Genomic DNA, 72,089 nt, shown 5'->3' with positions numbered 1-72,089 from the left:
GTTCAAGACATTGGGTATTGGGAAACCAAGACCTACTTCCATGAGGTTGCAAATGGCGGACCGGACAATGAAGAGGCCGTTAGGGATTATTGATGATGTTCTAGTTTAGGTCGACATGTTCATTCTTCTCGCAGATTTTGTGATTCTCGACTGTGAAGTTGACTATGAGGTGCCAATCATTTTGGGGAGAAATTTCCTAGCAACATGGAAGGCATTGGTTGATGTTGAAGCTGGGGAGCTCACATTCCGGGTGGGCGATGAAAAAGTTATGTTCCACGTGTGCAAGTCAATGAGGCAGCCTAATAGCAACGAAGTATGCTCTTTTGTGGATCTTGTGACGGAGGTGATTGTAGATGACACGAGTGCTATGATCAATGTGGAAGACCCTCTGGAAGCTGTGTTGTTGAATTATGAGGATGATGAGAATGCAGGCTTGATAGAATGTGCAAATGTTTTGCAAGGAATGGGATCCTACATATCTGGACCCCGTAAACTTTCCTTGGACCTTGAGAACTGGAAGACTCTGCCAACAAAGCCCTCAACCGAGGAGCCACCAACATTGGAGTTGAAGCCCTTGCCTTCACACCTAAGGTATGAGTTCTTAGGCCCTTGTTCCACATTACCTATTATTCTTTCTTCGTGCTTAACTAACGTGCAGGTAGATTCCACCCTTGCGGTGCTTCAAAGAAGGAAGAAGGCAATAGGATGGACATTGGCTGACATTCGGGGTATAAGCCCCGCCTTTTGCATGCGCAAAATCATACTCGAGGAAGATGCCAAACCATCTGTGGAACATCAACGGAGGTTGAATAAGGACATACAAGACGTCATCAAGAAAGAGATAATCAAATGGCTAGATGCAGGGGTTGTGTACCCTATTTCGGATAGTTCATGGACTTTGCCGGTACAATGTGTCCCGAAGAAGAGGGGTATGACTGTGATCACAAATGAGAAAAATGAGTTGATCCCCACCAGAACTGTTACCGGTTGGAGGGTATGCATGGATTATAGAAAACTGAACAAAGTGACCCGCAAAGACCATTTTCCATTGCCATTTCTTGACTAAATGTTGGATAGACTTTCAGGGCGTGCTTATTATTTCTTTATGGATGGGTACTCCGGGTATAACCAGATTCTCATTGCACTTGAAGACCAAGAGAAAACCACCTTCACCTGTTTGTATGGCACATTTGCATTCTCACGGATGCCATTTGGTTTGTGTAATGCACCGGCTATCTTTCAGCGGTGTATGATGGCAATATTTACGGATATGGTGGAGGACTTCCTCGAAGTATTCATGGATGATTTCAGTGTTGTAGGGGATTCATTTGAAGAATGCTTGGATAATCTTGACAAAGTGTTGTCCCGATGTGAAGAGACCAACTTAGTGCTTAATTGGGAAAAATGTCACTTTATGGTCGAGGCGGGCATTGTCCTCGGCCATAAGATCTCAAAGAACGGTATTGAAGTGGACAAAGCAAAACTTGAAGTGATTTCAAAACTCCATCCTCCTAATTTCGTCAAGGGAGTGAGGAGCTTTCTTGGTCACGCGGGGTTTTACCGAAGGTTCATCAAGGATTTCTCAAAAGTGGTGAACCCCTTGTGCAAGTTGTTGGAAAAAGATGCAAAGTTTGTGTTCAATGATGATTACATGAAAGCTTTTGAGCTTCTCAAGTATAGATTGACTACCAATCCCATCATTACCTCGCCCAATTGGAGCTTACAATTTGAGCTCATGTGTGATGCTAGCGACGTTGCGGTAGGAGCGGTTTTGGGGAAAAGGATCAACAAGATATTTCATCCAGTTTATTATGCAAGAAAAACAATGAACGACGCCCAAGTCAACTATACGGTGACCGAGAAAGAGTTATTATCCATTGTCTCTGCCATAGAAAAGTTCAGGCCGAACCTCATGGGTGCCAAAGTGATTGTGCACACCGATCACGTGGCACTTCGTTGCTTGATGACCAAAAAGGACTCTAAGGCTAAGTTGATGAGATGGGTTCTTCTTCTACAAGAGTTTGACCTTATAATCATAGACCGAAAAGGGAGTGAGAATCAAGTGGCGGACCACTTGTCCCGTTTGGAAGAGGAGGGGAGGCCCCATGATGGCCTCGAGATTAATGATTCGTTTTCGGATGAACAACTCCTCTTCGTGTCTTTGAATGGGATGCCTTGGTTCGCCAATGTGGCTAACTTTCTTGTGACTGGCATTGTCCTGAGTGAGCTCTCTTCTAACCAAAGGAGGAAGCTCAAATGGGACAGCTTGGATTATTATTGGGATGAGACATATCTTTTCAAGATTTTCAATGATGGTGTTATCAGGAGATGTGTTCCGGAAGAGGAGCAATTGAGTATTCTTGAAGCTTGCCATTCCTCGCCCTACGGTGGGCATCATGGTGGGGTGAGAACTTCTACAAAGGTCCTAAGCTATGGATTTTATTGGCCTACCTTGTACAAAGACGCTAGCGAGCTTGTTAGGCATTGTGATGAGTGCCAAAGAGCTGGTGGAATTTCCAAGAAGAATGAAATGCCCCTCACCACTATTCTTAAAATTGATATTTTTGATGTATGGGGCCTCGACTTTATGGGGCCATTTGTGAGTTCATGTGGGAACACTTATATTCTGGTTGTTGTTGATTATGTTCCCAAATGGGTTGAAGCTGTGGATTTTCCCAACAATGAGGCACGGAGTGTGGTGGATTTCTTAAAGAAAAATATCTTCACAAGGTTCGGCACCCCAAGGGCTATCATTAGTGATGGGGGTTCTCATTTTTGCAACAAAGCCTTCGACACTTTACTTTCTAAGTTTGGTGTCAATCATAAGGTGTCAACCCCTTATCACCTACAGGCTAGTAGACAAGTTGAGGTCTCCAACAGGGAGATCAAGAGCATATTATCCAAGACTATCAATGCAAACTGGACTGATTGGTCAAGGAAACTCGACGATGCTTTATGGGCCTATCGTACAACTTACAAGACTCCAATTGGTATGTCTCCGTACCAGTTGGTATTTGGGAAAACATGTCATCTTCTGGTTGAATTAGAGCACAAGGCCATGTGGGCGCTGAAGAAGTTGAACCTTGAATGGGATGTAGTTGTCAATCTCCGGGTAGAGCAACTAAATGAACTTGATGAGTTCCGGTTCGATGCTTATTCCAGCTTGTCCTTGTATAAGGACAAGATGAAGTACTTACATGACAAATATATCCGGAACAAAGAATTCAAGGAGGGTGACTTGGTTCTTCTATTCAACTCTCGGTTACGGATGTTTCCGGGAAAGCTCAAGTCAAAGTGGAGTGGCCCTTTTGAAGTGGTGCATGTAACTCCGTTTGGTGCTCTCGATTTGAAAAACAAAAATGGTGAAATCCTTAGAGTCAATGGGTACCGAGTGAAGCATTACCTTGGAAAGATTGATGATAGCCACGTGGTGGCCTTGATCCATTTCAAATGATGATGGTAACATGCGTCGTGCCGCGACGTTAAATCAGGTGCTTCTTGGGAGGCAACCCATATATTTTTCTTTCTTTTGATTTTCTTCTTAGATTAGGCATTATTTTGGATTAACTGGTTGTGAAGTGTATGTAGGAACTGGTTGTGCAGTGCAGGATTTTGACAAGGAAAAATTTGGTTAAGTGTTGGAAGTTTGCGGACCGCGCCCAAAATTTCGCGATCCGCGGCCAATATTGAAGCTGGTCTACATAAGGTAACATAGCGCGGACCACGATAGAATTTTGCGGCGGCGATCAGGTAAGGTGGTGGGTTCCACAGTTGATTAGTATAAATAAGGGTTCCTTAAACATTTTACACTTTTTGAACCCTAACGTTTCACCGCACAAAAAGCACTGTTCATCTCATCCTGCTCTCAATTTTCATCTATTTCACATTAAGAGTTCATTTCCTACTACATTTTTACAACTGGTATGTTCAATTCCATGATGTGATTTTATCTTTTTCTTTTCTTTTCTCTTTGTTTTAATTTTTCTTTTTAGTTAGGGTTAGATGCATGTCATGATCTCAAATTAATGCTTAATTGATACTTAAATACATGTGGGTAGTGTTTATATGCCTAATTGGGGCTGGGGTTATTAACTTTGCATGGTTAATTGAACTAATTTTTGCACACTTAGTAAAAACCCTAGTTATTAGTGTTCTTAATACCGATCTTCTTTGAATTTCGCGTCTGCAGTCCATTATACGCGGTCTGCGATAGGGTAGGCAGCCGCATTCATTTTTTTGTGGTCCGCGCTACCCCAGCTTTTAGTTACTGGGTGATTGCTAAGAGTTCGCGATCACAGTAACTTTTACGCGGTCCGCGGTTGGTCCTTCGCGGCTGCATTCAAGTTTTCGCGGTTCGCTCTTGTGAACTTCAAAGAGTCTGTTAATTGCTTTCGTGGTCGCGGTCGCATTCATTTTTTTGCGGTCCGCGATTGGTCATTCGCGATCACGTTCTCTTTTTCGCGGTCCGCGATGGGCATTCTGCGAGAGCGTCCACTTTTTTGTGGTCCGCGATGCCCTATTTTGAGAAACACTATTGTTCATTTCATCTGTACTGCTTTAAGGCATGATTGAACCCCAATTCTAATTATCTTTCACTAATTATTTATTGCACAAAATGGTGCGATCTCGTGGAGGAGCAGACAAATCAAAAGGGAGGGCAGAATCCTCCCGAGGCCGGGGCAAAGGAAAGCAGGTTTTGCCCTTAGCAGCTCAAAGAATCATAAGCAAAAAAGCAAACCCTCGCTAGACCTCATGCCGAATCATCAGACACAAGTGAATATCTCCCATCCCAGGAGATTTCTGAGGGGGAGTCTACACAACCTCAACAAGAGGCCCAATCACAACCCTGTCACCTAATCAATGAAGCTACCTCCTCTTCTAGGTCGTTTGATGGCTCATAGGGAGGTAGTGAAGCATCAAAGCCATCTTCCCCACCTGCTGCAACTCTAGCCTCAACAGCTGCTCCTATCAATGTAGATGAGGATGTCGAAGTCCCGGATGACAGAAGAGGGAGTGATACCAATGTGGATGGTCTTTCTAGATCAAGGAAGCCCGAGGTGTGGGCGGATTGATTCGTGAGCGAGAAAGCATACGTCAAATTCCGGGAATGGTATCCCCAAAGGTCGCTCACCCTCGAGCGACACTTTATAGAAAGAGATCTCCTTTCTCACAATCCAAATGCCAAGAGACAGTTTGAGGAGAGAAAAGGGTGGAAGTACTTCACCAGCAAGGTTCCGGATTCCAATGAGTACCTTGTTAAGGAGTTCTACGCAAATGTTGCCCACATCAAAAAGGGCACCACTATGACAAAGGTACGGAACTTGAAGATACGGTTTGATGGCGACACCTTGGACAAATATGGGGGTTTTGAGGATGTGGAAGTTGTACAGTATTTGGAGAAGATGGCCCTAGATGAAGCAGCCTGGCCTTGGCTAGCAGAAGTAATAGCCATCCCAGGGATAACACCGGCCTGGATCGTAGCTGGAGTCCCAATCCCCAAAAACACCCTCAGCTTTGAAGCCAAAGGGTGGTGCACATTTGTATGTAGCCGGCTTGATCCTAGCCAGCATGATAGTGTCATCCCACTCTCCCGGGCGATCCTAATAGCTTCCATCACGGCGGGGTATCCAATCAATATGGGGAATCTCATGTCCCACCACATCTCCAAAGCAACCGAAAAAGAATAAAGGTCCTACCCCTACCCGAACATCATCACTATGTATCTCGAGAAGCAACGGGTAAAGGGGAGGCACTATGACATGAAGGTGAAGCCGAAGAAACCTTTCTCCTAGTATCGCCTCCAAGGACCGGACAACCCTAAAGCAAAGGGTAAAGCCACTACCTCCGTTGGCCAGTCTGAAGAGCCAAGGGTAGAGACCACTGGGTCAGAGCCTTCCACAGCAGAGGGACCTTCAGCTGCCATGCCTCCTCCTTCATCCGGGCCATCCATCACTGTGCCACTATCTGTGCCCTCATCTTCTACTCATCCCCAGACTGCACTGCGGTTTTATCAGACCTTATCCAACATCAACAACTGGATGCAGGCGGCTACTTCAAAGTTGTCTGTCTTATCCAGTGCATTAGCAGCACAGTCAGCCCCAGGACAGCTTCAAGTACCTCCATCAGTGGAGGATTCATTGAAGGAGATTCTGGACAACCATAAAAAGCTCCTGGACAACCAAATGAAGATTCTGGAGACTTTGGATACTCATGGCAAGGTGATCAAGGATCTGGGCAAGCAGGTAAAGAAGATGAGAAAGACTCAGGCCTCAAAGGAGTCAGTGGAGAAGCTGAAGAGGGAGGTAGAGATTTTCACTTCTGCTGGAGATATCCCACTTGACTTTCTTATGGAGGAGACTGCCCCAGCAGCACACGCAGTAGAGCATGCGGCAAACAAAGCTCCAGTTAGAGGATTTTTGGTCCCCCAGTTAGAGGATTTGGAGATCCAGTTAGAGGACCTGAAGGGAGCTGGTGATCCTATGCAGTCACAGGGCCCCACTCATGTGCCTGACCCCATGCAGACAGAGACCACATAGGGAGTTTTCTTTACTATCTAACCCTTCCCTGATCTTATTTTGATATTAGTTTTGAGGACAATGCTATCTTTTATTTGGGGGGGAGGGGTGGTCCATTTTGATTTGGTTATGATTTGATGACATTTGTATGTAATAACTATGATACTATTTTTCTTTACCTTTATTTATCGTTATTTTCACTTTTGGTATGTATATAACTTTACCATTCGATGTATATATTCATTTCCATTTTGTATATATTTGTTTCACTCCATTATTGTACATATTCATTTTACTTTCCGTAGTTTACTTCATAACTTCTTTTGTATTTTTTCTTAATAGCTTAGCTTCTTATTTCCTTTAGTAGCTTATTTTTGAGTTTTTAGCTTCTTTTTTACATTCTGCGTGATCAATAAGCCTTTTGTTTTCTTAATGCCACGATTCTTTCCAAAGGTGGATGTTGTGTGAACCGGGTGGCTCTTCCCAACGATGGATGGCATGAAAACCTTCTTAAGGGATTGAGTCCGTTTTTTTTTTCTTTGATATATAGTAGTAATGAATAAAAGTGTCTCAAGCAGGCTTCACTTGGTACTAACACATTTACCTTCGACCTCATGGCTAGAGACAAGTTGATTGACAAAGAATAGCTCTAGTTGTGACCTTTAGACTCTTGAGTTGACTAAACCAATCATCGAGTGGTTTCTTTGAGCCATTTGTGATCTTCAATCTTAGATAGGGTTGTTGTGGACCTTCGAATCTGTTCTCTTTAACAATCCAGTAGCTTGAGAGGTGAGGTATTGAATTGCAAGTCCAAGTCTTGTGTCAATAAGTCTAGAACTTGCCCTGAATGATTGTCTAGGCGAAATTCTAAGTATAGCTCGACTTGAAAAGTGATTGTAGGCTCTCCTTGGTCCAATTTGAACTTTGAAAGCTTCTGTAACCTACCATTATGATATCCCTAGTCAACCCCTTTGAGCCTAAGCCTTTTTCATTCAATAGCCACATTACAAGCCTTTATCCATTTTATAATGACCCTCTCTTGGAACCCAATCTTTTCTTAGCATTCATGATGAACAATTGGCAAAAGCATAAGTTTGGGGGAGAGACGAGAAAATTGAAAGTAATAAAAGGTTAAAAAAAAGAATTGATGAAAAGGAAAGGCAAAGAAAAGGAAGAAAAGCCAAAAAGAAAAATGTCAAAAAGAAAGAGAAGGTTGAAGGGATTCAAAGAACATAATGATAAAAGGCAAGGAATGATGAGAAAGGGAGAAAAATGATTGCATGAGTAAGAAAGAGTGACGGTTTGTCTCTCTAGTTCCCCTAAGGAAGAAGAAAAATGACTCAAAGATTCAAGAAAGTATGAGCCGAAATGAGAAAATGGAGTGCTTAAGGAAAGATGAAACCATCATAGTTCGTTATGCCCTACCTTGGTCCAAAAGCCTTCATTACATCCCTGCTAAAGCCCTATATGATTTCAAGTTGAGTGAGCTTACATTAGTGGTGATTTACATAAGGGGCAAGCTTATGGTACTTAGAGCCGGACTTGTGGCATTCTTTTGAGAGTGATAAGCCCACTTCTTCACAATCCTTATTTTGAGTGTTACATTCTAAAAAGTGAGATTTGCTCATGGAGAGTAGAGGAGAATGAGTTTGGGATCCACAATGACCTACGTGATAGAGCGAGCTTCCTTGATGAATTGAGTCAACTCTTGATGCTCTAGTGTCATATTAGAACTATGGAACTCAAAAGGTAATAACATGACGTTGTTGATAATTCATTTGTGTTGAGGGTAATTGTTAGTCCCAATTGATGCTTGATAAAGTCACCTTAGGCCAACTGAAATATCTTTTTTTTTTCTTGTGGATGTGGGAATTACCTTATTTGCTTGAGGACAAGCAAAAGCTTAAGTTTGGGGGAGTTGATAAGTAGGGATTTTAGCCTATTAATTGCTCTCTTTTACTTGTGTTTTGGGCCAAAAATGCGTGAAGGTATTCCCGGAAACTAACTTAATATGCTTGCTTGTAGGGATTGTTCAAAATGAGCCAAAAGAGCCATAATCAACTCATAAAGGAGTCAAAACTTGAACAAAACCCAAGACTGGGCCAAGAGGTGTGGAACGCGGACCGCGACAAAAAAGTGCAGCCGCGAAAGTATCAATGCGGACGCGGCCATTATTTCGAGGTCCGCGATATGAAGAATCAGAGAGATGGTTTTTTGGGCACAAACATGAATGCGGACCGCGACAAGAGGATGCGGCCGCGAAAGTAACAGCACGACCGCGATGGGAATTCTGCGGACCGCGGTTGCTACAGTTCAGAGAGTGCATAATTCAAACAAAAATGAGAAGGGCAGTCCGCATCAAAGTTACGCGGCAGCGAAAGTCTCTCACACGGACACGGCAGAAATTATGCGGTCCGCGAAACAAGGTTCACCCCAGGTCCATATGTAAAGAAACGCGGATCGCGATCAGAATTACGCGGCCGCAAAAGCAAGTGTGCGGCCGTGGTCAGAATTATGCGGCCGCGAAACGTCCGCAGGGGTATTTTTGTCCGAAAATTTCAGCTTAGTATAATTAAATCTTTTTGTCAATTTTAGGTTATGTTATATTTTTTCTGAGTACGTGAGACGACTAGTTTTTCCCTTTTGGGTAATTTTGTACAAGATTTACCTTATAACATTAGATTTTTATCTTTTAATTTAGTATTATGGATTATATCTTCTCTTTATCTTTGATTTTTGCTATTATTATGTGTAGCTAGACCCATAGCTAGGGTTGTGACCCAACCCTAGTGTGGGTATTTAGTGGGTCTTAAATTTTAGGGCTTGATTGTTTATGGGTTAGTGATATTTAGCCTAGTTCATGCTAGAATTGTAGAATTAGTGATTGCAAATACTGATTCATGCCTTTGTGACTTAGCCTCTTCTTGAGAAAGAGGGACTAAGTCTAGAAAAACTAGGCTAACAAGGAATTGGGGTGAACTCAAAAAATTGATAGCCCCAATAAAAGGGTTAAACCTAGAGATAGTAATACCCGACTTGAGCTAATATCACTTGTATTGCATGAATATCCATTTGGACTTGAGAAAGCCAAATTGGGCAAAATCACTCAAACTACCTAGAGGTATAGATTGAGTACTTGGGTGTGATAGCTATATTATGACCCCAATCAAATCAAACTCGCCCTAGATTACTGATACCCGTTAGATATCCACCTAGGCGGAAGTCACTACCCTAGTCCTTTTTAAACACTTGAAAGCTATCATCAAAAATATTGTACTTAGCTTTAATCTTATCATCCAATAGAAATAGAAATAGAAGTAGAATCAACACCATTATGTTTGGAAGTGAAATTAGGAACAACACACACATCTATATTTAGATAAATACCTAATTCCAAATCAATTAACTCCCTGTGAAAATCGATCCCGACCTTATTGGGTAAAACTGCATCGACCATCCTCGCTACTCAATAGTGGTGTAGGTTTGGCAAACGATCAACCCCACGGGCGATTTTTGAGTTACATTTCGGGTTTTTGTTGAAAAAAATTTGTATTTTCATATGGAATTAATTTCTATAATTTGTATTGACTGATACGAATTAATTGTGAATAGATTCGAGCCGATTGGAGTCAGAAAATCGAGGGAAAGGCATTCTTATTGACTGATTGAGCTTGGCTTGAAGTAAGTGACTTGTCTAACCCTGTGTGGGGGAAATCCCCTTAAGATTTGAAACTGTTGTAACATTTTGTGATATGTGAGCACCGTGTACGCGAGGTGACGAGTGCGTACTCGGGCTAAATTTTGGAAATATCGGTTCTTTTTGAGTAGTTTTCTTTTAAATTCTTTAACTAAGCTGCCTTAGCATATGTAGTGATCATGTTTAGCCTAGTATCACATGTCTACGTGCCTTAACTCTTACGTGCATTATGTGCAACATGCTTAGTTGAATTACCTGCTTTCCTTGATTTGATTTAAATCTTTAACTGTAAGATTTCTTTCTGAAAATTTGTTGTTCCTTCGACTACCTGCTGCATATTTACTTTTGGGAATACGAGGCGGTTCCTCGGAAGATCCCCCTGTACTGTATATTTACTTTTGGGACTACGAGGCGGTTCCTCGGGAGATCCCCTTATACTGCATATTTATTTTTGGGACTATGAGGTGGTTCCTCGGGAGATCCCCTTGTACTGCATATTTACTTTTGGGACTACTAGGCGGTTCTTCGGGAGATTCCCATGTACTACATATTTACTTTTGGGACTACGAGGCAATTCCTCGGGAGATCCCCGTACTGTAGATTTACTTTTGGGACTACGAGGTGGTACCTCGGGAGTGACCCTGTTGTTTACCTCTATTTACTGCGCTGATATTTTCTGAAACTTCTTATTGTTTAAATCCTTAGTCATTTCAAAAATATTATTATATCTTTTGCCTTACTTTTCTTTTAAACCAGTAGGGACCTGACTTGACCTCGCCACTACTCTACCGAGATTAGGCTGGGCACTTACTGAGTACCATTGTGGTGTACTCATACTACACTCTGCACATCTTTTGTGCAGATCCAAGTACTTCCTATCAGACCAGGTACTTCCTAGAAGCTTGTGACTTATTTCTACCAGGTTTTGGGAGTTGAAATTATTGGATTGCAGTTTTATATTTATTTCATATGTTGAGAATTTGGCTTCACTTTTATTTTATGTATTTCCGCAAAAATTGTTAGGGTTACCTAGTCTTAGAGACTAGGTGCCATTACGATATCCTGCAGAGGGTGAATTTGGGGTCGTGACAAGTTGGCATCAGAGCTCTAGGTTCATAGTTGTTATGAGTCACAAGCAGGTTTAGTAGAGTCTCGCGGATCGGTATAGAGACGTCTGTACTTATCTTCGAGAGGCTATGGAACTGTTAGGAAAATGTTCACTTCTTTGATTCCTTATCATGCGCATTTGTTGACTTCAAAATTTTAAATCCTTATCTTTCTATTCTCTTACAGATGGTAAGGACACGCACAACTGGATCCGATGATCAGACACCCACACCCCCAGTTGAAGCTGCAAGAGGCCGAGGCCGGGGCAGAGGCTGAGCCAGAGCCGAAGAAGACCACGTAGTGCAGCCAGAGCACCTGCACGAGCTGCTGCAGCAGAGCCACCAGTAGCTCCAGTTGGAGAGCAGGCACCTGAGATGCCTGTTACTACCCCTGCACTTCAGGAGACTCTTGCACGGGTTTTGAGCATGTTTGGCACTCTAGCTCAGGTAGGGTTAATTCCACTTGCTCCTGCCACATCTCAGGCCAGGAGAGGAGCACAAACTCCCGCCGCCCGTACCCCAGAGCCACGGGCCCAGGTTGACCATGCCCCAGGGGTTATACCAGTACAGCCAGTTGTCCTAGTTCGGCCCGAGGTTATGGCAGTAGTTTCGGAGAGGGAACAACTCAGGCTCGAGAGGTACAAGAAGTACCACCCTTCCACTTTCAGTGGTTTGGCTTCAGAGGATGCTCAGGGTTTTCTTGAAGAATGTCACATCATCCTCCGTACTATGGGTATTGTGGATTCTAGTGGGGTTTCTTTCATGACATTCCAGCTTAGAGGAGCGGCCTACCAAGGGTGGCGGGCATACGAGTTGGATAGTCCGGCTGAGGTAGCTTCACTCACTTGGACTCAGTTTTCAGAAATGTTCTTGAGGGAATATGTTCCTCAAAGTCGTAGAGATGCATGGTGTGCAGAGTTTGAGCAGTTGCACCAGGGTTTTATGACAGTGTCAGAGTATGCGGTCTGATTCAGTGATTTGGCTAGGCATGCACCAGCCTTGGTTGCTACTATTCGAGAGTGGGTTCGTCGATTTATTGAGGGGCTCCACCACCCTAGTATCAGATTCAGTATGGCCCGAAAGCTGGAGATGGACATCGTATACCAGCAGGTGGTGTCAATTGCTAAGAGATTTGAGGGTATGCGGACTCGGGAGAGATAAGAGAGAGAAGCTAAGAGACCTCGAGATTTTGGCACGTATAACAGTTCTCGTAGCCCAGCTACAGCTCGTCAGGGTAGGGGTTATGGGAGTCGCCCTGTTTATTCAGCACTTCTAGCTGCCAGCGGTACTCTGGCCACTCCTAGGCCCCAGGATCCCTATTATGCACCGCCAGTGTCTAGTGTACCTCCTGTACGCGGTGCTTCTAGCGATCAGTCTAGTCGATCAGGCCCGTACCCAAAATATGAGATGAAATTAAAAAATAACCAGATTTACAAGTGGTCATTGAAAAATAGCCACAATTTCAGAAGTAATCGAAATTTAGCCACTTTTTAAATCTGAACGAAAACACTTTTCAAAATCCGGAAAATATTCCAGCATAATATACTGGAGTTCCAGTATAATATACTGGTCCAACATAATATGCTGAAAGTTCATACACAGGTGCTCCAATCTCTAGTATATTATGCTGGAACTTTCCGTATGTTGGAGCTCCAACATAATATGCTGGAAGGTCATATACAGGTGCACCAATCTCCAGTATATTATGCTAAAACTTTCCGTGTTGCAGCAAAATAGTGGCTATTTTTCAATGACCTTGCAAACGTTGGCTATTTTTCAATTACCAATCCGAAAACTTGCTAGCTCGTGCTATTTGTGACATTCTTTCAAAGAATATTTTCTTAAAAAATGAATTTTATCACCAAATACCCGAACATAAAGTACCTAGGACTAGAAATCATCAAATGTCCGACCCTTGGACTAGGCCTTTTTGTTTGCACTTAATGGATGTCTAAATCTTAATTATTAAGATCTCAGGTATTAAGTGTGTTTGTTTCTAAAGTCTGAATCTTAATAATTCAAATCTTAATCATTAAGTATTTTTTAATTCACAACACTTAATGGGTCAGAATAGATTTGCATGATTAAGATCTATAACAAACCACACACTCAAAACTATCCTCAACCATAGCTTGCACTTAATTATTTGATTGCTTGATCACCAATTGAATACTATCTACGAATCTAGGATTGAACTCGGGAGAGGGAATTCTAGATTGCATATAAGATTGAGTAGAGCAAGATCTTAACTCTGAGGGGGGCGGATTTGCAGTTAGGATAGGAATATACCTAATCTCCTTGATTGGTTACTGTACATGAATTATTAATTCTAATTCCATAGGAATATAGGCGTTAGATTAGCTTGAATAGGCGAGTTGTACTTCGGGAGAAGGTTACGAGCAATATTAACCCTGTCAACCAATAAACTAGATAAATTAATTAGACAATTTAAGTGGAAAACTCAACGGGATTGTTAGCTAACCCATAGCTCTAGAATATTCACTCACATTGAATTCGTCTTTAAGCTTGTCGTTGTTTCCTTTAATCTCTTAATTTGTTACTCTGGATTAATTCTAGTTAAATATTCATACGTTAGGATTCGCTTGAATATATTAATTGTTTGGTTTAATTTAGTTGATAGTTAATCACAAGTCCATGTGGGTACGATATCTGGACTTACAATCCTATATTACTTGTACGACCACGTATACTTGCGTGTGCGTTTAGGAGCAACACTAGGCTATTGGGTACAGACTTGGTTCAGGATGCTTTGGAAAATGTTAAATTGATACAGGATCGACTTCGTACTGCCCAATCTAGACAGAAGAGTTATGCTGATCGGAAGGTTCGTGATGTTGCATTCATGGTTAGTGAGCGGGTCTTGCTCCGGGTTTCGCCCATGAAGGGTGTTATGAGGTTCGGGAAGAATGGCAAGTTGAGCCCTAAGTATATTGGGCCTTTTGAGATTCTTGAAAGGATTGGAGAGGTGGCTTACAGACTTGCACTACCACCTAGCCTCACTGCAGTTCATCCAGTGTTCCTATTTCCATGCTCCGGAAGTATAACGGCAATCCATCTCATATGTCAGACTTCAGCTTAGTCCAGTTGGACAAGGATCTATCTTACGTTGAGGAACCAGTGGCCATTTTGGATAGACATGTTAGAAAGTTGAGATCAAAGAGCATTGCTTCAGTAAAAGTACAGTGGAGGGGTCATCCGGTCGAGGAGGCGACTTGAGAGACCGAGCATGATATGCGTAGCTTTTATCCTCATCTTTTCACCACTCCAGGTATAATTCTAAACCCGTCCAAGGACGAATGTTTGTTTAAGAGGGGGGATGTAACGATCCGGCCAGTCGTTTTGAGAGTTGCAGTCTCGTTCCCTCATTTACTGCTCATTCTGTACTTTATAGTTGTTATGTGACTTGCCGGGGTAGTCAGTTCGGGTCCGGTGAGGTTTCAGAATGAATTGAGATACTTAGTTTCGAGGATGAAAACTTAAGTTGAAAATTATTGACTGGATGTTGACTTATGTGTAAACGACCCCGGAATAGAGTTTTGATGATTCCAATAGGTTCGTATGGTGATTTTAGACTTAGAAGCGTGTCCGAAAAATTATTTAGAAGCCCGTAGTTAAATTAGGCTTGAAATGGCTAAAACAGAAATTTAAGCTTGGAAGTTTGACCGGGGAGTTGGCTTTTTGATATCGGGGTCGGAATCCAGTTCTGAAAATTTTCATAGGTCCATTATATCATTTATGACTTGTGTGCAAAATTTGAGGTCAATCGGACTTGATTTGATAGGTTTCGGCATCGAATGTAGAAGTTGGAATTTCTAAGTTTCATTAAGCTTGAATTGGAGCATGATTCGTGGTTTTAGCGTTGTTTGATGTGATTTGAGGTTTCGACTAAGTGTGTATGATGTTTTAGGACTTGTTGGTATATTTTGTTGAGGTCCTGGGGGGCTCGGGTTAGTTTCGGATGGTTAACAGGTCAAATTTGGACTTAGAACAATTGAAACTTGTTGATGCCTACTAATGCAATCGCACCTACGAAATTTGGCTCGCAAGTGCGAGCTCGCAGAAGCGAGCCTGGCATCGCAGAAGCACATGGTCCCCGGAAGCGGATAAGGCGTCGCAGAAGCGCGACCGCAGAAGCGACGCAATGGTCGCAGATGCGGCCTGGGCTAAGGGGGCCTTGGACCGCAGAAGCGAGTCCGCAAAAGTGGACTCCTTCTCTGCAGAAGCGAAGGCTGTCGCAGAAGCGGGAGATTCACCGCAAAAGCAGAACCGCAGATGCGTTTAAAAATTCCGCAGAAGCGGAACCTCTGGGTAGTGTACAAAAACAGAGGGTTCCGAGTTTTTGTCATTTTTGGACATTTCCAACACGGTTTTGGGGCGCTTTTCAGAGCGAATTCACGGAAAAACTTGAGGTAAGTCATTTGTGATCATTGTTAGTTAATAATATTGGATTATCATTGAGTATTTTGACTAGATTACATGTTTTTGAGGTGAAATTAGAGGATTTAAGACTAGAGATTTCAAAATAAAAAATTGAGATTTGGAGGTCGAGTTGATGTTGGAATTTGGTAAATTTGGTATGGTTGGACTGGTGGTTGAATTGCCGTTCATATTTTATAACTTTTGTTGGGTTCCAAGACGTGGGTCCCATAGGCGATTTTTGAGTTAAATTTAGGGTTTTTGTTGAAAGAATCTGTATTTTCATATGGAATTAATTCCTATAATTTGTATTGACTGAACCGAATTAATTGTGACTAGATTCGAGCCGATCGAAGTCGGAAAATCAAGGAAAAGATATTTTTATTGACTGATTGAGCTTGGCTTGAGGTAAGTGACTTGTCTAACCCTGTGTGGGAAAAATTTCCTTAGGATTTGAAATTGTTGTAACATTTTGTGATATACGAGCGCCGTGTTCGCGAGGTGACGAGTGCGTATACGGAATAAATTTGGAAATATCGGTTCTTGTTGAGTAGTCTTCTTTTAAATTCTTTAACTGAGCTGCCTTAGCATATGCAGTGATCATGCTTAGCCCAGTATCACATGTCTACGTATCTTAACTCTTACGTGCAATATGTGCAACATGCTTAGCTGAATTACCTGCTTTCCTTGATTTAATTTAAATCTTTAATTGTAAGATTTCTTGCTGAAAATTTGTTGTTCCTCCGACTACCTGCTTCATATTTACTTTTGGGACTACGAGGCGGTTCCTCGGGAGATTCACTTGTACTGCATATTTACTTTTGGGACTATGAGGCGGTTCCTCAAGAGATTTTTCTGTACTGCATATTTACTTTTGGGACTACGAGGCGATTCCTCGGGAGATCCCCGTACTGTAGATTTACTTTTGGGACTACGAGGCGGTACCTCGGGAGTGCCCCTGTTGTTTACCTCTATTTACTGTGCTGATATTTTCTGAAACTTCTTATTGTTTAAATCCTCAGTCATGTCAAAAATATTATTATATCCTGTGCCTTACTTTTCTCTTAAATTAGTAGGGCTCCGGCTTGACCTCGTCACTACTCTACCGAGGTTAGGCTTGGCACTTACTGGGTACAATTATGGTGCACTCATACTACACTCTGTACATCTTTTGTGCAGATCCAGGTACTTCCTATCAGACCAGGTATCAGTGAACTAGTTGTACACGGAGACTTTAAGGTACTTCTGCTAGCGTCCGCAGACCTCGGAGTCCCCCCCCCCTATCCTTATTATGTTGTCTTCCTGATTTCTCTTTAGACTCTAATGTATTGAGACACTCAAAATAAATTCTTAGAAGCGTGTGACTTATTTCTACCGGGTTTTGGGAGTTGAAATTATTGGATTGCAATTTTATATTTATTTCATATGTTGAGAATTTGGCTTCAGTTTTATTTTATGTATTTCTGCAAAAATTGTTAGGCTTACCTAGTTTTAGAGACTAGGTGTCATCACGACATCCTACGGAGGATTCATTTGGGGTCGTGACATTTATAGTGAAGCTTTCTAGTATATATTAACTACCACTGCAATTCATGCCTTTATGTTTTTATGACCAGAAATTCTTTCTTTATTTTCGTGGTGCTTGATATAGGCCAAATAAAGTATAAGAATAGTCCTGAAGAGTACTAATTGTTGCCAACTTTAAAGATTCTGTAATGCGTGAATTCTCAGGCCAAGAACCTCTTCTTTTAAGAAAGAAGATGAATTTGACTATCTCAATAAGACACCCTTTTGGGTATCATCAACAAAGTTGATTCTCAATGTATTAATGTGGATGATCTTCATTGCATAGGCTACTTTTCTTTTCTTATTGCCTTCGGCATACATGAATGAATTGCAAAAGAAATTTATTTGAGACACCAAGGAACTATCTTTATGAAAACAGGTTTATTTCCAACTTGAAAAATTTCTTGCTCTTATACTGCATCAGTTTTTCCAATTTCTTATAAAGTAATCTCAGTTTCTGTTGAACTGCAGGAAGCAAATTCTAGATATTCAGTTTCCTAATTTTCATGATTACATTTCTTGCAGTTATTCGCCTCGTTCTCTCTGGTAAAGATGAACCCCAAGTGTATGTGCATCTACTAGCTTGATTTCTTAGTTCAAAGGAACTCCTTTAGAAGTTAGTGGATGTTCTGAACTTGTGTAGTTACCTGAATTTTAAGTTGCTGTAGGAAGAAGACTGCAAAAGGTCCAAGTTTTCGCTTATGGACATTCCCAGTGCTGGTGGATGGATCATTTGGGGTTGTTACAGCTGCAGAAATGATTGGAGTTATACTCTTCTTAGTGTACATCATCTGGGTTGTTATTATGTACAGTATACGGAGCATTGACTGCTTATCCTCGTTTCATGTACAAGACATGAAAGAGAAAATAAAGGTAATTATGTTACCATGATCATGTTACATTCTTTGTTCGGGTTTCACTGATTTCTCGTTATATTTTATATGAATTTAAAGAGAAAGTCGTTGTTTCCCAATGGCAATAACATTCACCATGTTCAAGATCATGCAATTTTTAACTGTACAGACTTAGGCCTACTGTTGTCTATTGTTTGGACCATGTTATTTCGGCTGGGCTAAAATATCATCATTTCAGCGATCTAGTTACCTTTAGTCCTTTCATAATTACATGTATGACTCAGCTATACAAACCATTATTCCGAAAGGACTACATGATATTCTTTCTCTAAAATTATTTGTTTTGAACTGATCTTCTGGCTCTCAACTGCTCTATATTTGGAAAGGTTTCAATCCATTATACTCTTAATTCATTTTTGGTCCTTCAAGTTTGTTCCTTATGTTATCTTATTTTTAAGTAGCAGTTAGTTCTCCAGATATGTGCAATGGCAGTAGAATTCTGAAAGTAAAACTACTAAAATATTCTTCCTGAAAGATTGATTACTCCAATTTACTGAAGCTCTTGCTAAACATGAGTCATTAGACTGTATTAGAGATTTCATTTTTATTCTTCAAACAGAATTTAGACTCCGCCTGGTGGAACAAATAACTATATCCCAGGTCCTCTTTTTCCAATTATAGGTTATGCGTCATTGACTAATATCCTCTTTTGTAATCTCTTCAGCGCTATATTGCTGGAGCTAACAGGCCGTCATTTTGGATTCATTGGATTAACCTTCTTAGCATTTTTGGTTATACCTGTTGCACGGGGTTCAGTTCTTCTTCGAGCTACAGATATCCCATTTGAACATGCCACTCGATATCATGTTTGGCTGGGACATATTACTATGGGTCTTTTTAGCCTTCATGGTCCATTCTATGTGATTAGCTGGGCAATGCGCGGGTGCCTTGTGGAGGAAGTGAGTTCTAGAACTGAAAATTCATTTGCCTAGCCCTTCATCACATGTATGCGTCTTTGTGTGTTTTCTTGGTAAAGAAAAAAATAAGATTTGAACTTTGCCGTTGTGCTTAATGCAGCTAATCCAGTGGAAAAATATTGGGGTAGCCCATCTTCCAGGAGTTATCAGCCTTGCAGCTGGTTTATTGATGTGGGAGTCTTCACTTCCAGGAGTAAGGAGGAACAACTTTGAATTATTCTTCTATACGCACCAATTATATGTGCTCCAATTTACTTCCAGCTAATCCAGTCATGAAATATTGTTGTCATACATTCAGCCACATACTTTCCTTGTGGAACCATTGAACTCGTTCTTTCAAAACCCGCAAGTAAAAGATAAATCTTTAAACTCAACTGATTTCCTCACCACTGCATTTTTCAGTGATTCTAATATTTCTTCTCTCACGATGTAGATTTACATTACAACGCCCTTGGCTGGATATTCTTACAAATACGCGAGCTGTCCTCGCTGTAGTGGCACCCTTTCAGTGTCTCCTCCAATCCCCTTGATGGGAAACATCATCTTGCTATTCTTATAAAGGTTCTTGGAGATTGGACTGAAAAACTGAAGGGACATATCTTGAATCTTTCGGTTGAACAACCTGAAATGGAGCTCATTTTGCAGCATAACAGGATATTAACAGCATCTGTTGAAGGTCCTTATGGACATGAATCACCATATCATTTAACGTATGTCACCAGCATTATCTGCTGAGTATACAATTCTTTTGTTTCAGTACCAATTCATTGGCTAATCAATTGTGTTAACCATGTTTCTCCTCTCAGGTATGAAAATCTCATTTTGGTAGCAGGTGGAATTGGAATATCTCCTTTCCTAACTATCCAGAGTGATATCCTCCACCGTATCAACGATAGCAGGCCTTCCCTTCCAAGAAATATACTAATAGTATGGGCCATAAAAAATTCAGATGAGCTCCCACTTCTTGAGACAATTGACATGGAGGCAATCTGTCCACTTTATTCTGATAAACTGAATCTTGAGATTCAAACATTTGTGACTCGGGAATCACAACCTTCATTGGTATTTGGTTCTTCGTATTCTCATTTTGTTTATGTAACATCACTCCATTTTATATTGTGTGTAATTTTTACTTCTTTTTGGCTCAGGAGGAGGGCAAAAGACCGAAAGCAATGCACCCCTCAATCTCCCCTGGCTTCAGTGGATGTCGAATGTCTAGTTTGGTTGGTACTGGAAATGTTGGATGGTCTGGATTGTATGTCATAGTATCCACAATTGGGTTGGTGATCACTGTAGCATTATTAGACATCTTGTACATAAATCCACACAATATATATTACTGGTGGTACAAGGGGCTTTTGTTGATTGGATGCATGGCTGCAAGTGTTGTTATATTTGGGGGTCTCGTGATCGCTTTATGGCATCTTTGGGAAAGGAAAACCTCATTGAAGGAGGAACCAGAGGATAGCACAAAGAAGGTCAACAACCTGCAGCAGAATATTGAGTCCTCTTTACACAAGAATCTTGAAGAAGCTCGATCTGTTAATACTACTCGATATGGTGAAAGACCAGATTTCCAAGGTATGTTCAGAAAAGCATATGAACTTTGCAAGGTCTACTTCTCCTTTGTTTTCTTGACAGTGTGTTTTAACTAATTTTTCTGCAGAGATATTTGGATCACATGCAAAGAGTTGGGGAAGTGTAGATATTGGTGTGATAGTATGTGGTCCTCCTACTCTTCAGTCCAGTGTTGCTGAAGAGTGCAGAAGGCAGAACTTGCAAAGAAGAGGCCATCAGGCTATTTTCCATTTCAACAGCCACAGTTTTGACCTCTAAATCACCCCAGTAAGCATCCAATTTTCTCCTATCTTAGCACACAACTGGACGACATGTGTGCTTGCTACTAAAGGGTATTTTGGTCATTTCATATTACTCCTAAATTTTGCTGAAAGCTAACGCGTGTCAATCAACTTGACAGCTGCTGTAAATACAAGAAGTTTGCGGTACTTTTGTACGACAGATAGGTCACTCTCTGTCTCTATCTATTCATCTTCTTTGTTTTTCTCTGTCTGCGTTCTACTTTATCCTCTGATTTTTGCTTTGTTTCAACTTTCAACTGACTGATGAATTTGTTATCACTATAATCGATGAGTTTGTTCTGAATTATTGTAAGCTCTTTGTTGTTTTGATAGCAATTTGGTCGCCACTTTCGATTTTATGGAAAATATTTGTACATTCCCCTTCAATGTTGATTTTTATCGATCTCATTGCTGCTTGTTTTTTGGTGGTTTCCCAGGGTTAGCACAGTATCGTATGTTTATTAGTCAATTTTTGGTTTTCCTGATTATGCTTTTTGAGAAATTTTGGACTGTCTGTACATCTAAATCTCTTTGTGTGCTTTTCTCTATTGTTGCTTTGAATAGTATGTTATTTTTACTTCTGTTTGTGAACCAATTTACTAAGAATTTTTAGTGATAGCAAGAACAGAACTTCTTCCGTTTTTCTTCAAATAATAAGAATATTACATGTCGAGATGACATATAGTATGTCCAAATTACTGATGACATTTTCTTTATGTTTACTGGCAAAAATATTAAACTTTACTATTAGTGGTAAAATTACCTGCATTACCAAACTTGAATGAGAATGCCATCTAAAAGAAAGAGAACAAGTAATATGCTTCTACTTTCTACCAGAAACTATTTACAAAGTATGATATGTTAAATTATTTCTTTGCATTAACTATATTGCCTAATGTCTTCCAAAGTTTTAACGCTTTCTTATCAGAATAGACCAACTTTTTTGTGTTGGTAGGCCATAATGCTTCAATATGCCTCTGAGAAGGGCAAACTAAATGAGATTTTCATATTTCCTAGGTTTACTTAAATATTTTTTTGTTCTTTTCTATGGTAAAAATTAACAATTCAAGTTAAAACTTATATTTCACTCTATGAGTAAAAAAATTATGCTTTCTGTACTCTTTTTGACATTCAAAATATGACTTTGAGTTTTACTGAAACATGTGCTTAGAAGATAGCTATTTATGATTGGTTTGGATGTTTCTGCACTTATTCGCTTCTTTATATACTGCCTCCCTCTACTATAAATATGTTATTGATGAAATCCTAGATCTAATCTGAGTTGTTAAGCTGAGAATGAAGGAGAAGCAGTTACATGCTAATGGAGAAGAAAGAGTTCCTTCATTTTCTGTTAATTTTCTGTTACAAACATTGTACACTAGCCATGTATATATACAAACAAGTTAGCTACTAACTACCTACTTAACAAACTAAACTTTCCACTAACTTAGCTTAGCTGGCATCCAGTTGTACATTCCACTACCTATACACCTAATATACTTCAACACCCTCCCTCAAGCTGATGGTTGAAACAAGTCTTTCAACTTCAGCTTGGACAGTAGATAGTCGTGCTGCACTTTCCCAAGACTCTTTGTTAGTAAATCAGCTTGTTTCTCCTTAGTAGGTACAATATGATTCTTGATCAATCCTTGCATATTTTTTCCCTCACAAAGTGACAATCGATATCAATATGTTTGGTTCTTTCATGGAATATAGGATTAGCTGTAATCTGAATTACAGCTTTGCTATCATAGTGTAAGTCTATAGGCAGGGGCAACTCAACTCCTAATTCTAAAAACAGTCATGTGAGCCAAGTTAACTCTGTAATTGTTGATGCCATACTCCTAAATTCTGCTTCTAGCAATTGTCTCCTGCTTTTTTGACTTCCAGGATATTAATGCATCGCCAGACTTGACTACATATCCTGTAATAGATCTTCTAGTTTGCAAACATCCACCCCGGTCTGAGTCACAATAAGTTTCAAGTCTTCCTGAGCCTTCTGAGGGCATCAACAGACCAAGACCTGGAGCAGTCTTGATGTATCTAACTACTCTTAAAGTAGCATCCATATGAGATTGCTTAGGTTTGTGCATAAACTGGCTGAGCACCTGCACTACATATGAGATATCAATTCTAGTCATAGTGATATATAAAAGTCTGCCAATCAGTCTCTGATAAGGTCCAGCATTTTCTAGTTCTTTATCCTCTGCATTAGCTTCACTAGAAAAGTCTTTGTTCATGAAACTGTCAAACTCAACAGAAGTAAGCTTTGAACTGGTCTCCAAGGGTGTACCAGCAAATTTGGCACCACCAAGCCCTGACTTTGCAATCAACTAATTATGAGCCTTGCCTTTGTTGTGAGTAACATAATCCTTCAACTAAATTGGTGGTCTATTGTCCCTGTTAAATCTTATACTGGCAGCAGGTTCAGCAGTAGGCAATATAGAAGATATTGGCTCAGCAGGGATGACTACTGAATCAGCAGGAAGATCAACAAAAGGCTCTACAGCATCCTCATGGAGTGCAGAAGAGTCACTCTTTGAGTGATTGTGAGGAGTTGCATCATCTAGTGATGCAACATTAGGTGCAACATGGTGTGGAGTTAACTTGTTCTCAGAGAAAATAATAGGATTATTGAGATCCAGCACAGAAAATATAGAGGAGATAGTACTAGAGGCATATTTGAAAGGGAAGATATCTTCTTTGACAACCACATCTCTACTGACAGTAAAGCCTTTAGAGTAAAGATTATACATTTTTTAACCCTTTTGTGTCATAGAATAGACTAGAAATACAACTGGAACAGCTCTAGGAGCAAACTTGTCTGATCGTCTCATATCAGTAACATAGCCTAGACATCCAAACACTCCCATATGGTCCAAAGGAGGAACATGACCAATTAACGCTTCAAAATGAGACTTGCCTTGAAGGGCTGTTGAAGGTAGCCTATTTATAATATGCACAGCAGTGGTGATACATTCACCCCAGAATTTGAGAGGTACAGAAGATTGAAACCTCAGTGACCTAGCCATTTCCAAAATATACTGGTGCCTCCTCTTAGCTACTCCATTCTGTTGTGGAGTATATATGCAAGAACTCTAGTGAAATCCTAGATCTAATCTGAGTTGTTAAGCTGAGAATGAAGGAGAAGCAGTTACATGCTAATGGAGAAGAAAGAGTTCCTTCATTTTCTGTTAATTTTCTGTTACAAACACTGTACACTAGCCATGTATATATACAAACAAGTTAGCTGCTAACTACCTGCTTAACAAACTAAACCTTCCACTAACTTAGCCTAGTTGGCATCCAGCTGTACATTCCACTACCTATACACCTAATACTTTAACAGCTGTAAATGTTGTCTTCTCATATGACTATGTGTACTACATTTTCTTTATGAAATTAGAATGTCTGATATACTGTTGTATTTTAAATTCTTTATTTGACAACAAAATGATATGCCATCAACTGGATTATACAAAAAAGGTGATTGAGTAAATCTTCACTAATAGGGAAGTATGTCCTTAATCCTTTGTCATATTTGGAAGCTAGAAACTTGCCGATTTCTACGCTTAAACAGTTAAATAGTAGTATACATGTTTGAACAGTCTCAAATGTGCTAGATGTTAGGGTCATTGGTGTAAATCTCATTATCATGAACAATGAACATGTGTGAACTGTTGAGTTGTTACTTCTCTGAAGTTGCTATATTCAATTGTTCTGTTATGACGTATGACGTATATCTTGACAAGTTATTTTTGTTTCCTCAAAGGAATAGAGATTATAGAACGTGAAGCAGGGAGTTCCAGCACTTTGAAATATAGTGATTAAAAAGTTCACATCCAACTTTCACTAGGAATTCTTAACTGTTGGAAAATATTTCAAGTGTATTATATGTATATCTTTTGCCTTATATTTGTAATGTGAGATGGTTTGTTCTTGCAATTTTACGGTTATTAATATACAAGTTATATTGATAAAATGGAAGAAAGACGTACCATCAATGAAATTACACCGTCAACTATAGAATGGACTTGCAAAGTTCAGGCTGTAGACAAATTTCGGCCGAGAGAGAGCAGAGATCAGCGAGTTCGGTTTTAGACAATAATTGTGCAGGATGAAAACGTAAGGCAAGTTACAATTATAACTGTAACATAAGATCTTCTCACTTGTACTCTTCCAATAATTAGTGCATTATCATTTTAAATAACATTGTAGGAGGAACAAATTTGTGTAATACTCTATGGTGACGACATTAGATGATGTGATAACTTGTACGAACTTTTCGAGACGTATCTGATTTCAACTGCCAAGGTTAGAAATCCATAGCCTTATTCACTACATATTGTCCAGTTTGAATGGGTCGTCGACAGGTTTACTATTGTGGAGTCTATTCCGAAAAATAATGAAAAGGAGACACTGTTACCTCCTCCGTCGAGACTGAGTACGATTTCCTTCCTCGATGTTGAACAACAGCCTTGCGGTGTTGAATTTGGTATATTTCAAATTAGCTTATGCTTTATAACAGCTTCATTACTTGGAACTCATGGTGAATGCAAAAATACTGGTTTTACCTACATTTTTTTTTTGTTTATAATAACAGATCTATTAGTTGTGGTGGCAAACTATGGGGCAATGCAATACACCGCTGATCAGACTAAGAGATTTCAAGAGGCCATAGTTATGGACAACAGGTGAGTCATTTAATCTTCTATTACATAACAAAATCTCTAGCTGGCACTTACAAATGTACAGGAAGAAACCTCTTTTCTTCACTATATGGCAAGACTTGGCAAGCAATGAAGGAACTGAGTTACTGAGACAAGCGAGGCAACTATAAGAATACCATGTTATTCTCGCGAAGCGGATAGCTACCACAAAATACCGTGGTGGTAAGCTCATGAACTTCCTTTTTCTATATATGGATAACGCTTTCACATTGTTTATTAACAAAATTTGCATACACAGTTTTCCGTTTGGCGACAAGATACAACTCGACAATCTTAATCAATCCCATGTATGTGCAAGCAATTGAGTTGCTGAATTGGTACGATACAAATTGTGCTTAAAATGTATGACATCATTATTTAACTATTGTTACTTATATGAAAAAACAATTGCATGATATTTATTATGCAAATTACAGGGGAAATGAGAACAAACAAATGCTAATGGATTACATACTGAAGAGTTCAATGGAATCACCTTCATCTATTAATCTTGTAGCTGTTGATGATGAAATATTATCTGTTTCAGCTATTATTATGCAAACCTCCATTGTGAGTTTATTAAATTACAAGATAAAATACCGATAACTGCCACGCCATACGCTGTCGTTGCGTATCTTTTATACAATATGGATAACTGTCCAATATGTTCTAATATGCTACTGTTCGTGTTGGCCCAATAATAGTATGGTCTAAACAATATTGGAGTATAAATTTTTGGAATAAAATCTTATGTTAGAGTTCAACTATAAAAAATCCTAAAGAAAAAAATATCAAACAAGCTATATTTGTTCACTGAAGTTATATATCGTTCCATTTAAAATTAGATTTATTTTGAAATTCTTTTTAAAACTCTTATTACTATATTACATCCTATTTGTATCCTACGACATCTTAATATTTGGGAAAGAGGCTTTTGAGACTAATAAATCTATTATAATATCTAACAGAATAGTTTTCGCAATTTAGTTTTACATAAAATTAGTTAAGTAATTTTTACATCTTATTGTCACAACACACTCCTCATGAGGTTTTACTAACTATGCAGCTTTGTATTATTCCGCTGCTGAAAATTATATGCAATTAACAATTGATGATTTAGCAGCTTCCACTGCTTATGTTATGAACACAGAACTAACGTCTTGTTTCATTAATTACATTTTGCAGTTGGAAACTTTTTACGTCAAAGGAGAAATTTTGCTACCTGAGCATTTCCAAGAATTTTATGTGCTAGGTTGTTTAGAATGTAACCATCTTGTTCGGAGCAAAATAAAAAGAGAGGTTCAATGCATAAACTGCAAGCTGCAACAAATGTTAATTTCAAGGTAACAACTGCTACTAATAACATGATGCCATTGATAATATTTCATACTGAGTACCATCCATTCTACCTCAACTAAAATATTTTACATAATACCACAGGATAGGTGCCACTTTGAGGTAGAAATTACATACGAAACTGGCACAACTACGGTAACAGTGTATAAAGGCTTGGCCGAAAGAATGCTGTCAATAAGGACTGAACAGATATATGAAATCGTCAGTGTTAAGGTACATACACATACAACGTTGTAGTTAATATAACCCAACAAAGTTAATATAATACTCTCATGGTTAACACATAAAGGTAAGCTTTGGCGAGTCCATTGTTTTTGCTATCTGTTTGAAGCATGAGTCATTCCGTGTTGCCCATATCAATCGACAGCTTGCAGATAAACTGTTCAGGCTTCAGTTACAGAGGTCATTATCCAGAACACCGACGCAAATGCAGGTTCTCTGGTCCTTTTATCATACAGTGAAAAATCAACCATGTTTCTCCGAGAAGAGTCAACATCTGTGGTTGGTGCCGAGGGAATTATGAAAGAAGAGTCAATACATGTGACTGATGCAGAAGGAAGTAAGAAACAAAAAATGGAACCAACTACTACTCCACCAAAGCCACACTTAAGGTTAAAAATTCAAATACCATATTATAAAATATGCTAATTTTCTTAAAATGAATATTTTATTTCTATAGTTTTCCGAGGCTGTGATGTTCGCCCAGATGGTTTGCAATGTACAAATGCATTTTGACATATCGTACCGATCTTTTAACAAGGTTTAGATAGTTGACCGCCTTCACAAATTGTTCCACATTTTTTGTGTAAATAGTTCTAAGTAGTGTGTGCCTATATCTGTGAAGGCAATTGGTATTACTTTTGGATATTGGAGTGGCCTCCTGATGTTCTACAATCAACAACAATAACAACACATCTTATAATTAGAATGCATGTATATTTCTGAAAGTTTACTGCATTTACCGTATGGCGTTTCCCTTTATATTACTAACGTCCACTCTTACTATTTAACAAAAGAATTACACATGTATCATTTACATAATTTTAATTTTAGTTCAGTTATAAAAATCCGTGGCAGCATTTAAACACAATTCACTACCGCTAAAATGTTGATATATAAGTTTTTTTGGTTAGCTGAAGTGTTTATTATTAAGCATCACTAAATACTTTAAAGTTTATGCTATACAAACTACGTCATTGTGCGTAGGCTATACATGGGCAACGACCAGCTAGCCTCTATTAGAAGTGCAAATTAACGCGTGAAAGAGGCGGTCACTTTTCCTTCGGATTTGGCTACCTTCGTTTGTTATTCGTATAATATTTGTGTGTTCGTCAAAGGTATATTTTTAGATAGAAGTTTAAGGCCAAAGAGCATCAAAGAATCTTACGACATCTTATGATGGAGTAAAGGTAATGCCTAATAGATTGCCTTTATCTCAGGTTTGCTGAGAAAGTAAATTATTTTCTTAAATTATCTTACGATCAAGGTTTGTTAACTATGATTATAATCATATTTATCAGTTTGATATAAATATTTCCTGAATTTGTACGCTATTCGGATGAAAAACAAGGTTTAGGTGGACTCATTTGGTTATCTTTTGGCAATATTGGTGACGTCATCTTCCACCAGTTGCGTTTTTACTCTGTCAAGGTAAGTACATGAGTTTAAAAAGTTTTCACCCTGCTATGTTGTGTCTACTACTATAATAAAATATCACGACCCAAAACTAACCTGTCGTGATGGCGCCTAACGTGGTACTAGACAAGCCGACACTTCAAAATACTTCCAACACTTTTAAATGAAAAAATAAGAATAACACAGGTTTAAATCATCAAAACTCTCAAAAACTGGATAGAAGGTCAAAACCCAATACGGAAATTTTCAACATCGGGGTGTCACTGAGTACATGAGCGTTTATACAACACAAGTCTAGAAATAATGTCTATGAAAGACTAAAACTAAATACATAAAGCGAAAAGATAGGGAAGGAGAGACAAGGTCTACGAATGCTAGGCAGCTACCTTGAAATCTCCAGCGATCAAGCTGCGAAAAGAAATCAACACCCACCGTGTCCAAAAATACCTGGATCTGCACACGAGGTGCAGGGTGCAGCGTGAATACAACCAACTCAGTAAGTAGCAAGACTAAATAATAGACTGAAAATAGTGACGAGCTTCACGGATATAGCTCAATTACAGAAATTACGACATAGAAAGATAGACATGCTTTCAAATTCGATAATTAAGGCCAAAAATATTAATTCATGTCAAGTTCGATTTAAACAGGATATAATATCTCTCAGAAATTACATGACAATGATATATGCCAGCTGAAGTACAATAGTAATGAAATCAAGTGCAAAATATCAGAGAAGCAGTCACTCAGTCCTCCCATGCACTCCAACTTCACAGTCACTCATTCCTCACATTCTTTCATTCCTCTCAATCGCTCGGCACTCAGTAGGTATCTGCGCTCACTGGGGGTGTGTACAGACTCCGGAGGGGCTCCTTCAGCCCAAGCGCTATAACAAGCCAATCATGGCATAAATCAATAAAATATGCTACTGCGTACAACCTGATCCCATAAATATCCTCACAATTAGGCCCTCGGCCTCACTCAGTCATCAACCTCTCCAGTCTCTCGGGCTCTCAGTAACCATGATAATCAGCCCAAACAACAATGATATAATGTATCAATAATGAACAAAATGTAATATGCAAGTAAAATTGTGGTTGAGTACGAAATATCAATTTAGCAGATAATTCATCAAGTACACGACCTCAGTGGGTCCTTACAGTGCCAACACATAGTCTAAACATGATTTCTAACATGGTTTGCAGTTCAATCTCTATAACACATGGAGAATATACGGATAACAACAGATTATTCAAATACACAGTTCCTAGTAATTGACCAAGTCACCAATCCTACGGTGCATGCCCACACGCCCGTCGCCTAGCATGTGCGTTACCTCAAAACCAATCACATGTCACATAATACGAGGTTTCATACCCTCAAAACTAAATTTAGAACTGTTACTTACCTCAAGTCGTGCAAATCCCTACTCCAACATACCCTTGCCTCGCGAACCGGCCTCCAAATGCCTCGAATCTAGCCACAAAAAGTTCGATACAATCAACACGTGCTAAAGGAAAATATTCCATAAGAAAATACTAAGTTATTAATCAAAAGTCAAAAGTCGACTCAAAAGCCGCCCCCCGGGCCCATATCTCAAAATCCGATAGAACTCACAAAATCTGAAATCTCATCCAACCACGAGCCCAACCATACCAAATTTACCAAAATCCGACACCAATCACCACCTAAAACCCCAAATCAAACTCTCCAAATCCCTAGCCTCAAATTCCCAAATTTCACCTTATATACATACAAACTAGGTGAGAAATTCAATGGGGAAACAAGATTATTGATTAATAATGAACACAAGGGACTTACCTCAAGAACCCCCATGAAAATCCTCTCAAAAATTGCCTAATCCCGAGCTTGAAATGTTCAAAATGAAGAAAAATCCCAAACCCTTGAATTTAAATGTTCTGCCCAACCTTTTTGCTTCTGTGGTTCATTTAGCTGCTTCTGCGGCACCGCTTTTGCGGTAAACCATCCGCATCTGTGGAAGTCACTAATGCCAACCAACCTCTTCTGCGGGTGCGCATCTACGCAAATCGTCCGCTTCTGCGGACCAGCCTCCCCAAGCTCTCTTCCGCTTCTGCGATCCTCCACGCGCATGTGAGAGTCCGTACTTGTGGAATTCTTTCCACACCTGCAATACACCCAAGGCCATACCAAATCTCGCTCCTGCGCCACTCTAGCTGCACTTGCGGCCAACCCCTCGCAGGTGCGATCACACTAGAGAACTCCCAGCTTCAGCAATGCACTAAGTCCCATTTTCGATCCGTTAACCATCCGAAATCAACCCGAGGCCCCCGGGACCTCAATCAAATATACCAACAAGTCCTAAAACACTATACGAACTTAGTCGAGCCCTCAAATCACCTCAAACAATATCAAAAACACGAATCGCACCCCCAATTCAAGTCTACTGAAACTAAGGGAATTTCAACTTCTATAATCGACACTGAAACCTATCAAATCACGTCCGATTGACCCCAGATTTTGCACATAAGTCACAAATGATACCACGGACCTACTCCAACTCACAGAACTCCAATCCAAGCCCGATAACCACAAATTCCACTCTCAGTCATACTTCCAAATTTTCAGTTTTTGCCATTTCAAGCCTAATTCAACTACGGACCTCCAAATCACAATCCGGACACGTTCCTAAGTCCAAAATTACCCAACGGAGCTAACAGAACCATCAAAACTCCATTCCGGAGTCGTTTACTCATAAGTCAATATCCGGTCAACCTTTTCAACTTAAGTTTCCAACTTTGAGATAAAGTGTCTCAATTCATTCCGAAATCTCTCCGGACCCGAACCGACTACCCCGGCAAGTCATATAACAGATATAAAGCACAAAATGAGCAGTGAATGGAGGAAGGAGGCTACAACTCTCAAAATGACCGGTTGAGTCATTACATCATCCCTATCTTAAACAAACGCTCGCCCTCGAACGGGTGTAGAAATGTACCTGAAGTCTCAAATAGGCGTGGCTATTTGCTCCGCATCTCCCGCTCGGTCTCCCAAGTGGCCTCCTCAACTGGCTGACCTCTTCACTGCACCTTTATTGAAGCTATGTCCTTTGACCTCAACTTTTGAACCTGACGATCCAAAATGGATACCGGCTCCGCATCATAAGTCAAATCACCATCCAACTGAACCGTGCTAAAATTCAGAACATGAGATGTATCGTCGACATACTTCCGAAGCATAGAAACATGGAATACTGGATGCACACTCGACAAAGTAGGTGTCAAGGCAAGCTTGTAAGCCACCTCTCCAATCCTCTGAAGTACCTCCAACGCCCCAATATACCGAAGGCTCAACTTACCCTTCTTCTCGAACCTCATAACACCTTTCATGGGTGAAACATTGAGCAGTACCTTCTCCCCAACCATGAAAGCAACATCACGAACCTTCCTATTGGCGTAACTCTTCTATTTGGACTGCGTCGTGCGAAGCCGATCCTGAATCAATTTAACCTTGTCCAAAGCATCCTGAACCAAGTCAGTACCAAATAGCCTAGCATTTCCATGCTCAAACCACTACTGGAAAATGGCAAAATTCTGACCGCCAAAACGGTCGGAAATTGGTTGGAAATCACGAATTTTCGACTACTTTCCGACCAAAATTGGTCTGTCGGAAAATAGTTAGTCGGAAAACAATTTCTGACCGAATCCGTCGGTGATTTCCGACCAAATTGTCGGAACGTTCAAAAGGTCAGACGACCAACGTGGTCGGAATTTACCAACTGAATCAGTCGTAATAATATAAATAAAAATAATTATTTATTTAAAATTAAATAATATAAATATATAATTTCCGACCGAATTGGTCAAAATTTAATAATTAAAAAATAAATTTTATTTAATTTCAGACAAAATCCGTCGAAAACCTCTAAATATTAATTTATGTTTTTAAAATTTCCGACCGAATCGGTCGGAAATCTGGAAATTTTTGGCAAAATCTAGGCAGCTGTTCGACTGTTTCCGTCGGAAATCAGTCCGAATTTTCTGTAAAACTAGGCAGCATTCTACCCAATTTTGAGCTACACCACATGTCAAACTATTACAATACAATAACGCCAACAACCAATCAACCATTAACGCAATCTAAACCAACCATTAACATAATATAAACCAACAATACCAACCATTAACACAATCTAAACCAACAATACCAATCATTAACATAATCTAAACCAACAATACCAACCATTAACACAACCTAAACTAACAATACCAACCATTAACACAACCTAAACCAACAATACCAACCATTAAACCTAACAATTTTAGGCATAAAAATTTCCAAATAGTAGCCCACATTCAAGTTTAAAAACAAAACATAAAGTTGTCTCTCACAATGAAGTTTACCAATCAACCAAAACACCATACCTAAACTACTACACATCAGATTCAGTTTGTTGATCCTCATCATCAGATAGATCATGCCCATGTTTCTCATGAATTTCTGCATCTTAACAAATATTCCGAATTGGGAGTCCAATTGTTGCTTCAAATCACGAATTTCCTTTCTCGTATCTTCCATTTGTTCTTAATTTTGAGAAGAAGAAGAATTGGCTAAGAGTGGGTTTGGATGACATGTAGGTCGATGTACTCCAAGTCCGTAGACTCTGCCTTTGTTTACTCCACCCGTTGCCTCTGTCCACAATAAAGCCATATCATCAGGTGTTGGTTGAGTTGAAGGAGGCTGAGTTTGTTGATATTCTTCCACCCTTATAATCTTCCTAAAATGAAAACATAACTATTATGTAAACAAACTAATACTAATAAAGCATAAATAATTATGAAGTTAGTATTTTACATATGTGTCCGATGCACGCATCTCTATCCAGTGTTCTCTTGTACCATCCTTCTTTTTTTTCTTATGCGTCTCCTCGAAGACCTCAGCGTGACTCATATCTCGCCCTCTTTCCTTTTCCTTCATAACGAAAAGTATGAGTTAGACATTACAAACGTAAGATTCTATATGTAAAACTAAGAAAAATTTTATAAGTAATTACCAATCTTAGTTTATGGGCCGCAAACTAACCGAACCTCATGTGTGCAACGAGCCACCTTTACTGGAGGCACGGTTTGCCTTTTCTTGTTCACTCTTTGTCTTCCATTCTGCGTTATTCCATTTCTCAAGAATTTTATCCCAAACATCTTTTCTTAACCAGTCCGTCATTTACTGTCATTTCGAGCAGCGAACATAGTATCTTTAATCCGCTTAGCAGCCTTCTTCTCGAAAATACTATTATTTCATTTTGATGCTGAGGATTCTATGTACACTTTGTCTGCAATATAAAAAAGTAACATTAGATGAAGACGATAATTATTAAATAAATGTAATTAATTTTTACCCTAAATTGATTCCACATTTGCTCTCTGATGTTGTACGGTATCTGTCTCCAAGAATTTCAGGCTCATGATAAAATGGCTTCATAGAATCCACAACCAAATGTGTAGACTTAAAGGATGGCAAAAACCTGCATTAAAGTTAACATATATATAATTAATAAACATCTTAAAGTTTCAAAAGTTTTAATTATAAATAAATATTTCTTAATGTTAACATATCTAAAAGTACATTCAAAACTTAAAAAATAGTATAAGAACCTTCTTACCCATCCTCGTAGGGGACGATTATCAATCGATTATAACTATCAAATTGTACATCCCCTCGAAGATTCTGCCTGCGTCTACTAGATGGTGCAGAAGTAACACTAGATGCAGCTGGGCGAGAGCCTCCAATATCCAGAAGCAGCACTAGAATTTTCAATATTATGCTCCGCAATGGGGCTACCCTCACCACCAAAATAATTATGAAAGTTAACATCATCTAAACTAGCATGATTCTCGCCGTGAACAGTCCATATATAATAATTTTCTACCAACCCTTTCTTGTAGAGATGAACTTTAACTTCGTCTGATTTCAATAACTTAACACACTTATATTTCACACAAGGACACCTAATCCTTCCTCCAATAAGAAAATCATCAAGTGTTTGAGCCTTAGCAATAAATTCAGCAACTCCTTCAATAAATTCATCCCTCAACCCCGCACGATTAGGATGATTCATATTATATATCCATCTACGATGCACAAATTCCATCTACACAAATAGAAATCTAAAAATGAGATATTTAAAATAATTTGATTTATTTAAACTGGTTACAAAGTTATACTCTTTCAAAGGTTCGTTTTAGATATATACATATCATTGTGTCAAAGCACTTGAATTGATATATTTTATTTTTTAAATTAATATTTTTTAACACTCGAAATCTCACACTAATCCCTATTCTAAATAATATAAGCCTTTAAATATAATAATTAAATTTGAATAGCTTCTTAAATGTTCATATAATCCAAATTAACTAATGATTTCTCAAACAAAAGAAATAGTCGTAATTAATAATTATTTAAACTATTTCAACATATAAAAATTAAAGAATTCAAATAGAATATAAAAATTAAGGCATTTAATTTAAAGAGCATAATTTTTTAATATAAAGTAAAATGAATTCAGATATTTGGGATCTACAATAACAATTATGCAACAAATAAAATGGACTAATCTACAACAACAATTTAATAATTTAATGGATGAAAATGATAATAGATTTCAATTAAGCTTAATTCCATGAAAGTCAAAAGATATTAAAACAGTTAGGAGTAAGACATATTGTCAAAAGTAGTCAACTAGCATTAAGAGTTTTAATAGATTCTTCATACTTTCTCCTCTTAAAATTAGTACCCTCCCCAATATAATCAAATGAGATGAATTGCTATATATGTAACAACTCTACAAATTAGTTAGCAAAATTATTTAGTAAAATTATCCCTAACTTGGTAATGTTATCCCCAAATTAATATGTAATTTACCAACATATAACTTTAACATATAAATTATAACTCTAAATTACCAACATATAACTTTAACATATAAGTTTAACATATAACCCTAAATTACCAATATATAACTCTAAATTACCAACATATAACTTTAATTTAGCTACTAACAATAGTCATAGATTTACTTTAGCTAACACCAATTAATTTTTACAAACCAAACTAGGAGAAATTAAACAAAATCAGTATATTTTAAAAAAAAATAACAAAGGAGGATAAGGGAAACCTACCTAGCAGTGGAGGGTCGTCGACGGAGCTGCAGCGGGGCGGCGTCGCCGGTGAGTGTCGCTGGTGATGGCAGCGGTGGGTTGGGTGGGGGGAGGGAGAGGGGAGGTTTGAGTGTGAGAGAGAGAAGAGAAAATGAAGAAAATAGGGAAAGAAAAAAGAAAGGGGTCGGGAGATTTTAAAATTACATTCCGACCGATTCGGTCGGAAATTAGGTCAAATAGTCAAACCTCATTTTAATAAAAGATTCCTACAGAATCGGTCGTAATTTTTTAATTTTTTTTAATTGTTTTCGACCGAATTGGTCGCTAACAGTTACGCGGTATTTTACGCCAAAATTTACGACGAAGATAGACGGAATATCAGTCGTAATTATTATTAAAAATTTAAAAATATATTTTTATGCAATTTCCGACCGATTCCGTCGGAAATGTTTGACTACTTTTTCCGGTCGGAATATTTCGGTCGGAAATTGGCTGTTTTTTAGTAGTGAACCAACCCACCGGAGATCGACACTGTCTACCATACAAAGCCTCATACAAAACCATTTGAATGCTCGACTGGTAGCTGTTGTTGTAGGCAAACTCCGCGAGCGGCAGAAACTGATCCCAAGAACTCCCGAAATCAATGACACAAGCGCGTAGCATGTCCTCCAATATCTGAATAGTGAGCTCGGACTGTCCGTCCGTCTGAGGGTGAAATATTGTACTCAACCCAAACTGGGTGCCCAACTCTCGCTGCACGACTCTCCAAAACTGCGATGTAAGCTACGTGCCCCGATCTGAAATGATGGATATTGGCACACCGTAAAGGCGAACAATCTCGCGGACGTAAATCTTAGTCAACCGCTCTGAAGAATGAGTAGTCCCAACTGGAATGAAGTGCGCGGACTTGGTCAGTCGATCCACAATCACCGAAATAGCATCAAACTTCCTCAAAGTTTGTGGGAGCCCAACTATAAAATCCATGGTGATCCGCTCCCATTTCCACTCTGGAATCTCTAGCCTCTGAAGTAATCCACCTAGTCTCTAATGCTCATACTTTACCTACTGACAGTTAAGGCACCGAGCTACAAACCCCACTATATCCTTCTTCATTCTTCTCCACCAATAGTGTTGCCTCAAGTCCTGTACATTTTCGCGGCACCCGGATGAATAGAATACCGCGAACTGTGGGCCTCCTCAAGAATCAACTCATGTAGCCCATCTACATTAGGCATACAAATCTGACCCTGCATCCTCAACACCCCATCATCCCCAATAGTAACGTCTGTGGCATCACCGTGCTGAACCGTGTCCTTAAGGACAAGCAAATGGGGATCATCATACTGGCACTCTCTGATGCAATCATATAAGGAAGATCGAGAAACCACAAAAGCTAGAACCTGACTGGGCTCCAAAATATCTAATCTCATGAACTGGTTGGCTAAGGCCTGAACATCAACCATCAACTGCAAGAGGTCTCTCACCAACAGGAATGAATGCAAGGCTAACCATACTCAGCGCCTTTCTATTCAAGGCATCGGCCATCACATTGACCTTCCCGGGATGATACAGAATAGTGATATCATAATCCTTTAGCAGCTCCAACCATCTCTGCTGCCTCAAATTTAGATCTTTTTGTTTGAACAAGTGCTGGAGACTCCGGTGATCCGTAAATACCTCACAAGACACACCGTAGAGATAATGCCTCCAAATCTTCAATGCATGAACGATGGAAACCAACTCCAAATCGTGAACAGGGTAGTTTTTCTCATGAGACTTCAACTAACGCGAAGCATAAGCAATCGCTCTACCCTCCTGCATTAAGACACACCCAATACCGATCCTAGAAGCATCACAATACACTGTATAAGAAACTAAAGCTGAAGGCAAAACTAAAACTGAAGATGTGGTCAAGGCAGTCTTGAGCTTCTGAAATCTCTCCTCACACTCATCCGACCACCTGAAAGGTGCACCCTTCTGGGTCAATTTGGTCAAAGGCGATGCAATAGACGAGAAACCCTCTACGAAGCGATGATAATAACCAGCCAAGCCGAGAACGGTTTGGGCCAACTCTGAACCGCCTCTATCTTCTTTAGATCCACCTGAATCCCCTCACTGGACACCATGTGCCCCAAGAACGCCACTGAACAAAGCCAAAACTCATACTTGGAGAACTTGGCATAAAGCTTCTCCTCCCTCAACCGCTGCAACACAACCCTCAAATGTTGGGCATACTCCTCCTAGATACGAGAGTACACCAGGATATCATCAATGAATACTATGACAAACGAGTCGAGATAAGGCTAAAATACAGTGTTCTTCAGATGCATGAATGTTGTTGGGGCGTTGGTCAGCCCAAAAGACATCACAAGGAACTCATAATGACCATAACGGATCCTGAATGTTGTCTTTAGAATATCTGAATCCCGAATCTTAAATTGGTGATACCCTGACCTCAAGTCGATCTTGGAGAACACCCTCGCTCCCTGAAGCTGGTCAAATAGATCATCAATGCGCGGCAAAGGATACTTGTTCTTGATCGTAACTTTTTTTCAACTGCCTATAATCGATGCACCTCCGCATAGTACCATCCTTCTTCTTCACAAACAGGACCGATGCACCCTAAGGCGATACACTTGGTCTAATAAACCCCTTATCAAGAAGTTCCTGAAGCTGCTCCTTCAATTCCTACAACGCAGTTGGTGCCATGTTACGGTGGAATAGAAATGGGCTGAGTGCCCGGCACCAAGTCAATACCAAAGTCAATATCCTTGTCGGGCGGTATGCCCGACAGGTCTGCAAGAAACATATCCGGAAAATCTCGCACCAACAGAACAGAATCAATAGAAGGAGTATCAACACCAAAATCCCTCACAAAGGCCAAATAAGATAAACAACCCTTCCTAACCATCCGCTGGGCCTTCAAATATGAAATCACTCTACTGGGAACATAGTCTAGAGAACCTCTCCACTCGTTCCTTGGCAACCCCGGCATCGCCAACGTCACGGTCTTAGCGTGACAATCTAGAACAGCATGACATGGAGACAACCAATCCATACCCAAGATCATGTTGAAATCAACCATACTAAGCAATAAGAGATCAACTCTAGTCTCCAATCCCCCAATAGTCACTACTCATGACCGATATACACGGTCCACAATAATATTATCGTTTGGCATAGATACATGAACAGATGAAACTAAGGACTCACGGGGCATATCCAGATAATGAGCAAAATATGATGATACATACGAATAGGTGGAACCAGGGTCAAATAATAAAGAAGTGTCCATGTGGCATACTAAGACAATACCTGTGATCACTGCATCTGAAGTAACAATGGCATTTGGTCTGGCAGGAATAGCATAGAATTGGGCCTGACCACCACCTGATCGGCCTCCCCCTCTAGGGCGACCTCTAGCTGGCTGGGCCCCACCCCGAGCTAGTTGGGCGGGCGGTGAACTAACTAGTGCGAAAGTCGTAGCCTGACTCCTCTGATGCACTGGACCTCCCAGGCAACGAGGACATTGCCTCCATATATGCCCAAACTCCCTGCACTCGAAGCAACTCCTTGGTGCTGGTGGTGGGGACTAAAAGGGGCCCCGAGTACCGGGATAACTACTAGAAGGACCTGGCATAGATGAATCCGGAACCGATAGAGCACGAGATGAACTCTGAGTTAGAAGGGCATTGAGAGATGACTGACCCTGACGAGCACTGTACGAACCATGACTGGATGATGCACCATGGTGAAATGGACGAGCCATCTGAGCGGGCCTATAAACACGACCCCTGCTGTGATAGGATTGGCCCCAAAAAGTAATACCACCGAAACAACCAGAACCTTGAGGCCTCTTGGCCTCCCTCTCCTCACGCTCCTGACTACGGACCATCTCTATCTGCTGAGTAATATCAACCACCTCGTCAAAAGTAGCATCAGATACCCTCTCCCGAGTCATAAGCAACTGCAACTGATATGTGAGGCCATCAATGAACCTCCTAATCCTCTCCCTATCCGTGGGAACCAACCAAACTGCGTGACGGGCCATCTCGAAAAATCTCATCTTGTACTGAGTCACAGCCATGAGATCCTGACGTAGCTACTAAAACTGTCTTTACAGCTCCTCTCTACGAGACTATGGAACAAATTTCTCCAAGAAAAGAACGGAGATCTCACGCCATGTAAGTAGTGCTGCACTGACTGTCTTGCGCCTCTCGTATCTGAAGGGAGCCCCAATAAACTAAAAAGTAGTGAATGAGATCCCACTGGTCTCCAGAATACCTGCCATGCAAAGAATCCGCTGGCACCTGTCCAAAAAGTCCTGGGCATCTTGAGACTCGGCCCCACTGAATGCTGGAGGCTGGAGCCTCCCAAATCTCTCTAGTCTCTTCTGCTCATCGTCAGTCATGACAGGACCCACCTAGGCTTGAGCAACTACTACCGTCTAGGCTGGTAGTACCCCCAATGTCTGAAGTCCCTGCATCACCTGCTCTGGTGTACGGGTGGCGGGAGTCTGAGTACCTCCCCCAGCTTGAGAAGTGGCTGCCACGGCTAGAACAAAAATTGCCTGAGCAAGGCTGGTGCACGCCGTCAAAATCTGAGCCAAGGCCTCCTGAAGGCCTGGAATCACAATGGGCACTGCCGGTGCCTGTGCTGGCCTTGCTGGCTCAACCGTATCTGGTACCTGCTCCTAAGCTGGAGCAACTGGTGGATCTGCAGGCGCTTCTCTAGTTGTTGTACGAGCTGCACATATGCCCCTTCCGCGGCCTCGGCCTCTCATGGCCCTAGTTGGTGGCACTGGTGGATGTCCGTCCTATTCGGTAGCACATGTCCTCACCATCTGTGAGAAAATAGAATGCAAAAGTTTAGTTACCGGAATCAACAAATCAGCACGACAAGAATACAAGAATATGAAGTTTACTAAGCGTTTGCAGCCTCTCGAAGATAAGTACAGACGTCTCCGTACTGATTCGCAAGACTCTACTAAACCTGCTCATGACTCGTGAGACCTATGTAACCTAGGCTCTAATACCAACTTGTCACAACCCAAAACTAACATGTCGTGATGGTGCCTAAAGTGGTACTAGGCAAGCCGACACTTCAAAATACTTCCAACACTTTTAAATGAAAAATAAGAATAGCACAGGTTTAAATCATCAAAACTCGCAAAAACTGGATAGAAAGTCAAAACCCAATATGGAAATTCCCAACATCGGGGTGTCACTGAGTACATGAGCGTCTATACAACACAAGTCTAGAAATAATGTCTATGAAAGACTAAAACTAAATATATAAAGCGAAAGATAGGGAAGGAGAGACAAGGTCTGTGAACGCCGGGCAGCTACCGTGGAATCTCCAGCGATCAAGCTGCGCAAAGAAATCAACACCCACCATGTCCGAAAATACCTGGATCTGCACACGAAGTGCAGGGTGTAGCATAAGTACAACTAACTAAGGAAGTAACAAGACTAAATAATGGACTAAAAGTAGTGACGAGCTTCACGGATATAGCTCAATTATAAAAATTACTACATAGAAAGATATGCATGCTTTCAAATTTGACAATTAAGGCCAAAACTGTTAATTCGTGTCAAGTTCGATTTAAACAGGATATAATATCTCTCAGAAATTACATGACAATGATATATGCCAGCTGAAGTACAACAGTAATGAAATCAAGTGCAAAATCTCAGAGCAACAGTCACTCAGTCCTCCCATGCACTCCAACCTCACAGTCACTCATTCCTCACACTATCTCATTCCTTTCAATCGCTCGGCACTCGACCCTCAGTAGGTACATGCGCTCACCGGGGGTGAGTACAGACTCCAGAGAGGCTCTTTCAGCCCAAGCGCTATAACAAGCCAAACATGGCATAAATTAATAAAATATGTTGCGGCGTGCAGCTCAAACCCATAAATATCCTCACAATCAGGCCCTCGGCATCACTCGATCATAAACCTCTCCAGTCTCTCGGGCTCTCAGTAACCATGATAATCAGCACAAACAACAATGATATAATGTATCAATATTGAACAATAGAGACTGAGATGTAATATGCAAGTAAAACTGTGATTGAGTATAGAACAGCAATTTAGCAGATAATTCAACAAGTACACGACCTTTATGGGTCCCTACAGTGCCAACACATAGTCTAAACATGATTTCTAACATGGTTTGCAGTTCAATCTCTATAACACATGGAGAATATACGGATAACAACTGATTTTTCAAACACACAGTTCCTAGGAATTGACCAAGTCACCATTCCTATGGTGCACGCCCACACGCCCGTCACCTAGCATGTGCGTCACCTCAAAACCAATCATATGTCACATAATACGGGGTTTCATACCCTCAGAACTAAATTTAGAACTGTTATTTACCTTAAGCCATGCAAATCCCTACTCCAACACACCCTTGCCTTGCGAACCGGCCTCCAAATGCCTCGAATCTAGCCACAAAAGTTTGATACAATCAATACGGGCTAAAGGAATAAATTTCATAAGAAAATACTAAGTTATTAATCAAAAGTCAAAAGTCGACTCAAAAGCTGACCCCGGGGACCACATGTCAAAATCTGATAAAAGTCACAAAACTCATAAGCTCATCCAACCACGAACCAAACCATACCAAATTTACCAAAATCCGACACCAAATCACCACCCAAAACCCCAAATCAAACTCTCCAAATCCCTAGCCTCAAATTCCCAAATTCCACCTTAGATATACACAAACTAGGTGGTAAATTCAATGGGGAAACAAGATTATTGATTAAAAATGAACACAAGGAACTTACCTCAAGAAACCCCTCGAAACTCCTCTCAAAAATTGCCTAATCCCGAGCTTGAAATGTTCAAAATGAAGAAAAATCGCGAACCCTTGAATTTAAATGTTCTGCCCAATCCGGAAGAGGCGGCTAAAAGTGGAGATTTATCTCATATGCATAGAGGAAAAAAGGTCAATCAAGGAATAGCACTCAGGCGACTCCCGATAAAAGCTGCAAAGCAAAAAGGGGCTGCCTCTTCCACATCTACAAGATCCAATCGATCAGAGAAGAAATGAAGAATTTTGAAGCTTTTTTGAAGATAGTTGAAGAGGATTTTAAGGAGCTACATTTTGAAGAACTCACAAGTGTGATAAATGAGGGGCAAGAATCCAATTTCTACCTTATTTTATTTTATCTTTTTCTAAGCATTATCATATGTAATATCATCTTAGAGTGTGTTATAAACTCTATGATGATCATAGAGTATTTACTACTTTCGAATTCTTATTTTTTACATGCTTGCTAAAAGATGAGGTTGTTCATGCCCCAATAGGAATTGTAAGGTAAGGTCTAGCTCAGTATATATTTGCTATTAGAGGCAACACTAATGTAGCTTTTGCCCCCCTCCCCCTTCCCCCCCTACTTGTACTCTTCCTTTGTGGTTTTTCTTTTACTATTAATAAATTAGCTACTGGGCAGGCCGCCTAGTAGTATAATTTGCTATAAAAAAAATGTTCAGCCCAGCCTTTTCGCTTCGGCGGTTCATTTAGCCGCTTCTGTGGCACCGCTTTTGCGGTCAACCATCCGCATCTGCGGAAGTCACTAATGCCGACCAACCACTTTTGCGGTTGCAAATCCAGCTTTTGTGGGTGCGCATCTGCGCAAATCGTCCGCTTCTGTAGACCAGCCTCCCCAAGCTCTCTTCCGCTTCTACGATCCTCCACGTAGAGGTGCGAGTCCGCACTTGCGGGATTCTTTCCGCTCATGCGATACACCCAAGGTCATACCAAATCTCGCTCCTGTGCCACTCCAGCCGCACCTGCGGCATTGCACCTGCGGCCAACCCTTCGCATGTGCGATCACACCAGAGAACTCCCAGCTTCAGCAATGCAATAGGTTCCATTTTCGATCCGCTAACCATCCGAAATCAACCTGAGGCCCCCGGGACCTCAATCAAACATACCAACAAGTCCTAATACACGATATGAACTTAGTCGAGTCCTCAAATCACCTCAAACAACATCAAAAGCATGAATCGCACCACCAATTCGAGCGTATTGAAACTAAGAAAATTCTAAATTTTACAAACGACGCTGAAACCTATCAAATCAAGTCCGATTGACTCCAAATTTTGCACACAAGTCACAAATGACACCATAGTCCTACTCCAACTTTCGGAACTCTAATCCAAGCCCGGTAACCACAAAGTCCACTCACGGTCAAACTTTTAAATTTTTAATTTTTGCCATTTCAAGCCTAATTCAACCGTGGACCTCCAAATCACAATGCGAACGCGCTCCTAAGTCCAAAATCACCCAGCAAAGCTAACAGAACCATCAAAACTCTATTCCGAAGTCATTTACTCATTGTCACGACCCAAAATTTCCACCTTCAGACCTTGATGGCGCCTAACATTTCACTTGCTAGGCAAGCCAACGTTAGAATAATATTATCTATTTTTAAAATAATTTTTATATTATTAATAATCAAGAAAACAAAAGCGGAAGCAAAGTTTGAAACATAGTGAAATAATCCATAAAAATAACGGTGTCTAAATACCATCCCAGAATTGGTGTCACAAGTGCACGAGCTTCTAGAATAAATATAAATAAAGGTCTGAATAAAATAAAGTTGTCTGGAAATAAATACACAGCTAAAGTAAAATAGACGGGACTTCAGAACTGCGGACGCCGTGCAATTATACCTCAAGTCTACTCTGGTTGCTGAAATTCGAGCAAATTTATAGTACGCCGTTGGGACCAACTCCAAAATCTGCACAAGAAGTGCAGAGTGTAGTATCAGTACAACTGACCCCATGTACTGGTAAATAATGAGCCTAACCTAGACGAAGTAGTGACGAGGCTAAGGCGGTTCACTTACATTAACCTGTACGCAATATTAATGACAACAACAAATAATAGAAATAAAACAGGTAACTAATTTATAATAATTGAAGTCAACTCAGCAGTCACAATCCATTATCATTTCAACCAATTCTATTGCAGCGTGCAACCCGCTCTCACAATATATTCACATTCATTTCTGTTGCAGCGTGCAACCCGCTCTCACAATATATTCCTTTTAATCAAGTCTGTCATATATTTATTTCAATCAAGTTTATATATAGACTTTTAAATAAGTCTGTTGCGGCGTGCAATCCGATCCCCCAATATTAACTTTTAGATAAGTCTATTGCGGTGTGCAATCCGATATATATATATATATATATATATATATATATACTTTTATTTTCGTTGCAGCGTGCAACCCGTTCCCCCAATATAATTTTAAACAACTCATAAATGTAATAAATTTTACTCCAATAAACACCACGTCCAATGAGAAATTATTAAGCATCAAGGCACACAATAATTATAATTTATTTATGAACCAAACACTGACAAATAACAATTTATTATGAAAATCATAGAGAAAATAGACAGTTTAATATTTAATATGCTAAATGTCAAGTAACAATTAATGCACATAATTCAAATAAGCATGTAGCAATTATTACAGGAATTTAAGAATTAATATTTGACAAAGAATAGGAGAGAAATAATTATTATAATAATTAATTTATGATTTTAAACAATTTATGATTTTTCAAGTAAGCAGACAAATAATTAATCTGACGACGTATAGACACTCGTCACCTCGCCTATACATCTTTCACATGCAATTCATATAACAAATCATTTAAGGGTTCTATTCCCTCAAGTCAAGGTTAACCACGACACTTACCACGCTTTGCAAATTCCAACCAATTACTCAACCACAGCTTTTCCTTTTAAATTTGTCTCCGAAAGCTTCAAATCTATTCACAAATAATTCGATATATTCAATACAAATCATAGGAATTAATTCCATATGAATTTACAAATTTTCCGGATAAAAATCTAAAATTCATTAAAATATTCGATAGTGGGACCGACGTCTCAAATCCCAGAAAAACTCACGAAATCCGAACACCCGTTCTGCTACGAGTTCAACCATACAAATATTGTCCAATTCCGATATCAAATTGACCTTCAAATCTTAATTTTTCGTTTTTGAAAGATTTTTATAAAAAGTTCAATTTCTTCCATCTAAATCCGAAATAAATGATGAATATAGACATGGATTTGTGAAATATAATCATTTTTGGTTAAAGAACACTTACCCAATTCAAAGTTGTGAAAATCCCCCTTGAAATCGCCCAAATCCGAGACTTGAAACTCAAAAATGAGTAAAAATGGCTAAGACCCGATTTCATGTATTCTGCCCAGCATTTTCGCATCTGCGGGCTATATTTTCGCACCTGCGGTCACGCATTTGCGAAGTAGGGCTGCCAGGCGAGGTTCCACATCTGCGGACATTTCTATCGCACCTGCGACGACGCAGAAGAGACCGGCTTCTCGCAGATGCGGTTGCGCACCTGCGATCACCATTGCGCAAGTGCGATTACCCCAGGTTCTGCCAAGAACCTGCTGCTTTCAACATGCTCTAAACAATCCGAATTTCACCTGAAACTCATCCGAGCCCCTCGGGACCTTATCCAAATATCCCAACAAGTCCCGTAACATAATACGGACTTACTCGGGGTCTCAAATCATATCAAATAACATCAAAATTGCAATTCACACCTCGATTCGGACTTTGAGTTTTAATCTTTTCAATTTGCAAACCTCGTGCTAAAACATATTAAACGAATCCGGAATGACTTCAAATTTGGCACACAAGTCATAAATGACATAACGGAGCTGTTCAAATTTCCAGAATCGGATTCCAGCTCCGATATCAAAAAGTCAACCCCGTGGTCAAACTTGGAAATCTTTAGCCTTTAAATTGCTAGTTCCGTTAAATGGTCAAAACTTGAGCTAAGGATCTCCAAATTAAATTCCGGGCATACTCCCAAGTCCCAAATCACGATACGGAGCTACCGAAACTGTTAAAATACTGATCCGGATCCGTTTGCTCAAAATGTTGACCAAAGTCAACTCAGTTGAGTTTTAAAGCTTTATTTCATATTTTAATCCATTTTTCACATAAAATTCTGAAAAATTTTACGGACTGTGCACGCAAGTCGAGAAATGTTAAATGGTACTTTTCGAGGTCTTAGAATATAGAATTACTTATTAAATTTAAAGATGACATTTTGGGTCATCACATTCTCCACCTGTAAAACAAACATTCGTCCTCGAACGGAGTTAGAAAAAGTACCTGAGCTGGAGAAAAGGTGTGGATATTTACTCCGTATGTCCGACTCGGACTCCCAGGTAGATGCCTCTACCGACTGACCTCTCCATTCCACCCGAGCTGAAGGATAACTCTTAGACCTCAACGGTCGGACCTGTCGGGCTAGAATAGCCACCGGCTCCTCCTCGTAAGTCAAATCTTTGTCCAATTGGACTGAGCTGAAATCTAACACATGGGACGGATCACCATGATATTTCCAGAGCATAGACACATGGAATGCCGGATGAACCACTGATAAACTAGGTGGTAATGTAAGCCTGTAGGCTACTTCACCCACCCTTTCAAGAATTTCAAAGGATCTGATATGCCTAGGGCTCAACTTGCCCTTCTTTCCGAACCTCATTACACCTTTCATAGGTGAAACACGGAGCAATATTCGTTCTCCAACCATGAATGCAATATCACGAACTTTACGGTCAGCATAACTCTTTTGCCTAGACTGAGTTGTGCGAAGTCGATCCTGAATAATCTTGACCTTATCCAAGGCATCCTGTACCAAATCGGTACCCAACAACCGAGCCTCTCCCGGTTCAAACCAACCAACTGGCGATCGGCATCGCCTTCCGTATAATGCCTCATATGGAGCCATCTGAATGCTCGACTGGTAGCTATTATTATAAGCAAACTCCACAAGTGGCAAGAAATGATCCCAAGAACCTCCAAAGTCTATAACACAAGCACGAAGCATATCTTCCAATATTTGAATAGTGCGCTCTGACTGTCCGTCTGTCTGTGGATGAAATGTTGTACTCAACTCCACCCGCGTGCCTAGCTCACGCTGTACAGCCCTCCAGAATTATGAGGTAAACTGCGTACCTCGATCTGAAATAATAGACACGGGCACACCGTGAAGGCGGACAATCTCACGAATGTAAATTTCAGCTAACCTCTCTGAAGAATAGGTAACTGCCACTGGAATGAAATGTGTTGACTTGGTCAACCTGTCCACAATGACCCAAACTGCGTCAAATTTTCTTTGAGTCCGTGGGAGCCCAACAACAAAATCCATAGTGATACGCTCCCACTTCCACTCAGGGATTTCTAACTTCTGAAACAAACCACCAGGTCTCTGATGCTCGTACTTAACTTGCTGACAATTCAGACACCGAGCTACATATGCAACTATATCCTTTTTCATTCTCCTCCACCAATAATGTTGCCGCAAATCTTGATACATTTTGGCGGTACCTGGATGAATAGAATACCTGGAACTGTGTGCTTCTTCAAGAATTAATTCACGAAGCCCATCCACATTAGGCACACAAATATGACTCTGCATTCGTAGAACCCCATCTTCCCCCACAACAACCTGTTTGGCATCACCGTGCCACACCGTGTCCTTAAGGACAAGTAAATGAGGATCATCATACTGCATCTCTCTGATGCGCTCATATAAAGAAGACCGAGCGACTGTGCAAGCTAGAACTTGACTGGGTTCTGAAACATCTAACCTCACGAACTGATTAGCCAAAGTCTGAACATCTGCAGCTAAATGGCATCTCACCAACCGGAATATACGCAAGACTGCCCATACTCACAACCTTTCTACTCAAAGCATCGGCCACCATATTGGCCTTTCCGGGGTGATACAAAATGGTGATATCATAGTCTTTCAACAACTCCAACCATCTTCTCTGCCTCAAATTAAGATCCTTTTGTTTGAACAGATACTGAAGGCTATGATGATCAGTAAATACCTCACACGATACACCGTAGAGGTAATGCCTCAAATCTTCAACGCATGAATAATGGCTGCCAATTCTAAGTCATAAATAGGATAATTCTTCTCGTGAACTTTCAACTGCCGCAGCGCATATGCAATTACCTTGCCATCTTGCATTAATACTGCACTAAGCCCAATGTGAGATGCATCGTAATATACTGTATACGATCCTAAACCTGTGGGTAATACCAACATTGGCGCCGTAGTCAAAGCGGTCTTGAGCTTCTAAAAGCTCAGCTCACACTCGTCTGACCATCTGAATGGGACACCTTTCTGGGTCAATAGGGTTGCTATAGATGAAAACCCTTCCACGAACCGACAATAATAACCTGCTAAACCCAGGAAACTACAGATCTTTGTAACTGAAGTAGGTTTAGGCCAATTCTAAACAGCCTCAATCTTCTTAGGATCCATCTTTATGCCTTCTGCCGATACAACATGCCCCAAAAAGGCAACTGAGTCTAACCAAAACTCATATTTTGAAAACTTGGCATATAACTGATTATTCTTCAAGGTGTGAAGCACACTTCGAAGATGTTGCTCATGTTCCTCTCGACTGCTGGAGTAAATCAAAATATCATCAATGAATACAACCACAATAGAATCCAAATAAGGCTTGAACACCCGATTCATCAAATCCATAAATACTGATGGGGCATTTGTCAACCCAAATGACATCACTAGGAATTCATAATGCCCATACCGAGTTCGAAAAGCTATTTTAGGGACATCAGATGCCCTAATCTTCAACTGATGGTAACCAGACCTCAAATCGATCTTCGAAAATACCTTGGCACCCTGAAGCTGATCAAATAAGTCATCAATTCTTGGCAGCGGATATTTGTTTTTGATAGTGGCCTTGTTCAACTGCCGATAGTCTATATACATCTGCATAGAGCCATCTTTCTTCTTTACAAATAATACTGGTGCACCCCAGGGCGAGACGATGGGTCTAATGAATCCCTGATCAAGCAAGTCTTGTAACTGCTCTTTCAATTCTTTCAACTCTGGCGGGGCCATACGGTATGGTGGAATAGAAATGGGCTGAGTGCCCGGAGTCAAATCAATATAGAAATCAATATCTTTGTCGGGTAGCATCCCCGGCAGATCTACAGGAAATACTTCTGAAAATTCACGAACAACTGATATTGAGTCCATAGAAGGGACATCCGCACTGGGATCGCGAATATAAGCCAAATAGGCTAGACACCCTTTCTCTACCATACGCCGAGCTTTCATATAAGAAACAACCCTGCTAGCAGAATGGCCAAGAGTTCCTTTCCATTATAACCGAGGTAACCCCGGCATAGCTAGGGTCACTGTCTTGGCATAACAATCCAATATAACATGATAAGGGAACAACCAATCCATACCCAAGATGACATCAAAATCTACCATATCAAGAAGTAGAAGATCCACACTAGTCTCAAGATTACCAATAGTAACCACACACGAATGATTAGACATGATCTACAATAACAGAATCTCCCACCGGTGTAGATACACACATAGAAACACTCAGAGAATCACAAGGCACAACCAAATATGAAGCAAAGTAGGAGGACACATAGGAATAAGTAGATCCTGGATCAAATAGAACTGAAGCATCTCTATGGCAAACTGGAATAATACCTGTGATCAAAGCATCAGATGACTCGGCCTCAGGCCTAGCTGGAAAAGCATAAAATCGGGGTTGGGCCCTACCACTCTGAACTGCGTCTCTGGGACGGCCTCTAACTGGCTGGCCTCCACCTCTAACGGTCTGACCTCTACCTCTAATGGTCTGACCTCCACCTCTAATAGCCTGACCTCCACCTCTAGCTGCCTGACCCCTACCTCTAGCTGGCTGAGCAGGCGGTGAAGCAACCGGTGCCGGTATGATGGCACAAGAATCTTGCCGAGATCTGTTACTCGTCAATCTAGGGCAATACCTCTGGATGTGACCAATGTTTCCACACTCATAATATCCATCCTGATGTCGTGGCTGCTGAAGCTGAAGCTGACCTAGATAGGCCGGATAACCACTGTAGTAACTCTGGAGTGGTAGTGCACTGATAGGAGCTAAATGTGCACTGAATATTGGCTGCCCAGAGTAAGGTATAATAGGACCTTGACTCCCTGAAGCATCGTGAGATACATGAAGTGTAGAATGAAATGGTCTGGGAGGATGACCCCTACCAAAATTACCTCTGCCTCTAGATGAGGCACCACTGAAACCACCGAACTGACGAGGCCTCTTATTGGACCTTTTCCCTCTCTCCTGTGCAAGAACCATCTCGATCTTCCTTGCGACATTAGCAGTCGCCTGAAAAGAAATCTCACTTCCGATCTCCTTGGCCATCTGAAGTCTGATAGGGTGAGTGAGTCCCTCAATAAACCTCCTCACTCTCTCTCCCTCCGTAGGTAGCAAAAGGAGAGAATGATAGGCCAAATCCACAAAACGGGACTCATACTGAGTAACAGTCATACTGCCCTGCTGTTGACGCTCAAATTACTTGCGGAATTCCTCTCTCAGTGTGATAGGGAGGAACTTCTCCAGAAATAGCTGAGAGAACTGATCCCAGGTAAGTGCAGGTGATCCGACTGGTCGGGTCAATGTATAATCTCTCCACCACCTCTTGGTGGAACCTGTCATCTGAAATATAGCAAAATCAACCCCATTGGTCTCAACTATACCCATGTTCCGTAGCACCTCATGGCAGCGTTCAAGATAATCTTGTGGGTCCTCAGAAGGTGTACCACTGAAGTGAACTAAAAAGAGCTTAGTAAACTTATCCAGTCTCAATAAGGCCTCAAAAGACATGGCGGGCCTATCACCGGTCTGTGCCGCAACAACTGGCTGAACTACCCCAACTGGCGGGGCTGCTGGAGCCTGAGTCTGGGGAGCCATCTGCTCCAGAACGGGAGTAGTGGGAGTTTGTGCTCCTCCTCAAGCCTGTGAAATGGCTGGTGCCATTGGAAATGTACCATTTTGGGCCACACCCTCCATAAGACTTACCAAATGGACTAGAGCATCCTGAAGTACTAGGGTGGCTATGAATTCTTCTAGGACCTGAACTGGTCCAGCTGGTACATTCTGAACTAGAACCTCCTCCTGAAGGTCCACATGAGGTTCTACAACAGGTGTAGCTGCTCGAGCTCTAGACTGAGCTCTACCTCGGCCTCTTCCTCGGCCTCTAGCATGACCTCGACCTCGACCTCTACCCCTGGCCATAGTTGCCACCGGGGGTTCTGGTCCCTGTCCATCGGTAGAGGTATTACATGTTCTCACCATCTGCTAGACTGCGAGAGAATAAGGGTAGAATGGTTCAATCATCGATGATAGAATTAATTCGCACGATAGAATAAGAAAGAAGTGATATTGTTCCTAAACTTCATAGCCTCTGAGAGATAAGTACAGACGTCTCTGTACCGATCCTTCAGACTCTACTAAGCTTGCTCGTGACTCGTGAGACCTATATAACCTAGTGCTTTGATACCAACTGTTACGACACGAAATTCTCACCTTCGGACCGTGATGGCGCCTAACATTTCACTTGCTAGGCAAGCCAACGTTAGAATAATATTATCTATTTTTAAAATAATTTCTATATTATTAATAATTTAAATGAAACAAAAGCGGAAGAAAAGTTTGAAACATAGTGAAATAATCCATAAAAACAATGGTGTCTAAATACCATCCCATAATTGGTGTCACAAGTGCATGAGCTTCTAGAATAAATACAAATAAAGGTCTGAATAAAATAAAGTTATCTGAAAATAAACACACAGCTAAAGTAAAATAGACGGGGACTTCAGAACTGCGGACGCCGTGCAGTTATACCTCAAGTCTACTCTGGTAGCTGAAATCCGAGCAAATCTATAGTACGCCGCTGGGACCAACTCCAAAATCTGTACAAGAAGTGCAGAGTGTAGTATCAGTACAACTGACTCCATGTACTGGTAAGTGCTGAGCCTAACCTCGACGAAGTATTGACGAGGCTAAGGCGGTTAACTTACATTAACCTGTACGCAATATTAATGATAACAACAAATAATAGAAATAAAACAGGTAACTCATTTATAATAATTGAAGCCAACTCAGCAGTCACAATCCATTATCATTTCAATCAATTCTGTTGCAGCGTGCAACCCGCTCTCACAATATATTCCTTTTAATCAAGTCTGTCATATCTTTATTTCAATCAAGTTTATATATAGACTTTTAAATAAGTCTGTTGCGGCGTGCAATCCGATCCCCCAATATTGACTTTTAGATAAGCCTATTGCGGCGTACAATCCGATCCCCCAATATTGACTTTTAAATAAGTCTATTGCGGCGTGCAATCCGATCCCCCAATATATGTATATTTATACTTTCATTTCCGCCGCGGCGTGCAACCCGTTCTCCCAATATAATTTTAAATAACTCATAAATGTAATAAAATTTACTCCAATAAACACCACGTCCAATGAGAAATTATTAAGCATCAAGGCACACAATAATTATAATTTATTTATGAACCAAACAATGACAAATAATAATTTATTATGAAAATCATAGAGAAAATCGACAGTTTAATAATTAATATGCTAAATGTCAAGTAGCAATTAATGCACATAATTCAAATAAGCATGTAGCAATTATTACAGAAATTTAAGAATTAATATTTGGCAAAGAATAGGAGAGAAATAATTATTATAATAATTAACTTATGATTTTAAACAATTTATGATTTTTCAAGTAAGCAGGCAAATAATTAATTTGACGACGTATAGACACTCGTCACCTCGCCTATATGTCGTTCACACGTAATTTATATAATAAATTATTTAAGGGTTATATTCCCTCAAGTCAAAGTTAACCATGACACTTACCTCGCTTTGCAAATTCCATCCAATTACTCAACCACAGCTTTTCCTTTTAAATTTGTCTCTGAAATCTTCAAATCTATTTACAAATAATTTGATATATTCAATACTAATCATAGGAATTAATTCCATATGAATTTATATATTTTTCGGATAAAAATCTGAAATTTATTAAAATATTCGACAGTGGGACCCATGTCTCAAATCCCGAAAAAACTCGCGAAATCCGAACACCTGTTCTGCTTCGAGTTCAACCATACAAAAATTGTCCAATTCCGATATCAAATAGACCTTCAAATCTTAATTTTTCGTTTTTGAAAGATTTTTATAAAAAGTCCAATTTCTTCCATCTAAATCCGAAATAAATGATGAATATAGATATGGATTTGTGAAATATAATCACTTTTGGTTAAAGAATACTTACCCAATTCAAAGTCGTAAAAATTTCCCTTGAAATTGCCCAAATCCGAGACTTGAAACTCAAAAATGAGTAAAAATGGCTAAGACCCGATTTTATGTATTATGCCCAGCGTTTTCGCATTTGCGGGCTATATTTTTGTACCTGCGGTCACGCATTTGCGAGAAAAATCTCGCATTTGCGAAGTAGGGCTGCCAGGCGAGGTTTCGCATCTGCGGACATTTATATCGCACCTGCGACGTCGCAGAAGCGACCAGCTTCTCGCAGATGCGGTTGTGCACCTGCGATCACCATTGCGCAGGTGCGATTACACTAGGTTCTGCCAAGAACCTGTTGCTTTCAACATGCTCTAAACAATCCGAATTTCGTCTGAAACTCACCCGAGCCCCTCGGGACCTTATCCAAATATCCCAACAAGCCCCGTAACATAATACGGACTTACTTAGGGTCTCAAATCACATCAAATAACATCGAAATTGTAATTCACACCTCGATTCGGACTTTGAGTTTTAAACTTTTTAATTTGCAAACCTCAACATATTAAATGAATCCGGAATGACTTCAAATTTGGTACACAAGTCATAAATGACATAACGGAGCTGTTTAAATTTCCAGAATCGGATTTCGGCTCCGATATCTAAAAGTCAACCCCGTGGTCAAATTTGAAAATCTTTAGCCTTTAAATTACTAGTTCCGTTAAATGGTCATAACTTGAGAAAGGGACCTCCAAATTAAATTTCGGGCATACGCCCAAGTCCCAAATCACGATACGGAGCTACCGAAACTGTCAAAATACTGATTCGGGTCTGTTTCCTCAAAATGTTGACCAAAGTCAACTCAGTTGAGTTTTAAAGCTTTATTTCACATTTTAATCCATTTTTTACATGAAAACTTTCCGAAAAAATTTACGGACTACGCACGCAAGTCGAGGAATAATAAATGGTGCTTTTCGAGGTCTTAGAACACAGAATTACTTATTAAATTTAAAGATGTCATTTTGGGTCATCACATTCATAAGTCAACATCCGGTCAACCTTTTCAACTTAAGCTTCCAACTTTGAGACTAAGTGTCTCCATTTATTTTGAAATCTCTCCGAACTCGAATCGACTACCACGGCAAGTCACATAATAGCTATAAAGTACAAAATTAGCAGTAAATGAGGGAACGGGACTACAACTCTCAAAACGACCTGCCGGGTCGTTACAAAAAATCAGACCTAAATTTGTTTGTGTACTAAAAAGAAGTTAATTCAAACGCAATGTTGCTTCCCACTAAAAACCAATACAAATAAAAAGCCTTTTTTGTTGGTTGGGATCATTGTGAAAAAAATTTTGGTTGCTATTATACTAGAAGTACAGTGGAAGTAACCGACTTCCAATATGCTAAATTTTTTTCCCATCTCTTTTGCATTTCTTAATTTTTTATTGAATATCTCATTATATTGTAATGATCTTATCAGTTTTGGGATATTAGAAAGTATCTCAAACAGTTGTTGAAAGTATTTCTATTCATGTTACAACGCAAGCAACTCTCTCCTGGTTCATTCCTATCTTCATCATCTTTCTCAATTTATCTTCTACTCCTACTTCTAAGATTTGATCCCCGCCTTCTGTTTTTGTCAATGGCCTTCTGTAGTGATCATATTTGCTTAGTATAGTTTTTCATTATATAATTTGATGTGTTTTCTGGATATTAGAGCGTTCTTAATGAAACATGCCCAAACATTCAATGTCTGAAATTGCTTAGAGGTACCAACGACAATTTCTCCTTTTACTTCCTATGCAACACTTAATTACAAATATTTTTTACCAGTATTGCTAAAAGGTTATGTATGTTTTTTTCGATTATTATCCTCTGTTGCGTTGCAGTTGTTCTCATACTTATACCATTTCTTTGCAAAACTGGTTTCTTACTCTATCAGGAGTAATGATGTCTTACTAGCTCTTTGATTTTCCGATAGGTTCGAAGAATCATATAACTTAATTTCATAACTTTCTTTTATCATGCTTCAAGTATAATGCAAAGAATTATATTTCCAGTCTATATTTCAAAGATAGGATATTTCAGGACTAATTTTAAAAGTGATCACTTCAGCACATGTCATTACTAATTGGGAATTATTATACTGTTGAAATTATGGTAATTCTTGTTCATTTACTGTTGATGCTGGTTTGTTGCTTTACAATTAAACTCTACCTTGGAACTGATAATCACCCGTGTTGTTAACAATCAAAACTGAGGGAAGGTACTGCTTGGTAAAGTTGAAAGAGAGGTTGAAAAGAAAATACAAATAACATTCTATGTGCATCTACAGGAACAAGAATACTGATTAAATATGAAGTAAGAAACATAAGATTCTTCAAATATTTTTGGACACAACCACCTATAACATGGCATTTTCTCCTGGAGCATGTACTTTAGTCTAATATTTTGTTTTCTATTTGTGTTATATGTATTAGTTTTCTTGAGTTCCTTACTTACCTTAATAAACTACACTACACGTGCTTCTGATAAAAAGCTTATGATTTTTAGAAGCTTTTGTATATATAGAAGTTGAATTTCTTTACATGAATATTATTGTGAGTTAAATGTTTAGTTGTTGAAATGTTATAAAAGATATACAAAAATTATTTCATTCCAATCTGTGCCTTCTTTACCTTAGCAACCAAGAAAGAATATTTTAGTTTTGAATTATTATGGATCCATGAAAAAGTTAAAACAAAAATAACAGAGTTGATGCGTAAACTTTAGGTGCCTTTTAAATCCAACATAAACTGGAAGAGTCATATCATCTTTATGTTGCTTTAGGGATATGTGATGGTTTCTGTGCCCACTTTTAGTCCTAAACTTTCTACTGGTTAGTCGTGATAAAGCATCAATCGATCTACCTTTTTCAGACAAGATCCTTCTACTTTCAATTCACACCCCTTATCTCAAGTTAATTTTATGTCTTAACTGCTTGTACACTGTAAAGGATGGAAATCGGTTTAGTTCCTTCGGAACCGAAATTATTACTTATACTTTTATCTGCGGGATGAACACAAAAAAATAGAAAAAAGAAACATAGAATAATATATAAACCAAATATTGCCAGCTCTTATAGGAAAATCTAATTGTATACCTTTTGTTGCAGAATATTTCTGATATTGTGGGCCTTTAAGCCATGATTGCAGAAGAAAGTGGAATTAGAGGTAGAATGAGAGACGCCTAAACTATATTAGCATTCCGATCACAATACAACCATTGGTTTAATATTACCCATTGTCTTGTAGCAACAGCTCTATTTGCCTCAAAAGGAAAATTTCTGGAATTACCTGTGTCTACAACACTGGAAAGTTCGCTCTGCTATGGACATACGGCATTGTTGCTTGCACCGTTTCAACATTGCAACAGTATGCCTCTATTCCTCGGGCAAACTAGAAATTATTTAACTTACACCTTTCTGTATGATTTGTCAATTTACAGGAAGTTTTTCTACAGCAAAAGGAAGTGAGCCAAAAAGCTCTAGAAATTTCCCTCTCCATTTGTGATACTATCAATATGTATGATTAATTTTACCGTTAATCTAGGTTACAAAGAATGGTAAGCTAAAGCTAAACTGTCGTTTGGCTCATATTTTTTCTTTTCAATATTTCTAGAACATAATAATTAATTAGATCTACGTTTCCTGCAAACCTAATCCGAAAGTGCTTGTATCGTCTCAGGAACAGATATTTCTTAGAATCTCGGCAAGTCATACACCTCTGAAAGGAAAGGCCTACAACGTCCAAATGACGGAATGCCTAGGAATTACTAATGTATTTCTTTCTTATGTTACCTTTAAGACTTGGATCAATGTGGTAATGTTTTGTCTTTTCTCTTAATAGACTGCTCTTTTTATCTTATGAATCACCTTTTACATCATGTATTATTAACTTCTTCTTTTTCTGATGCAAACAATGAAGTTGTTCAGCATTACTCTAATGTAACGACTCGGACGGCCGTTTTGAGTATTACAGTCATGTTCCCCCATTTACCTCTCAATTTATGCTTTATTATTGTTGTATGACTTGCCGGGGTAATTGGTTCGGGTCCGGAGAGATTTCAGAATGAATTGAGACACTTAGTCTCTTTATTAGAAGCTTAAGTTAGAAAAGTCAACCGGATGTTGACTTATATGTAAATGATCTCGGATTTAAATTTTGATGGTTCTGTTAGCTCCAATAGCTGATTTTGGACTTAAGAGTGTGTCCGGAATGTGATTTGGAGGTCCGTAGTGGAATTAGACTTGAATTGGCGAAAGTTGATAATTTGTCGATTTTGGTCGGCAGTGAAAAAATTGATATAGGGGTCGGAATGGATTTTCGGAAATTGGAGTAGGTTCGTGGTGTCATTTGTGACGTGTGTATAAAATTTGAGGTCATTCAGACGTGGTTTGGTAAGTTTCGACATCGTTTGTAGAATTCGGAAGTTTAGAAGTTCTTAGACTTGAATCCGAGGGTAATTTGGTGTTTTGATGTTGTTTTGAGTGATTCGAAGGCTCGACTAAGTTTGTATGATGTAATGGGACGTGTTGATATGTTTAGTTGAGGTCCCGAGGGCCTCGGGGTAGTTCCGGGTGGTTAATGGAAGGTTTGGAACTTGGAAAATGCAGCTAAACTGCTGCTGGTGGTATTTTCCGCACCTGCGGAGAGGGAGCCACAAGTGCGCAACCGCAGAAGCGCATGGAAGGTCGCAGATACGGGCATTGTTGAGAAGGGGATCGCATTTGCGAGCCCGCAGATGCGAGAATGAGTCGCAAATGTGGAAGTGAGGAGTTGGTCGATTTCAGCAGAAGCGGAGGGAGAGGCGCAGGTGCGCTATCGTAGGTGCGGTATTTGGCCACAGATGCGGAACCTGGGATTTTAAGTGAGTTCCACACCAGCGATGGAAATTTTGCATGTGCGGCATCGCAGAAGCAAAAAAAGGGACCGAGGTGCGGTTTCACTGGGCAGAAAGTATAAATAGAGGACTTGGAGATTTTTCCTCATTTCTACCATTTTTAACTCGGACTTTGGAGCTTTTGAGGTGAATTTTGAAGGGGATTCAAGGAAATTCACTGTGGTAAGTCCCTTGAGCCTAAGTACCCTTAGCTATAGTGTTTTCCCGTTGATTGCTCATCTAATTAGTAGGATTTTGAAGTGAAAATTAGGGATTAGGGATTGGGACTTTGGAGAGTGTAATTTGGGGATTTGAGGGACCAAATGATGTCGTATTTTGATAATTTTTATATGGTTAGACTCGTGAGTGAATGGGCTTCTGGGTTTTGTGATTTTTGTTGAATTTTGAAATGTGGGCCTGTGGGGGCGGTTTGAGCCGATTTCAGATTTTGGGCTATTGTTTTAGTAGTTTTCTTGTGGAATTGATCCCTTTAGCCTTTATTGATTGTGTTGTATTACTTGTGTCTAGATTCGGGATGTTTGGAGGCCGATTTGAGAGGCAAAGGCATCGCGGAGTAGGATTTTGCTCGGATTGAGGTAAGTAACAGTCTTAAATCTGGTTTTGAGGATATGAAATCCCGAGAAATTGTATGATGTGAATATTTGGAGGTGATACACATGCTAGGTGATGGGCGTGTAAGCGTACACCGTGAGGGATTGTGACTCGGTCCGTCCCGTGAGACTGTAAAGTCGAATGCCATTGTTATTACTTGTTTTTCCTTGTCTTTGAGCTATTGACTGTCTTTCATGTTGGAAACCATACTTAGGCCATATGATAGCATTATTGGGACCCGCAGCGGTCGTATACTTATTGAATTGACTGCTAATTGATGTCTTGTACTCAGTCACAGTCTTATTGTGTGTTATATCTCTGTTTTCTCTCATTTCTTGTTGATACTTGTTGTATTCTCTGTTTGGGATGGATATTATGATATTCTGTGAGCCCGAGGGACTGGAGAGGTTAGTGACTGAGATAGGGCCTGAATGCCGGGTTGAGAGCTATGTGAGATATATATTGGATCGGGCTACACGCCGCAACAATATTGGATCGGGTTGCACGCCGCAACAAGACTTCGGGCCATATATCGGATCGGGCTGCACACCATAGCAATATATGGATCGGGATACACACCGCAACAGTATTGGGTCGGGCTGCACGCCGCAGCAATATATAGCGCTTGGGATGTAGGAGCCCCTCCGGAGTCTGTACACCCTCAGTGAGTGCAAATACCTTTGATTGTGGGTATTGAGGCTGAGAGCCGAGTGATTGAGTTGTTGAGATAGATGAGTGACAGTAGCCCTGTGAGGATGTACTTGCTCTTATTTTTTTTTGTTGCACTTCGTTGCTAATTGTTGTTGTTGTGATGTTTTTTGGAAGGCTTATATTGTTGTACCTGAGCTCGAAATGTTTTGATTTAAAACACTGAATTGAAAGCATGCCTACTTTTCTTGCCGAAATTACTGAAATGAACTGCATTTGTGTAGCTCATCACTGCTTCTCAGTTCCTTATTTAATTTTGTTACTTACTGAGTTGGAAGTACTCACGTTACTCCCTGCACCTTATGTGCAGATTCAGGTATGACTGGACGTGGAGGTCATTGAGTTCGTGCGCAGTTGATCTTCCAGAGATTTACGAGGTGGATGTCGTTCACAGACCTTGTGCTCCCTCCTTATTATCTTTCTTTCTTTGTATTGATATCTAGACATAGACTATTGTAGACATTGTCTTTCAAATTGAGAGTCTAGTTGCTCATGACTTAGTGACACCCCGATGTCGGGCTATTTTTCCGCACTTATATTTTATTTGGGTTTTACCCCGTATTTATGAGGAACTCCGGTTATTTTAAATGTCTTAATTCATTTTTGTTAAATTTTGAAAGTATTTTGGAAAGGTCGGCTTGCCTAGTACCACGATAGGTGCCATCACGACGAGTTAAGTCTTGGGTCGTAACAAGTTAGTATCAGAGCTCTAGGTTACATAGGTCTCACAAGTCATGAGCAGGTTTAGTAGAGTCTTGCATATCGGTACGGAGATGTCTGTACTTATCTTCGAGAGGCTGCCGAACCCTTAGGAAAAAATTTCACTTTCTTGTATTCTATCGTGCGGAATTGATTAAGCTTGAAACATAACTCTTTGAATTCCCTCCACACATTTGTGTGCGCATGTGAGCACTCTGTATCAGTTATGCATCACTAGCTTGTGATTCTATGAACGAGGTTCAAGATATATATTTTGTGTTTTGGTGATGGGCCAGTCTGGAGGACTTGAGGCCAGGTTTAGAACGCAGCTTAGGCTCGGTAGCTTCAGTTGTAACTTGTACATTTTGACTCATATGTCCGGTAATATCCCTATGAGTGGAATTTGTGGCTCGATGAGCGGTGGAATGGCTTTGTGATGAGTATGATGTAACTGTGGGATATGTTAAGACGATTTGAATGTGACGAGAAGTGTTTCCTTGAAACGTAAAAGAAGGCCATTGGGTGCTTGATTTTTGTTTTGATGTGACGTACGATCTCGAGTGTGAATGTTTTGAAGGATCTTTCATGTTGTTAAATTTTGGGACAAATAAAATTCTCATGTCTTGTCAATGAGTTTGGACTCAAGAAGAGTAAGTGATTGTATAGTAATTGTGGTTGCGAATGGGTATTTCTGATGTTAATGGCTCGAGAAAGATGATCTTCAAAGAGGCTTAGAGTCGGTAACATTTTATTTGTCCAGGTGCGACAGAGATGCATTTTGATTTGATGCAACAGTAGGGCAGCAAAGTGTGAGGGACGACATGACGGGAAGTGTTTCGTGGTGGTTGAAGTACTAGCAGGTCAAGTAGGAGAAGTAGAGGTTGAGAAGTTGCTTAAAGGAGATTGTTTAACCGAAGTAAGAGTGGCAGATTAGCATATGGATTCTGTGGAAGGGTAGTCGCGTGCCTTGAGAAAGTGTAGAACGATTTGGAATCATGATAGAGTGTGATTTGGCCTACAGACTTTATTTGGAGTGATGGTTACTGTACGGAAAAAGATTGAATATGGCAGGAAGGAGTTTGTTTGAAATGAAGAGGGATGTGAAGATCTGATTATCGTTTCAGGCGCAATATGACTTGAGTTCAGAAGGTATTGTTGAACTTTCAGTTGATGCCAATAGGGAAAGTGCAGACTTATACAAATGGTGGGCGAGCATGAGCTCAAGAGAATTTACTGATTACGTAGTCGTTTCACCCAGTACAGCGTCGTTGGAAGATGTCAATAAGGAATTCCACATGTGGTTTATCTCCTGTGAGCAGTTAGTAGTGGCGTGATGTTGATGAAGCTTCTGCGAGGAATATTACTTGCTACCTGGTAAGAGGTCGAGTGTGTGATTATGGCCGGTGATTCAGAATGTTCATGAAAAGCTTAACAAAATACTTCGAGAAGTTTGGCGGGTTAACGCTGCGAGATCTTGGTAATAGAGAAGGAGAAATCCTTGCGAGTTCTAATTTTATATAATTGCAACTTAAAGCTAAGTGGGGGAGCCTGCTATTGATAGTTTGATTTCATGGTTATGTGTTAAATTTTAGTTTTGGTTTGAGGCATACTTGTGGGTTAGTTATGACTTACAGAGGTGGCGATCGAGAATGACTCGGGTAAGTAAATTCATGGATACGGGTTACATTGAACTTTATGAGTATATGAAAATCGTGGGATAAGTGAGTTGTTATTTGTGAATGATGTAGTGCGCACGGAGTATGAATTTGATAGGTGGTATTAAAGTAGAGTTACTTCTTTGAGTATTATTGTACTAATGGGGCACGTGTCTTTTGGCCCATTTGGGCGGTGTAATGTGGATTTTGAACAAAGGGGGTGAATCTCGAAAAAGTTCTATTGGATTCAAGATTAATATGTAACAATTGAGAATTTTTAGCGGATTTATTTATGGCTAAAATTTGAGATTTAAGTTGGATGGTGTCGAGACTTGTGAAATTTTTGTATATCATTATGAAGTTTATATTTCGGTATCAGGAAGGTGAATGAAACGGTCTTAGACTCAAATAAGGTATTTTCAGAGTGGGTGTTTCGGTTGTAGTATTTATAGGGGTAATTATGATGTGGTGAGACTCTACAGATGTTTTGGTGGCAATATTCTTGTGTTTTGGTGACCTACGTGGTTTGGTCGAGTTAGAGAAATTTAGTTCTAATAGCTTGGTTATGTGCAGATGGATTTCAAAGTATTCTTGATGGTTTCTACCATAGTTTGAACTTGATATTTTCTACTAGTGTGGGAAATGTGCTGTGTATTGTGATTTCCTCCTGGAAGGGAGCAAGAGGAAGGTTTCTAACTAACCGGGTATGTAACTTGCCGGTGACTCAGAGTTAATAATGGGATTCTTGTGCTTGTCACATAATGACATAATAGATGTGGCGTGTTGTGCGGGATTAAGATTTACATGTACAAGGTGACAGTTCAGTCTTGAAGAGAAGGTAACGAATGTTGGACAGCATGGTCAGTTTCAGATATTTCGATGAATGTTATAACTGCTCGGTAATTCCTAAGAAGGGTGCACATTTCAGAAGACGCGTTGTGTTTTGACTTACGGATGTTCAACGGTATTGCAGTACTCACCTGGTTGATAGACTGTTGATATTCAAATTATTTCCATGTGGCACGAAAGAATTATGAAAGTATTCCTCATGGGATTATCGTGAATGGAAGATGTGTTAGTCAATTTAGTGTTGGAGTTAGGATCAGTTACGGTGATTCATGTGTTCGATGAATTTGGAGACTGGAGTTCTAAGAAGTATATTGTTTCGGGGTTGTGACCTATTTGAGGTGACTATTTTATTTAAAACTCAGTGGAGGCACTAGTTGCGTTAATTATTTGTGATAGCTATGCGCTATGAGTGCGCATATATGTGAGGTTTGAGCCCATGTGCGGGCATTAGAGCAAGTATTCATACTCGAAATAATGCTTAGGCTATAATATGCCTAGAGTTGTCTGTTAAGCGTAAAGTTATAATGTTTTCCGTATTCGTATCTTTGTTGAGAACTATCTGGGCTATACTTGAGGTTACAAAGAAGATGATTCCCTAAATAAACGGGGTAGTTACTAATTCTGTGTTAAAAAAATTACCGATTTGAAGTGTGATAGCATACTTTGCACATGCTTACACTATGGCGTGCTATTTATACCAGTCCAGGAGCATGAGAATCTTATTTCATTATCATATACAAGTATACTTGTTTAATTGCTCCTGTATGATGTGCTAGGACTGGAAGCTTGTGACCATGCCGGGCGATTCATATTATTGGCACGTGAGTTATCCGTGCCGTGAATGGGAATTTTATTTCTATGATAATTTATCTGATTCATTAATTTCCTTCCTCTACAATTGTGCACATGCGCCTACGGTTATCTTCTTCACGAAATTTGAGGAGTTGGTTGTAACATTATGGTTGTGGTGGTGCTTGTTGAACTTGCAATATGGTTCTCTTCCTTGAGACATCTCCCATATTTGGGTACACGGATTACGCAGTAGTGGCTGGAGTTATATTGATGTGGCGTGTCTATGGGATAGTTGTGTTTAATAATATAAGGTCATTGGACCTAGAATGGGTACTATCATGTTTGATTACAGTATATTCGGAATGATAATATTGAAAGTCAGCTTAGAGATTTTCTATGGTTCTTGTCGAATGAGAGGGAGCTCCACAACTGGTGGATCTGATGAATGGTTACGAGTTTCTGCGTGTTTCTTTTATTATCAATAGTGTACGAAGGTGTTGGGATGAGATTTGGTTCGATATGGGTTTAATACTAGTATTTGGTTAGTTTTGGAGTATTCACTGTGATCAGGAATGGTGCTACGGTCATGCGAGTTGTGTAATATGTTGGCTGATTATATCCGTGGTTATAGTTATAGCTCGATGCAGCTTGTTCAGACTTATACAGTGTGTAATTGTGAGATTCGGGTCTTGTACAAAAATCTAAAGGTTGGGAATTGAATTATAAGGTTTTAGGGCTAAGGTTAAATTAAGGATTTTCAGTTGTATTGTGTTGTTAGGCCTATATGGATAGGGTGACGTGGGATCACCCCCGGGTACGTGCGTGGTAAGATAGAATAGGGATGTGAGGGAATGGAAACAACTTTTGGCACGTTCGAGGACGAACGTATATTTAAGTGAGGGAGAATGTAACGACCTGGACGGTCGTTTTGAGTATTACAGCTTTTTTCCCCATTTACTGCTCAATTTATGCTTTATTGTTGTTGTATGACTTGTCGGGGTAATTTGTTCGGGTTCGGAGAGATTTCGGAATGAAGTGAGACACTTAGTCTCTTTATTAGAAGCTTAAGTTGAAAAAGTCAATCGGATGTTGACTTATATGTAAACGATCTCGGATTTGAATTTTGATGCTTCTGTTAACTCTATTAGGTGATTTTGGACTTAGGAATGCGTCCGGAATGTGATTTGGAGGTCCGTAGTGGAATTAGGCTTGAATTGGCGAAAGTTGGTAATTTGACGATTTTGGTCGGCAGTGTAAAATTTGATATCAGGGTCAGAATGAATTTTTGGAAATTGAAGTAGGTTCGTGGTGTCATTTGTGACGTGTGTGTAATATTTGAGGTCATTCGGACGTGGTTTGGTAAGTTACGACATCGTTTGTGGAATTCGGAAGTTTAGAAGTTCTTAGGCTTGAATCCGAGGGTAATTTAGTGTTTTGATGTTGTTTTGAGTGATTCGAAGGCTCGACTAAGTTTGTATAATGCTATGGGATGTGTTGGTATATTTGATTGAGGTCTCGAGGGCCTCGGGGTGATTCCAGGTGGTTAACGGAAGGTTTGGAACTTGGAAAATGCAGCTAACATGTTGTTGCTGGTGTTTTCCGCACCTGCGGAGAGGGAGCCGCAGGTGCGCGACCGCAGAAGCGCATGGAAGGTCACAGATGCGGGCAGTGTTGAGTTGGACTGAAATCGCAGGTGTGAGAAGGGGGTCGCATCTGCGAGCCCGCAGATGCGAGGCTGAGTCGCAGATGCGGAAGTGAGGAGTTGGTCGATTTCCGCAGAAGCGGAGGGAGAGGCCCAGGTGCGCTATCGCATGTGCGGTATTTGGCCACAGATGCGGAACCTGGGAATTTAAGTGAGTTCCGAACCTGCGATGGAAATTTCGCATGTGCGGCATCGCAGAAGCGAAAAAAGGGACCGCAAGTGTGGTTTCACTGGGCAGAAAGTATAAATAGAGGACTTCGAGATTTTTTCTCATTTCCACCATTTTTAACTCGGACTTTGGAGCTTTTGAGGTGATTTTTGAAAGGGATTCAAGGAAATTCACTGAGGCAAGTCCCTTGGCCATAAGTACCCTTAGCTATGATGTTTTCCCGTTGATTTCTCATCTAATTAGTGGGGTTTTGAAGTGAAAATTGGGGGTTAGGGCTTGGGACTTTGGAGAGTGTAATTTGGGAATTTGAGGGACCAAAAGATGTCGGATTTTGATAATTTTTGTATGCTTAGACTCGTGAGTGAATGGGCTTCCGAGTTTTGTAATTTTTGTTGGATTTCGAGACATGGGCCCGAGGGGTCGGTTTGAGCCGATTTCGGATTTTGGGCTATTTTGTTAGTAGTTTTCTTGTGGAATTAATCCCTTTAGCCTTTATTGATTGTGTTGTATTACTTGTGGCTAGATTCGGGATGTTTGGAGGCCGATTTGAGTGCAAAGGCTTCGCGGAGTAGGATTTTACTTGGATTGAGGTAAGTAACAGTCTTAAATCTGGTTTTGAGGATATGAAATCCCGAGAAATTGTATGATGTGAATATTTGGAGGTGACGCACATGCTAGGTGATGGGCGTGTGAGCGTGCATCGTTGGGGATTTGTGACTTGGTCCATCTTGTGAGACTGTAAAGTCGAATAGCCATTGGTATTACTTGTTTTTTCTTGTCTTTGAGCAATTGACTGCCTTTCATGTTAGAAACCATGCTTAGGCCATATGATAGCACTATTGGGACCTGCAGCGGTCGTATACTTGTTGAATTGACTGCTAATTGTTGTCTTGTACTCAGTCACAATCTTATTGTGTGTTATATCTCTGTTTCCTCTCATTTCTTGTTGATACTTGTTGTATTCTCTGTTTAGGCTGGTGTCACGACCCAAACCGATGGGCCGCGACGGGCACCCTGTACCTTACTCAGCCGAGTACCAACGTAACGTATCTTTCGTATCATACTATCATAGGTAATTGAGCCGGAGAGGCTGTCGTGAGATAAGTATAATAAAACATGAGGAAATACTCAATATATGGTGACCCAACTTGATATACTGACTTATACATATGACGTACTGGCCTATAAGGCCATACGAGTATTCGTATACATGATATCTGTCTACAAGCCTCTAAGAGTACATAAATATCATAAAGGTCGGGACAGAGCCCCGCCATACCAAATAATACACGTCTAAATCATACCGACCAAACAAGCAACTCCGGAGTAAATGGAGCGCACCAACACCTTCCGCTGAGCTGATAGCCTATTTGGAGGACTCTCGACCTGTCTATCGGGACATGCGGACATGAAACGCAGTGTCCCCAGGCAAAAGGGACGTCAGTACAAATAAAGTACCAAGTATGTAAGGAATGAAAATCAGTAAATCATAGACATGAGAGAAACATAGAGTAAAAGACTCGACATATAAGTCTGAATAGATCTGTGAATCATTTAATATTATAATGTCATGCATGTGCGTATAAATGTCATACCATCCATAGGTATATGCGTTCATAACATCATCAAGCCTCTAAGGGCATCCCATCATATCATCTCAGCCACTGTGGGCAAATCATCAACGTATACCAGCTGATCAGGTGGGGGTGCGTATATAACGCCTTAACCTTTTCCCATATCCCATATACATATAATATATGCGTATATAACGCCTTCTGGTTATGGGTCAATATACATGTATAAATGCATAAAATACATAAGAAATACGTTAATAAGATTTCTCGAATATCATAAAATCAATATGTCTTTTGGACAAACTTTATCAAATACGTATTTTTCTGAGACCCATGAATAGAGGATATAATAATAATTCACATAGGGAATCAAGAATATATACACCCCTAGTATTTCTATGAATAGAGTCATTTATGAAAGTTGCATATTTTGCTCGTTTCGTTTGTATCATTTGGATCATGCCAAAAAGAAAGAAGGGATAGCTTTAACATACCTTAACTTCGTTGAGTCCTTAATACCTTTCAAGAAATTCTTCAAACAACTCAATTCAATCTACCACATCACAAGGAGATTCAAAATCAGTGTTGAGTAAAGGCTAAGTCCACAACTTAAACTAGTCGCTCATTTACGTAAATTTGGGCAGCATCTCCCCTGTAACTAGGCCCTCCTCCAATACCATATACCAACAACAACAAGAACACAACAATAACAACATGTAATCACCATTTTTCAACCTTATCTCCATCACAATATACCACAAAATAGCCCACACACCCTAATCACTTCATACATAAAACGACAACCAAAGTAGTGTCAAACAACCTAAAACATGTAACAAAGAACGACCAACCTACTACCCCTACCACATGTGGCGTTTCTCCACTCCATTTTATCCTTCAAAACTCCATAAATCAGCAGCACAATAGACGGCCCAAAATCAACACGAAACAGCCCACAAAATAGTCCACTACAAGTCAAATAACTCGAATTCACGACGTCCGATCACCGTCCAGTGAGGTCTAACTATTAGGAAACGAATTTATCAACTTTTCTTGATATTTTAAAGCTTAAATACATAAATTAGAACTTTTTATTAACTATTAAATACATTCTAAAACTCAAACTACAAAGAAAAAGAGAGGCGATATAGCGATACTTACGACGTAGGGATCGTTTTAATGTTATCGCTTCTTGATTTCGTGTACGAGATGATAGTCTTGTTTGAAGCACTATTAGAGAGCTCAAGCACCATTTTTATGGAGTTCTCTGGTCAGATGCTATGTAAAAATGAAGAGAGAGAGACGAGTTAACAAAATATATATCAACTTTTGAAAAGTCAAAAGGTGCTAGCTTGGCAGCTTCTGATTCGCTCATCTTCCGATGCTTATATCTTTTTATCCGGATATCGTATGAACGAACGGTTAAGAGAATTGGAAACTACATTCCAAGACCTTCAATTTGTTATATAATATTTCCCAAAAAGATCTCATATATTTCACGAAATATATTTCTCAAAAAGCATTGTTACAGGGCAAATCCTTGGCCGGTGTTTCCGCAACTTTAATCCGATTTTTTTCAAACTTCATATTTTCTATCCAAACATCATATATAGACATATTATGAATTTAAAATTATTTAAATCATTATTAAAAAATCTCATATTTATTACGTCGCCTTGGGACGCACAGGGTGTAACAGCTGGATATTATGATATTCTGTGAGTCCGAGGGGCTGGAGAGGTTAGTGACTGAGATACGGCCTGAGTGCCGGGTTGAAAGCTATGTGAGATATATATTTGATCGGGTTGCACGCCGCAAAAATATTGGATCGGGTTACACGCCGCAACAAGCTTTCGGTCCATATATCGGATCGGGTTGCACGCCACAGCAATATATGGATCGGGCTGCACGGCGCAGCAGTATTGAGTCGGGCTGCACGCCGCAGCAATATATAGCGCTTGGGTTGTAGGAGCCCCTCCGGAGTCTGTACACCCCCAGTGAGCGCAGGTACCTTTGATTGTGGGTATTGAGGCTGAGAGCCGAGTGATTGAGCTGTTGAGATAGATGAGTGATAGTAGCCCTGTGAGACTGTACTTGTTCTTATTTTGTTGTTGCACTTCGTTGGTAATTGTTGTTATTGTGAAGTTTTCTGGAGGGCTTATATTGTTGTACCTGAGCTCGAAATGTTTTGATTTAAAATACCGAATTGAAAGCATGCCTACTTTTCTTGCCGAAATTACTGAAATGAACTGCATTTGTGTAGCTTGTCACTGCTTCTCAGTTCCTTATTTAATTTTGTTACTTACTGAGTTGGAAGTACTCATGTTACTCCTTGCACCTTGTGTACAGATTCAGGTGTGACTGGACGTGGAGGTAATTGAGTTAGTGCGCAGTTGACCTTCCGGAAATTTATGAGGTGGCTGTCGGCATTTGGACCTTGTGCTCCCTCCTTATTATCTTTCTTTCTCTGTATTGATATCTAGACGCAGACTATTTTAGACACTGTCTTTCAGATTGAGAGTCTAGTTGCTCATGACTTAGTGACACCCCGATGTCGGGCTATTTTTCCGCACTTATGTTTTATTTGGGTTTTACCCCGTATTTATGAAGAACTCCGGTTATTTTAAATGTCTTAATTCATTTTTGTTAAATTTTTAAAGTGTTTTGGAAAGGTCGGCTTGCCTAGTACCACGATAGGCACCATCACGATGGGTTAGGTTTTGGGTCGTGACATCAACATAGCTACTTGATGAAATTTCTAATTTCTTGACTATGTAATCTCAAGACATATATATACAAACAGAATGTCATTCTTCCAGCAACTTTGCCCTTATTCGTTACTACAAACATATTGCACTCCAAGTCACCATGCAGATTTAGAGCTACCACTCTTTGCCTACTGCACAAATAGAGACCACTGATAGCATCGGCTTCAAATTGTCTAGTGCTCGTATAAGGAGGACTTGTTACTGCTCTAATGGGAAAAAGGGATCATATCAGCTAGTTTACCTCTGATCCTTGTAGAATGTATCTATGCTTTATGGCATCTGCAGTAACCATATATCTTGTACATTTCCCATCATTGTAAATGCAGCTTTAACAATATAGCCTATACTGCTAGCAAGTGATAAAGGGATTCATAGAAATTTGTTTAAAATCACTTCGTCTTTTTCCAACTTAGATGTTGAAGTTACATTAATTCTAATAACCTGCTCTTTTACTTATTTTATTTAAGTAAAAACGATCAGCACAATGATTAACTAACTCGAATGAAACCCGACATGAATTCTAACCCAATTTCGTGGGTTAAATGAAATTAGTCGACTACACTTGTCAATAGCATCCGCAATTCGCAAATCGCCAACTGATCGTTGTGGCAGTGATGGACTTTCCTCTAAAATACTAAGCATTTTTGGCTGCGGGGTTTTTTTTTTTCAATAAAGGAACACAAAAGATATGCAAAACTTTGTGACTTAAGAAGTTGTTAATACATAAGGTGCATGTGCGAATAGAAGGTGATGCGATTTATAAGTCGTATTTGTCAAATGAGATTTATAGCTTGAACGTAAGCACGGTACTTTTTGGGCCAGTTTCAGATGGACTTCAAACACAAATTTGACGTAAATAGCCCAGTGATATATATATGTCAATGTTAAACTTTGTATTATTCTTGTGAAACAATGACACTAATAGTCATGCATGTTGAATGTTGGGTATTAGTCTAGCAAATAACGAACACATGATTAAGTTTTTAGATACGGAAACAAAAGAACAAAGCGAAGTTGCATTCATTCTATCACAAGCACCTAAAATAGCAAGATCATATTCATTAGTGACTTAGAGCGCGCACAAGATGTTGATCAAAAGGAATCAGTTTTTCTTTTTTTTTTTGCCATAATTCAACTTGTATTTAGGCCTGGATTTGAGTTGTATTTAGGCTTGAATTAATTTTAATTTTTGTACCAAATTGATATTTTTAAAGCAATGGCGGCTTATGTATGTATGCAATGTTTCTAAAATAAATGTTACCACTCATATATATAATATATTCTCTGGCAAAATATTATTAGATTGCAGTGGCACTCGTTAATTCAACGTATCGCCGCCTCATAATATCGACTTTGAGATAAGTGCAAAGTGATATGTTCTATATAATTATGTTGGCATGTTGATCTCTTGGATGAAACCAGCTCACGAGTCAACACCAAATTCATCTTAGCTTTGCACTAATGTCTTGTGAATTTACATGTGAATATCAAATTTGTTGGTATAAAAATAATAAGTATATTACGATTTCATCCAAAAGTAAAAAAAATTCCCTTCAATATTATCGAGTGAATTTATTTTTGGAACAACTCTTGT

The 72,089-nt window shown here is 39.8% G+C and overlaps 1 pseudogene; it reads left to right on the top strand.

The window, feature by feature from the left end:
* Positions 1 to 17,470: 17,470 nt before the first annotated feature.
* LOC107762677 (ferric reduction oxidase 6-like) lies at positions 17,471 to 27,856 on the top strand (annotated as a pseudogene).
* The last annotated feature ends 44,233 nt before the right edge of the window (positions 27,857 to 72,089 follow it).

Source organism: Nicotiana tabacum, chromosome 19 (assembly GCF_000715075.1).
Source record: "Nicotiana tabacum cultivar K326 chromosome 19, ASM71507v2, whole genome shotgun sequence".
NCBI lineage: Eukaryota > Viridiplantae > Streptophyta > Magnoliopsida > Solanales > Solanaceae > Nicotiana > Nicotiana tabacum.
This window is presented reverse-complemented; position numbering and strand designations above follow the sequence as displayed.